Source organism: Spinacia oleracea, chromosome 1, assembly GCF_020520425.1.
Source record: "Spinacia oleracea cultivar Varoflay chromosome 1, BTI_SOV_V1, whole genome shotgun sequence".
In the NCBI taxonomy this organism is placed as follows: domain Eukaryota; kingdom Viridiplantae; phylum Streptophyta; class Magnoliopsida; order Caryophyllales; family Amaranthaceae; genus Spinacia; species Spinacia oleracea.
The window spans coordinates 102,712,363-102,783,794 of record NC_079487.1 but is presented as its reverse complement, the minus strand read 5'-3'; the positions used below and the strand labels follow the sequence as shown (position 1 = coordinate 102,783,794).

The window sequence follows — 71,432 nt, the reverse complement described above, 5'->3', positions numbered from 1 at the left end:
CTACCAAAAATAGTTTCTAATAATTTGAGACGGAGGGAGTAGAACTGAAAGTATCCGATTATGATACCACCGCATATTAAATTTTTAGTCTACAATAAAATGAATCACATTGCATTCAATTTCAAAGCCACAATATGTCAAAAGACTCCCTCGTGAAAGATTGTATCAAACAACAATATGAAATATGGTATTTATCATTGTCCGATCTAATCCACAACGACCATGGTTGACGAATCACAATTTTTTTTTTGGTGCGAATGAGCCACAAGGGGGGATGAGAATCGATCCCAGGATCACCTGGAACCGGGATGGAAGCTCTAACCAACTGAGCTATCCATCACTCTCACGAATCACAATTTCTTTTGCTTCAAGTTGTTTTACATTCACGAGTTTTCATTTGTATTATATATGTCGTATGAGTATTTCATTAATAAATTAATTTTATCTTAAAATTAAATTAACATAAAATAACTCAAACGAAACAACCTAATTTTGAGATTCCTCCAAAATTCTTACAAAACAAATCCCCTTACTCTAATCTCGACGGATTTGTTTTAATCTAGACATATGTGTTCTGATTTGAACAAATCTGTTTTAATCAGGACAGATTTATTCTGAATTTCTGATTCTGTCCCTGATTTTTCTCTACTCTCGTTTACAATTTAATCTCGTCTACACCATTAGTCCCGCATTCTGGCCCCTTGGCCGTCGTGGCTCTCTATTACACGCCAAAAACACACAAATAAACTTCCTATTAATGGAGCCCAATCCCATGCCTCCCTTCCTCCCCGTATGACTTCGCCCTCTCACTACCCACTACTTCCATATTCTCCTCCTACTCCAAACTCTGTCTCCTCTCTGTCACTGTTTTTCTCTCTCCTCTCATCATCATCATCTGCTTGTCACGTCTTCTGTACTTCTCCTCTTTCCCTTTCTCTCTCTTAAATATATTGTGTCAGAACATGGGATCATGTGTATCATCCTTGCACAAAAATTCTGGGTCGTCTTCAAAAATTGATCAATTTTCTACAGAAAAATCTTCGATGCCACCAACACCCATCAAAGATACTATTAAACCCACTAATGTTGACCCTCCGATTATCTCGTTTAATCACAAGTCTCGGATTTCTCCTTTCAACTCCATTTCCAGTTATCGTAGTTTTGGGGGTATTTTTCTTCATCCTTCCTCAATTCCCTTAATTTTTACTCCGTAATTGATTTTGATCTTCTCTTAATCATACAGTTGATGATGGGTTTTTATTTCATTCTTTTTTAATTTAGTTTGTAGTTGCTGTTAAATTGTTGATGATTTGGGTTTTTATTTAATTTGTTGTTATTAATTTAGTTTGTAGTTTCTGTTGAATTGTTAATGATTTGGGGATGAATCAGTTAATTCGTTTTGATGGTTTGATATGAGGAGGAACTGTTGTTGTATTATTGTCTACTTTTGAATTATTGCTTTCTTTTTGTCTGTTAATGATTTCCTTTTTATCATTAGTGCAATTTAAAAGTTTGAAAAATAATGTAGATATTAATTTGTGCTTTTTGGCTTCTAGTGTTTGGCAGAATAATACAAGTATTTGATTGATCATAATAATAATTGTAATTACTGTACTAAGTGCTACAGTTTGTCATATCAATAATAATCAAATATATTGGATGTTAAAATTACGAGCGTAAAACTCAGATGTTGCAAAGCTTGAAGGGTTTTTATTGGGAGTACTCCGCATTAGATATTGTTAAAACCATAGATAGATGTATGAGAAACTTATGGATTCTGTAATTTAATCTGACCCTACAAAATTCTTAAAGGGGCAAATTAACATAATATCTGTATTTGTTTAGCATTTTTTTGGGGCCATACTTGCCTACTTGGTATCAGGGGAATTATTCAAAGGATTAGTCAATTTATTCTTAAAACAAAGGGTCATGATTCATGAAGGTATGCTTTGAATTATGGGTGAGTAATGAAGAAGGTAATACAAGTTTAAAAAAGATGTTACTCACGAGGGTACTTGTTCAAAGCATACCCTTAATTTGAAAACTTGAGGCGATTATCGTACTTTTTAGTAAAATATACTTCCTCCGTTTTTTAATACTCTGTAGGACTGCAACAAAGGCATATGTTTCAACACAAAAGAAAATGATGTTGTGATAGTTATTTTCTACAGCTGCAACAAATTTATTAACTTGTGGCATTTGTTGCTACTACATTATAGTATTATACTCCGTACAACATAAAGTTTTTGCAAGAATAATGTTATGCATCTAGTTATAGTGTGATGTTTTTTGAAAGAGATCTTAGTACTTCTTTGCTTTATGGCTTGATTTTCCTTTGCACTTGCTGAGAAGTCAGGACTCACATTTTTCATTGCTTCCGGTTGACAGGCAGCAAAGACGAAGCCTTTTTCGACACCCAAGGTTGGCTAGACTCAGATTGTGATGATGATTTTCACAGCGTGAATGGAGGTAAGATATCAGAAGCATGATTTTCAGCAGTTTGACTGTTTAACTCAGTTATTAATCCATACTTTTTTTTGCTATACCTTTCATGATTTTCATGTTTATCTAGAGTTACTCACACTGTCATATGCTTAGCAGTTAGCAGTAGTTTTCTGTTCACTTCCCAGGGGTATGAGTCTTGTGTCTGCTGCATATTTTGTTGATATAGCCATTATATTGGTTGATTCAGCCATTAGCACTGAGCCTTGAAAAATGGAATTCCTATAGAATCCTTGAACCTCCTGAACTAGATTCATCCTTAACAGACCTAAGATGCCTGCTCTATAAGCATCATCTGCCAAAGATCCATCAGTGTTTATTTCAATACTTCGTATATAATAGGTGACATGATTGGATTTAAAACGTGGAGTATATCAGACAGGTTCCATTTGCGAAAAAAGGTGACAGAATTTTGTTTTGGTGTTAGAACATCGGTTGATGGGTACGCAGGAAATTTTGGGCTTGGATTCTTAGAAAACCCAATTAAGTAAATGGTTCTTGAAGTGGTTGTCACTCTTGTCAGTTGTCGTACTTCTATATATTTAGTAGTAGTAACTAAATTCCGTTGTATTGTATGATATTGTGCAGATTTCACTCCTTCTCGTAGCAATACTCCTGTAGCAGGAACTCCTCGACTTAGCAGAGTATTCTCTCCACAAGTTAGTAGAGCTATTTTTGAAGGCAAACCACATATACGCAGTGGTAAGTGTGACTGAACTGGTGATGTATTTCTCATTGTTTGCCTTCTGATGCTGTAATCCTGTTGATTTCGTGTTTACATAATAATATCATCATTTCAATACTCATCATTTCAGTTGTGACATAACACCTTAAAGCTCCGTTTGGTTGGGCCGTGTAAAATGATTTTCATGGAAACCAATTTACAATGGAGAACACAATTTCGAAATTAGTTTTCCGTTGTTTGGTTCCATGTAAGAAAAGTGATGAAACGAAAGGAAAATGAAAGGGAAAGCAAGGAGGAAGTGAGAGGAGTGTACAAGATAGATAAGAAAAAGGAAGGAAAATAGTTTTCCCTCCATTTTGAAGGAAAAATGGTTTTCCATCATTGAGAGAACAATTTTACTCACATGGAAAATGGTTTTACACTCCTTTGCAAACCAAACAATGTAAAATTGAAAATAGAGGAAAACAGTTTTCCAAGAAAATATTTTACGCCCTATCAAACGGAGCCTAATTAAGTGACTGTATCATTTCCTCTTATGATTTTCTGTATGTGAGTATTCTTAAGATTAGATTTGGATGACAATGATGTTGTTAAGGGTTCTTTCTCTTAATGCAGCATCAAACCAATCAAGAGGAAGTCCTTCAGTTCGCCGGAGCTTTTCATCTATCCCTCAAGCAACTGAATCCTTTTCTGAAGACTTGGATGGTCTTAATTCAGCTTCATCCTCGACAACCACCTCAACAAGTACCTCAACAACAAAGAGCAAGAAACTCCTTGATCTTTTCAAAGAAAGCATGAGAGAGCGCGGTGATGTAGGACTAACTTCTCCATTTTCAGATTTGCCACGAACTTCAACAAGTAGAGCCCCATCTGGGTTACGCTATGTTTCTAGCAGTGATAACGCGATTCCTGCTGATGAACGTGTGCCTGTAAAAGAGAAGTCTGGAAAATTTTCACATCACTGCTTTCCAAGAATGGCCTATGTTCGTAGCTTTAGCACAAGTAAGAAGAGATCTAATAATCCTCCTATGTCTACAGATGATTTAAAAGCGTAAAAGAGCTAGCATGCGTTTTCGGATCGAGCTGTAATACTCATTTTGCCAAGTGATGGAAGATTTACATTACTTGTGCAATCTCCAAAGATCAATTTTAATTAGTACAATGTACATATAAGGGTCATATTCAATAATGAAGGTACTAAGTTGATCACTTCAGGCTATGTATACTTCTATTTTCTATATACTCCATATATAATTAATACCATGTAAAAAGTGAGGGTGTATAAGAACATGTTCCCTAAGATATGTTGGACTACCAAGGATTTTGCAGTAAATTTGTCTCAAAGTAGTGACCAAATTCCTTCCTATCAATCCCCTTTTATCACTCTCCTAGTCTTCTATGAGTACCTTTTGTGATCAGAGCTAGCAAAATTTGACCATCACGAAAACACGGCATGAGCTGGACACAAAAAAAGATCACTTAATGATACGTTTAATTAAATGGTCCGGTTTAGTGTTGAGATTCCTAACATGAAACAAATACGACTCAACACGCCTGAGAAAAACAACGAATAATTTTTGTTAGTGATAAGGTAATTGAAACATATACGGAGTAATATAATACCTGGAATGAATTAGTATCTGAAACTGATAAGGCGATAATTTTATGAGATGTTTGGTAAAACTCATTTTTTTCAAGTGGCTGAAACATTTCAAATGCCATTTTAGTACATGTATGTAGATACTTATGCACACGTTTTACGTAAGATGCCCAATATTGGCAATCCAATCAGTTGCTCGATTCGTTTCACGAATACAACTTGATGAATCAAATCTGACAGGTTCAAAACGAGATATACAATTTAATCGAGGATGGGAAAAGGGACTTATCATGATTCTTTCTCGATCAATCATTGTCTTCGGGAAGCTGATAATCATTCGACAAATTATTTGGCGGTTAAAGTAAGTTTTTTTTTTATTTTTTTATTTCTATGTCGTTTTGAGATTTCATCTTCTGACCTCTCCTTTTCCCTCAGCTCATCATCAGTAAGGATGAGTTAGGTTGGCCCTCCCCAAGAGTTTACCGTGGTTTTCTTTCCTAACAAAATAACATTATATATTAACTTAAATAAACATATACTTATTAACTTATACAAAAATCATTTTATTAAATTTCCTTAAATTAATTCAATAATAAAATTAGGATAAATTATTTTTTACCACCTAAAAAATTCGAAAAATTGTTTTTAACCACACAAAAAAAAAAAACTTGTGTTTTACCACCTAAAAAAAAAAACTTGTTTTTTACCACCTGAAATGGGAAAACCGATGAAACAATTATGTCGATGGGCACAATATCGGTAATATCATTTTCTGTTCGTCCACAATTTCATGTATTTAACTTCTTTCTCTTCCCATGGTTTCTCATTTTCCATGAATTCACATAATTTTTCCTCTCATTAATTCACAAAATTGACAAAATTCAATGATAAAAAAGACACGAGGGTGAAGGGTTAAAGAAAATCATAGAGGGAGTGTACAAAAAATAGAGGAAAATTGAAATAGTGGCTCCGCATAACGATTTCATTTGTTTTTTTTCAGTTTTAGGTGGTAAAAGACAAGTTTAAATTTAATTTTAGGTGGTAAAATATAAGTTTTAGTTATTTAGGTGGTAAAAAACAATTTTTTGATTTTTATAGGTGGTAAAAATTAATTTAACCATACAATTATAATTAAAGAAGTGTTATAAAACTTTAAGTAAATAAACATAAAAATAAAAATAATTACAAATATTGGGAGTATATATGTACGAGAGAGAAAATGGGGTGGAATGTAGTGAATAGTGGAGGTTAATGAATGATGTAAGTCCTTATATCAAGTATGCATTAGTTAAATACGGTTCAGATCAATTGTAGATTTAATTATATTAAGTGAGATTATATGATCGGAATTTTCCTGGAGGTCACTATCAATCAATAAAAATATTCGCTGGTTAAGGTTACATCTAATTCTTGACTGAGTCGATAAGGTCACACGAATGATATATGTTAACGGAATAAATATTTAGTCGAGTCGGAAAGACGATAAGTATTCATAGGAAAGTTTTCTATCGGGGACGACATATGTTGGGCTTAATGGGAGAGAACGACGAAAGAGCTTTACAAGCGGCATTACCCTTCTTCACTTGAAAGCAGTATGACTTAAGGTCGAATTCGTCAGAGCACCAAAGTGCCAAAGTCTAGTGGGCCTGATGGTTGCATGACGCTCAACGCAGAATTTTTAAGACAAGAATGACCCAAAGTTAAGGCCACAAGCGCTACCAACACGGGCCTTTGCCGCGTGCGCTAGCGCGAGCAAGCCCACGAGGCCATGAGCCAACACTTGGCCGAGCCCACATGCATGGATTGGCGCGCTAGGCCGTTGTTGTTGCCCACATGCATGCGCACATACTCGTACATGTGTGTGTAGAGTTGTCAATTCTCAACCCGACCCGTAGAACCCGTTGGGTTAGTCCGATCGTTTAGAACCCGAACCACTAATAACCCATGAGCTGAAACCCGAAACCCAATCCAATCAGATAATATTCAACCCGAATCCGATCAGATAATATTCAACCCGAACCCAAACCTGAACCGACTCGGAATAATTAACCCGATTAAGACCAGAAACCAGATAACAAACCGTTATGCGGCAACCCGAACCGTTTCTACCTGAAATGAATGGACCCGGAACTCGTTAATGACCGATGCATTTCAATCCGAACGGTTATAATCCGAGAAAAAACCGCTTAACCCAGACCTTTGACAACACGAATTGTTTCAACACGAACCTTTTACAACCCGAATTGTTTCAAACAGGACCGTTTACGGCCTGACCCGAACCGTTTACAACCCGTTCAACGCGAACCGTTTACAACCTGTAAACCGTTTAACCCAAACCATTTACTACCCGTAACTCGTTTAATCCTAACAGTTTAGAACCCGTCTTGTAACACCCTAATAATTCCTTATTTTTATAAAATTATTTTCCAACGTAAATACATGAATTACCAAGATATTACTGTAATCCCCCGTAAATTTACAAACGTTATTTATATATTTTAACGTATAGTTAATATATTTGAATAAGAAATTATGAATTTTAGAAATAAATATATAATTAACGTATATTTATTTTATTACATTTTGAATATTTTTAACGATTTATGCAATCTAAAATAATTTTAGAATTCTATGTTGAAAAGAATTTGGATTGCGAAAACGCAATTGAATTTCAAAACTAATCCTAACCGGTTTTGGATTCAAACAACATCAATTCCAATCCTAGCCCAAGTTTGCAAAGCCCAATAAATAAACCCAAACGAAATTACCCATAATTCTCTTCCCCTTCTATTCCACGTGAAAGCAAAACCCAAAACCCCTCCTCAAGTTCACGTAAGAACAGAAACCCTTTCCTTCTCCCTCACGATGTCTCCCTTGCTGCTACTGCTCACGCCGCCGACCACCGGCCACCCGCAACCACGCCGGACTCTGCCGGTAACTCCTCATCTCCTCTCTCTTCGTTTTTCCTTTCTCTCTCTCGTTCTTTGTCTCCCCTTAACTTGTTTTCTGTTTTCGCACAACCACCGCCAACGCACGCAACCACCACCACCACGAGGGTCAACGCCGTCTGTGCTACCCCTTGTTGCGCCACCAGCCAGCCTCACCGTTCCTCCCCCTCGGTCTCTCGTTCTCTTTGGCTCCCTTTGGCTGCTTCCAGCTCACGACACCACCACCAGCAGCAGCAACCGCCGCTGGCCATCAACGACTAGCCGCGCCACCGCCGCGACTGCCCATAACTACTCCCTGCTGCCGCGCCGCCAGCTACCTCCGGCCAGCCACCTCTCGTTCTCCCTTTTGGTTAATTCTTAACCCATAAACTAATTAAATGTTTAATTACGTTTTATTAATGTAATTCGTGTTTTATGGAATTAAATTATAGTTTTATTATTAAGTTATGAATTCCAGATTATATATTTTGCATACTTGATAATTTAATTTTCAGATTTAATAATTGAATTAAAATAAGGGTTTTAATTATTAAAACATGAATTTTAAGGTTTTAATAGTTTTGAAATCATGGTAGGATGATTATAAGTTATTAAAGTTATTGTTTTTATGATTTCAAACATGTTAATTATGTTTTGGAGTAGTTTGAAATTAGTTATATTGCTGGAAATTTAAAGTATGATGCTTTGAAGAGTTTTCAACGAATTTCAATAATTAATTCAATAATTATGATGCTAGGAAATCAAATATCCAAGTTTTGGAATGTTCTAATTATGTTTAGGAAGGGTTTGAGGCACCCTAATGTTGCTGAAAATTCAATGTGAATTGATATGAGTCTATATTGGTTGTTGTTAGGTGGAGAATTCTCCGTATGCGACCTTTGAATTATTAAAGTGGTCTCGCAGTTTGTTTACACAAGGTACGTACATACCTGTGTGCTTGAAATGTGTGTTATCTGTTGAAACCAAGTTGAAATTTGTTGATAGACTTGATTATGTTGGAATTTCGTGTTTAATATTGTTGGATGGACATGTTGAACATATATTTCGTTATGAGAATTTTAACATGTTAGTATAATGATTGATGCAAACATGTTGGTTAGGAACACTAGATTATTTTTATACATATATTGATTCGAATCGATTGATCGTTGTTCCCTTTTAGCTTTTCACTACTTTATGAGGGCCGAGGACCTTGTTTAATAAGTTGAAACCTTATACCCATATAGAGGGGTTGATCAGTATTAAAGGAAAGGTTGAATTTAATTGGAATGCGTCTTGATTGATACCTTTGTGATCACTTACTTAATTCCAAGATAAAAACAGTTGTGAATAAATGTGGATTGTATGCCTTATGTGATTGTTGAGTCAAAACAGGGTTTCAATTTGTAAATCATGTAAAGTGAAACTGAGTAGCAATAGCTTTAGACTGTGCACGGCTAAAGTGATGGACAAACAGGAGTTGGGGTTCATGGTGGTAGCCCATGGCCTTTATCTCGGACCGGATTGATCACCGTGTCCTATTTTTATTCAAACGTTCCTCGATATCGCATGTCACTGAGGTTACGGAGTCGCGCCCGTACCTCGTCTTCCTTAGTGAAGCTTCTAGCTAGAAAACTCGATCCATTGCCTATTTCAATTAAAATAATATTAATGTTACAAAAGTCTAGTCCAGTCTAGTCTAGTCTAGTCTAGTTAAGTGTGGTTTCAAATTATTATGTTTTGGTTGCCCTTATGTACGTTATTAGAATCATGTTAGGATTGTTCGTTTAATAGAATCATGTTAGGATTATTATTGATTTAGTATGTAGTACTCAGCTTTGCTGATTGCGTGCTTTTGCTTGTGCATGTTGATCATGGCTATGCCTTATTGATCCTGTGATGACCCAATCTTTGGTGAGCAGTCTCTAGGGATCAATAAGCATTGTCCATTGCAGGTTTGAAGATGATGCATCACTGGGGTTCGGGATCTGGAGAGATTTGTGTAGTCGTTATTTTATCTCATTTGAATTTGATTTGAACTAATTAGGTCGACTTCGGTTGGTTGGTTTTGGTAGTTAACTTATTTAAATTATTAAAGTTATTTATTATGTTTTCCGCTGCAAAATTCTGAATAAGCCGTTACGTTTTTACACGGGCGATAATGCCTTGATAATTCTCTATGTTTTATATTAAAAGAGTATTTTAGAAAAGAGAGAATTGTCGGGGTGTTACAAAGTGGTATCTAGAAGCTTATGGTTTTCTTCAATAATTTTTAGGCGCCTAAACTAGCTAGTTTCCTAAAACGAATTTCCTAGAATTGAGCTTCTACTTATTATATCATTCAAAAATGCGTACTTTTTTTTGGGGGACCAAATTCATTTTATTTTGTTTAAAAAGTATATTAATATTTCTTATTTAAGTTTGAAATTAATTTAGTTATTCGAAACTTTACGTTTATGTGAATTAAGTACGTTATTCTTTTCGAATTTAAATTAAAGATATTCAAAAAAAAAAAAAAAAAAACAAGACCTTATTCTATTTATTCATTATTATTTATTCGTTTAATAAAAATTTCTTTCTTATTAATCATTCTTGTTTTATTTTAAGCGTTTCAATGTTTACTTATTTTGATTTATTATGAGAGATGGGTAGTATAAGAGGGGCATATAATATAGAATTACATGTGCATTAGTAGCTAGTTAATGCTAGCATAAGAAATTAATTGTTATGTACGTGCATGTGTTTATTGTTTAAATGTTGTAATTATATGTGCATAATAGAAATTGTTTGCTTCCACCAAACTTATTGTGTTATCGAATTTTGATTATGATTTGGTTGGGAAGTCATTAGTGAGACCTGAAATTGTTTATTTTAGAAATAAAATATTTCTTTCTAAGTATACTAACATAGGATCTCTCGAAAAAGATCGATATAGAGACCACTGATATTTTTGTGAAAAAAGTGGTGTTTAGATGTGAATATCTTGCTAGGATTCAAGAGCAACCCAATTGTATTAAGTGATCATGAGAATGAAATGGATTATGAGTCTGACATTAATAGTTACACCAGCTTTGAACGCACTATGCGTCATATATTAAGAACAGGAGACCCTGATAGGGATGAGGAAGTCATTCGTGAGTTTGACCGTGTTAGAGGGCATACTAGAGTTGATATTTATAATGTAGTGATACTGAGCCAGAAGAGGATGACCTCAGTCTCAAAGGCTACGAAGATCCACAAGGCAGAGAAAACTAGCTTAATATTTTAATACCGAGGATGATGATGAATTTAAATACGAGCCCTTTACTCTAGAAAGCTATAAGGAATCAAAGAACAAGATTGATAATGTTTCCCTCTAAGATCGTTTCATTATTTATTTATGTTGGGAATAATGTGGGACAAGTCGCCCAACGGTAGTTTAAATTTATTGCATAGCGCTTTTATTTTATTTTGGGACAAGTAGGTTATTATGGTTTAGAAATTATTATTAATATTGTTTTGAGGAATAAAAGTTTCTTTTAGGAAATACAAGTTTCTTTTGAGGAATTAAAGTTAAATATTTAATTATCCAAGTGGTCAATGATTTAGTTTGGGCACGCGAAGAGGAATAATTTCTTTTATTATTATTATTTGTGATGATTGAATTTGATTTGTTTCCCTCGATCGGATGTCCTTTATGTGAATGTCGTTCGCGAATGATCGAGGAGAATTATTTTGCAATGATTGTTGCACCTTCGTAAATGATTTTATGTGAATATTGTTTATTGAGGCGATCTCTATGGTCAAATCTAATATTTCTTGATATAGAATGACATGTAAGTGATTTTTAGAACCTAAGATAGAGTATATTAATTTCAGGTCGTGTTATACAATGGCCAACAATAATGACTTAGTTGTTGCTATTCGCCTCTTGGCGGAAAAGCTGATCCAAGAGAGAACTGAGCATCCCGATTCTGCTGGGGACATGTTTGAGAGACTAGCCAAAGTTAAGTCACCATACTTTAAGGGGGAAACTGATCTTACTTTTTAGAGAACTAGGTTAGAGAGTTTGAGAAATTGTTTGAGGCTGTGAACTGTCCTTAGAATATGAGAGTGGGTCAAGTTGTCATGTATTTGAAAGATGAAGCTGATTTATGGTGGAGAGAGAATAGAGTTAGGCTTAGCATTGCTGAGAGATTCAATTAGGATTCAATTGTTACTTCCTTAAGGGAAAGTCTTACCCTACCTTTTATGAGAAAACAAAAAGCATAGGAATTCATAAACCTTAGGATGGGGAATATGACTATCGCTGATTACTATGGAAAATTTATAGCGTTGTCAAGGTTTGCACTTGAGGTTGTAGCTACAGAGGAGCTAAAGGCTCAAAGGTTTGAGCAAAGGTTGACTGATGAGATCGAATTAGGATTAGGTGGGAAAACCTTTACATCTTTAGGTATTGTGTGAGCTACCCATATTTATGGTTTGCAGTCTAGAAGGGACAAGAAAAATGTCGTTGTTAGGGAGAAAAGAAAAGAGTTTAAGGCTGGGGAAAACAAAGGGAAATTCAAGAGGAATATGAATGATAATAGGAATGGGAATGGAAATGGAAATGAAGATTTTCAAGGAAGGAACAATCAGGGGCACAACAATAGGAACCAATCCGAGAGAGTGTATCATTGTAAGATGTGCAATAACAACCATCCTGGTAGAAATTGTAAGGGAGAATTAATGAACTGTAACTATTGTTAGAAAAAGGGGCATAGGAGGTATGAGTGCTTTACTAGGCAGAAGAGAGAGCAAAATGGTAGTGAGAGTGGTAACCAAGGGAAACCAGGGTTTAACCAATCCGGAAATCAGAGTTCGAAGCCTATAGGGTCGCAAAATAACCAGGGAAACCCCAATAAGTCTGCCAGTGAGAACAACAACCAGAGTATGGCTCCGGGCAAATTGTTCGTGATGAGTAGAAATGAAACTGAACATTATGCAGACGTAGTTCATGGTACTTTTTCTATTAACTCCGTGCTAGTTAAAACGTTGTTTGATTTAGGGGTAATTCATTCTTTTGTTTCTTCATTTGTTATTAAGAGTCTGAATTTAGTAGATTTGAGGTGATTGATTTACCTGTTAGTATACCTACTGGTGTAACCTTAAGGTGTACCAAGTTATTTAAGAACTTGTATTTGAAGATAAAATATTGTGTTTTCCTTCTGATTGGATAGAGTTTAATCTGGGAAACCTAGATGTAATTCTGGGAATGGATTGGCTAAGTTTGTACAAGGCTAAGGTAGACTGTGAAATTCAGAAAGTAAGTTTAAGGAACCCTATTGGAAGGTTGACCTCATATAGACGTTTTGAGAAGTCCGAGAACTTTTAGTTATTTCAGGTAATGCAAGTGAGGGATTGAAGAATAGGGAGTGTGAACTATTTTCCGTAGTGTGTTAGAGGTGAGTAAAGAAGTTGGAGTGAAAATTGAGGATGTTCCCTTTGTGAATGGATTCATTGATGTGTTTCCGAGTGCAATTGCAAGTATGTTACCTGTTAGAGCCTCTGAGTTCACTATGGACTAAGTCACTGGAACGACACCTATATCTAAAGCACCATATAGAATGACACCTCCTGAAATGAGCGAATTAAGACACAATTGCAAGAGTTATTTCGTTAAGGGGTATATTAGGCCTAGTGCATCACCGTGGGGAGCTCCTGTGTTGTTTATTAAGGAGAAAGATAAGAGTATGGAATTATGCATCGATTTTAGGGAACTAAACACCATCAAGAACAAGTACCCTTTGCCTAGGATAGATGACATATTGGATCAATTGAATTGGGCGAGTGTGTTCTCGAAGACTGATTTGTGTTTGAAGTACCACCAATTGAGAATAGCTAATAAGGGCCTAAGACCTCATTAGGACTAGTTATTTCATTATGGGTTTACAGTAATGCCTTTTGGGTTAACTAATACACCTACCATATTTATGGATTTGATGAATAGGATTTTCCACGAATTCTTAGACAAGTTTGTTGTTGTATTCATTGATGATATCCTGGTCTAGTCGAAGAGTGAAAAAGAGCATGATGAACACTTAAGGGTTATTTTGGAGACGCTTAGAAAGAATCTAGTTTTATGTGAATGAAGTATACAAATCTTGAAGTCATTATGGGTATAAGTGACACTGGCGGAAAAGTGAAGGACTAAATTGATTGAAAAGAACTGTAACACCCCGACAATTCTCTCTTTTCTAAAATAATCTTTTAATATAAAACGTAGAGAATTATCAAGGCATTATCGCCCGTGTGAAAACGTAACGGCTTATTCAGAATTTTGCAGCGGAAAACATAAAACTAACTTTAGGTTTATAAATAATCGATTACAGATTTAGTCCCCAAAAATCATCCAACGAAAATAAGGAAATATAAATAGTACGACAAGTTTAAAGTCCCAATTAACAAACCCAAGTTAACTTAGCAAATCAAAACTAAATACAAGCTCTCTATTCCCGATCCCAATGATGCAACATCTTCAAACCTGCAGATGGACAATGCTTATTGATCCTTAGAGACTGCTCACCAAAGATTGGGTCATCACAGGATCAATAAGGCATAGCCATGATCAACATGCACAAGCAAAAGCACGTAATCAGCAAAGCTGAGTACTACATACTAAAACAATAATAATCCTAACATGATACTATTGAACGAACACACCTAACATGGTACTAATAAAACACGAGTAAGGGTAGACAAAACAGGTTAATTTGACGACAACACTTTACTAGGCTAGGCTACACTGGACTAGACTTTTACAACAATAACATTATTTTAATTGAAATAGTCAATGGACTGAGTTGCTACTAGAAACTTCTTCTTCTTCACTAAGGAAGACGAGGTACGGGCGCGACTCCGTAAACCCCAATGACCTGCGATATCGAGGGACTTTTAAATAAAAATAGAACCGGTGATCAATCCGGCCCCAGAAAAATTCATAGGCTACCCATGACCCCAACTCCTGATTGTCCGTCACTTTAGACGTGCACAGTCTAAAGCTATTGCTACTCATTTTCACTTTACATGACTTAACTTTTAATACTTGGTTATGACTCATCAAACATAAATATTATATTCAACAAGTAAACACAACTTCTTTTATCTTTGAATTAAACAAGTGATCACAACGTTCAACCAAGAGCCAATTCCAACTATTTTAATCCTTCCTTTATCCATATTTAAAAACCTTTATTAGGTATAAGGTTCAACTACCAAACAAGGTCCTCGGCCCTTATAAAATAGTGAAAATCTAAAGAGGAACAACGATCAATAAAGATCTAAACCAATATTAAATACTATAAAGTTCCTCAAAACAACATGCTTGCATCAATATTCCATGCTAACATGATTCAATTCTTATAAATAAAGTTCTATGCTCAACGCATTAATTCAACGACATTGAACATGAAATTCCAACATAAACAAGTTCATAAATATATTCATCATATTCTCAATACAACACACATCCAAGCACACGGTATGTACGTACCTTGTGTAAACAAACTGATAGGCCACTTTAACGAATTCAAAAGTCGCCCACAAAGAATTCTCCGCCTAAAATAAACAAGAAACGTACCCAAATCAATTCCTAATAATTTACAGCAACACTAACGTACTCTAAACACATCCTAAACATATTTAGAACATTCCCCAATATCGAAACTTAATTAATTAACTTCCTAGAATAGTGATTAATTCCCTAACGATCCCTAATTATCATAAACTCCAACAAACGTTCCTTTTTAAAATTTCCAGCAATATAAAATAATTTCAAACGTCCAAAAAACATAATCCACGTTCTTAAAATCTTAAAAATAATAGCTTTAATAATATATAGTCATTCTATTATGATTTAAATCATTAAAACCTTAAAAATTCACACTTTAATAATTAAAAACTCTTATTTCAATTCAATTATGTAATCTGAAAATTAAATTATTAATTAAGCATAATATATAATCTGAAAATCTAACTTAATCATAAAACTTATAATTTATATTCAAGAAACATGAATTAAATTAGTAAACATAATTAAAGCCCTAACTTAAACATGATTAGCAAATCTGAAAATAAATTAGTTTATAATATAATTTGAATTCTAAACATAAATTATTTGAATTCTAAACATAAATTATCAAAACTAATAATTTAAACTATGAAAACCTTAATTAAATTATTAAAACATAATATTTCATTAATTAAATAAGAGGTTAAAGCATTAACCAAAAAGAGAAGGAGGAGGTGCTGGACGGCGATAGTGCAGGCGCGGCAGCGAGTGGGCGGCGCGACGGCTAGGCGCGCGATGGCTGGGCGCGCGACGCCGTGGTTGCTGGTTCAAGGGTAGGAAAAACACAAGGAGTTAGGAGAGCAAGAAATATAAGAGAGAAAGAAACGCGAGGGGGAAGAAAGTTACCGGCGGAGTAGACCCGCGCGGGTGGTGCTTGGTTGCCGGCAAGAAACAACGAAGGCTGCTGTGGTTGGTTGTGAGAAACTGAAACAATAAGTGAGAAGGAGATAAAGAACGAATGGGGAGGAAAGAAAAAAACGAAGGTGGGAAGGGAGGTGTGGTTTACCGGTCGGCGGTGCTGCGTGGCGGCAGGTTGCGCGTGCAGGAGGTGGTGCGGCGGTGAGAGATGTCGGTTGACGGCTGAGCAGAGCCACGAACGTGAGAATGCAAGCAAGGAGAGAGATGGGTTTTGCCCTTTTGTTTTCACGTGAATTAGGATTAGGGAAGGTAGGAAGGAAATTTGGGTTTATCATGTTGGGCTTCACCAAATTGGGCTAGGAATAGGATTAAGTTTGGTATTTGAATTCGACACAGCTTAGGATTGGTTTCTAAATTCAATCGATTTTCGTAATTCGAATTCTTTTCAACTTAAAATTCAAACATTATTTTTGATTGCACAAACCGTTAAAATATTTAGAATATATTTAAATAACACTAAATATACATTTAATATATAAATATAATAAAGTTCAAAATCGTTAAATATTTAGAACGTACTTAAAATAAAATAAATGTACGTTAATTATATTTTTATTACTAAAATTCATAAATTATATTTAAATATAAATAATATACGTTAAAATATATTAATAAATTTATAAATTTACGGGGGATTACAAGAACTACGTTACGCAAGGGAATAAATTTAAGAGAAGATTCGAGTGGTCCAGGATCGTTAGAAATCATTTGTTGTCTTGAAAAGATGGGAATGTATGAATCGGTGAAAGTGCTAAGAGTTAAGCCCAAGAGTTATACATCCATGAAAGATGTAATGAGGTTCAGTAGAAAGGGAAATTTGAGCAGAAGGAGTTTCTGTAGATCCAACTAAGATTCAAGCTGTGAGTGAGTGACCTACTCCAAAGAATGTGTTTGATAAACGAAAGTTTCCTAGGCCTAGATGACCATTATAGGAGGTTGTGAAAGACTTTTGGAAGAAAGAAAAACCAATGACCAACTTGTTGAAAAAGTAATCGAAATTCAAGTGGAGTGAGAAATGTGAGGAAGCTTTCCAGATTTTAAAGGAGAATTTTACCTCCGCACTCGTTGTCGCGTCAGTTGAAACCTTATGAGGCTAATTAACCTACTCATGACCTAAAGCTATGTGTTATTGTGTTATCTGCGAATATTTGGAGACATTACCTTTATAGGGCAACATGTAAGATCCTTACCGAGCACAAAAGTCTGAAAATTTGGCAATAAGGTCCAATTGAATCTTGGGGACAACATTGGAAAGATTACTGCTTTCCACCCTGTAATTGATGGTCAGCCTGAGAGGACTAACCAAACTATGGAATAAATGTTGAGAGCCTGTGCTATTGACTTTAAAGAGAAGTTGGGAGATCATTTAAATTTGATTGAATTTTCGTGCATCAATAGTTACCATGCGAGCATTACGATGTCACATGTTGAGGCGTTGTGTGGAAAAATTGTAGAAGTCCATTTGCTGGAATGATTTGAGTGAAAATATTGTATTGGGGACAGAATTCGTTGAAAAAGAAATATCCAAAGTTATTCCCTAAGATGAGTTACGAGGGCGTAACTCATTTTCTTTAAGGGATAGAATGCGATAGAAATTCGCGCTTTTACCTATTTTTAAAGCAATTTTATGCATTTATTCTCATTTTTAGCAACTTATACATGTTGAGGCAAAGCAAATAGATTCTCCGCATAAGAAAAATGTGTTCATGAGTAAGACAAGCAACTCTAAGTTGGCAAAAGAGTGCACATTAGTGGCACAAGTACTTCACATTAGTGGCACAAGTACTTCTCCAGTAAGAATAAGTTGAAAAGTTTGGAAAATATGTGAATTTTCGTGTCAAGTTTCGGGACGAAACTTCTTTTAAGAGGGGTAGATTGTAATCCCCCGTAAATTTACAAACGTTATTTATATATTTTAACGTATAGTTAATATATTTAAATAAGAAATTATGAATTTTAGAAATAAATATATAATTAACGTATATTTATTTTATTACATTTTGAATATTTTTAACGATTTATGCAATCTAAAATAATTTTAGAATTCTATGTTGAAAAGAATTTGGATTGCGAAAACGCAATTGAATTTCAAAAATAATCCTAACCGGTTTTGGATTCAGACAACATCAATTCCAATCCTAGCCCAAGTTTGCAAAGCCCAATAAATAAACCCAAACGAAATTACCCATAATTCTCTTCCCCTTCTATTCCACGTGAAAGCAAAACCCAAAACCCCTCCTCAAGTTCACGTAAGAACAGAAACCCTTTCCTTCTCCCTCACGATGTCTCCCTTGCTGCTACTGCTCACGCCGCCGACCACCGGCCACCCGCAACCACGCCGGACTTCTGCCGGTAACTCCTCATCTCCTCTCTCTTCGTTTTTCCTTTCTCTCTCTCGTTCTTTGTCTCCCCTTAACTTGTTTTCTGTTTTCGCACAACCACCGCCAACGCACGCAACCACCAACACCACGAGGGTCAACGCCGTCTGTGCTACCCCTTGTTGCGCCACCAGCCAGCCTCACCGTTCCTCCCCCTCGGTCTCTCGTTCTCTTTGGCTCCCTTTGGCTGCTTCCAGCTCACGACACCACCACCAGCCGCAGCAACCGCCGCTGGCCATCAACGACTAGCCGCGCCACCGCCGCGACTGCCCATAACTACTCCCTGCTGTCGCGCCGCCAGCTACCTCCGGCCAGCCACCTCTCGTTCTCCCTTTTGGTTAATTCTTAACCCATAAACTAATTAAATGTTTAATTACGTTTTTTAATATAATTCGTGTTTTATGGAATTAAATTATAGTTTTATTATTAAGTTATGAATTCCAGATTATATATTTTGCATACTTGATAATTTAATTTTCAGATTTAATAATTGAATTAAAATAAGGGTTTTAATTATTAAAACATGAATTTTAAGGTTTTATTAGTTTTGAAACCATGGTAGGATGATTATAAGTTATTAAAGTTATTGTTTTTATGATTTCAAACATGTTAATTATGTTTTGGAGTAGTTTGAAATTAGTTATATTGCTGAAAATTTAAAGTATGATGCTTTGAAGAGTTTTCAACGAATTTTAATAATTAATTCAATAATTATGATGCTAGGAAATCAAATATACAAGTTTTGGAATGTTCTAATTATGTTTAGGAAGGGTTTGAGGCACCCTAATGTTGCTGAAAATTCAATGTGAATTAATATGAGTCTATATTGGTTGTTGTTAGGTGGAGAATTCTCCGTATGCGACCTTTGAATTATTAAAGTGGTCTCGCAGTTTGTTTACACAAGGTACGTACATACCTGTGTGCTTGAAATGTGTGTTATCTGTTGAAACCAAGTTGAAATTTGTTGATGGGCTTGATTATGTTGGAATTTCGTGTTTAATATTGTTGGATGGACATGTTGAACATATATTTCGTTATGAGAATTTTAACATGTTAGTATGATGATTGATGCAAACATGTTGGTTAGGAACACTAGATTATTTTTATACATATATTGATTCGAATCGATTGATCGTTGTTCCCTTTTAGCTTTTCACTACTTTATGAGGGCCGAGGACCTTGTTTAATAAGTTGAAACCTTATACCCATATAGAGGGGTTGATCAGTATTAAAGGAAAGGTTGAATTTAATTGGAATGCGTCTTGATTGATACCTTTGTGATCACTTACTTAATTCCAAGATAAAAACAGTTGTGAATAAATGTGGATTGTATGCCTTATGTGATTGTTGAGTCATAACAGGGTTTCAATTTGTAAATCATGTAAAGTGAAACGGAGTAGCAATAGCTTTAGACTGTGCACGTCTAAAGTGACGGACAAACAGGAGTTGGGGTTCATGGTGGTAGCCCATGGCCTTTAATTTATCTCGGACCGGATTGATCACCGTGTCCTATTTTTATTCAAACGTTCCTCGATATCGCATGTCACTGAGGTTACGGAGTCGCGCCCGTACCTCGTCTTCCTTAGTGAAGCTTCTAGCTAGAAAACTCGGTCCATTGCCTATTTCAATTAAAATAATATTAATGTTACAAAAGTCTAGTCCAGTCTAGTCTAGTCTAGTCTAGTTAAGTGTGGTTTCAAATTATTATGTTTTGGTTGCCCTTATGTACGTTATTAGAATCATGTTAGGATTGTTCGTTTAATAGAATCATGTTAGGATTATTATTGATTTAGTATGTAGTACTCAGCTTTGCTGATTGCGTGCTTTTGCTTGTGCATGTTGATCATGGCTATGCCTTATTGATCCTGTGATGACCCAATCTTTGGTGAGCAGTCTCTAGGGATCAATAAGCATTGTCCATTGCAGGTTTGAAGATGATGCATCACTGGGGTTCGGGATCTGGAGAGATTTGTGTAGTCGTTATTTTATCTCATTTGAATTTGATTTGAACTAATTAGGTCGACTTCGGTTGGTTGGTTTTGGTAGTTGACTTATTTAAATTATTAAAGTTATTTATTATGTTTTCCGCTGCAAAATTCTGAATAAGCCGTTACGTTTTTACACGGGCGATAATGCCTTGATAATTCTCTATGTTTTATATTAAAAGAGTATTTTAGAAAAGAGAGAATTGTCGGGGTGTTACAATTACCGCCACCGTGATAACGGCTAAGGCTATTTACCAGAATTACGCAACGGAATTTAACTAACTTTCAAACATAATAAATAGTTAATGGCCATCGTACAACTTGAACCATTAAGGCCCAAAACCAAAACATTAAATAGTTCAAAACCCATTAACTAAAAGTTTAAGTAATTAAAGTAGTCATGACTAGAAAATAGTTATAGATTTTATAAATGCGGAAGAGGAATAATCTCTCAAACTCAATCCCATGTCGATAACTTGTCCAGCAAGTTATCTCTACAAACCTGTTATTTAAAAATCTACTCCCCAACAACGCAAATGCAATGATGGATCATCATAGTGTCATTAAGGCAAAGGCCATGACCGAAGGAAATATGAAGCACGAAGTCAGCGAAAGCTGAGTACGAACAAGCTAGAATGAAATCCTAAACTATCATGCTTCACTTAACAATATAATAATCCACATGCAAAAGCCATTTAATAAACAAATAATCACGGAGACAAGACTCCACGCTTGACACGACTCTTGACTCACAAATTAATTAAGAATTAGCTTCGAACGGGTAAAAGAAAATATCAATAAAAGGAACAGAGGTGTTGGAAGCCAACCACACACCAACATAATAAATAAATAAATGCATGTCGGACCATACTGACGGAATTCCTACGCTTAAAAGAAATAATGAAACAACGTCTTGTATCATTCAAGGAGTACAAGTTTTCGGGCAAGACTCCCCCCATTGTTCATACTCAAGGTATATACGTTCTAAGAGTTTTGAAGCTCGTTCTGGTTGCACTTTACGTTAGTTACTATTTTATGCACAAGGTGAACTCAAGACACAACCACAAGACATAAAATACAAGCAACCAAACATTGACACTTTATTTTAATCCTTTAGGAGTTGTGATCAAACATAGGATTCAAGTGATATTACTCTCATTATTCCTTCTCAATATACTATTGAGATAACCCGACATTGCTAGTTAACAAGCGGGATGTGCACATGGCACAAATAGTCCTTAGTTCAATTCACATAACTTCCCAATTCATACCCTACAGCGGGGTAGAATAAATGATGCACAACGGCATAAAACTTGGCTCAAGGTATGCTAGACATCCCGTACAATAGCATAAACATAATCCTTGCATGTGAAACACTCATACATGCATATAAACTTGAACAACATGCTTGAAATAATTCAACGATTATAATAGATCACAACATGATTGTTCACATAGGCTTTATAATTCAACAATAAACCACAACATGCTTGTTCATCAATCAAACATGAATTCCATAATACATCAAGTCACAAGATTCACAAATAAAAATCATCACATAGTCCTCATGAATTTGGTGGTCACCCTAGGCATGTACGTACCTCGAATATCTAAGTACGGGGGCCACTTTGCAAATCACGACTCAAGGATAGAAATCACCTTCTATAATTAAAATAATAAACTTAGTTATTATCCATGTTTACTAAATTTTCAGCAACTTTTATAAATTCTAAAACCTTTGATTTAATTAGAAATTGTTTGTCCATAATCAAAATAATAGTCTCATTTAAAATTTAAAGTCCTAGTACAAAAATATTATTATTTCGCCTTTAAAAATCATTAAAACGACACTTTTAAGCCTTTAAATAATTCAGAAAAATATAATTGATTTCCGTAATCAAATTTAACATTAAGTTACGTAAATCAATCAACCATTAGATTGGGATTAAAACCCTAACCCTAATTAGTCGTAAAAATCACTTTAGGACATTAAAAATCGAAAATTTATTAAATATACAAATCTGAAAATTATTACTTTGATAATTAAAATCATATACACTAATCGAAACATATAATCCTCAACATTCGGTGTTTATAACCGATCCTAGCATTTTAATTCAACAAAATCAATAATAATAATATATAGTTTAAAATAAGGAATTTAAATAGAATAGGAAGGGAAGAGGATAATTATACCAAACCGGCCTATAGCACGGTACAATCACGAACTGAATGTGATTGGACGCAAAAGAATTAACCGGACACAAACAAAACACACAACACACACGAGGGCCGTGTGCGTGTATGCGCGGGCAGCGACGAGCAAGCAGGGCGGGGGCTTCGGCTCAACAGCAGGGGCACGATACTCGTGTGGGCACGAGCGAGAGAAAAGGGAGGCGAGTGTGGGGCTGTGGCTGGGCGAGCATACGCGAGCAAAAGCAGCAACACACCGACAACAACAACAGCAACAACACACAAGGGGTGCGGCTGTGCGGGTAGAGGGACGCGAGGGAGTGTGAGAGAGTGTGAGCGAGAGGCGGGAGTGTGGGCGAGTGCGCAGGGCATCGTGCACGAGGAGGGGCGAGTGCTCGAGGCACGAGCAACGCAGCAAACGAGCAGGGGTGCTCGGTGTGTGCGGGCAAGGGGACAAACAAAGAGAGGGAGGCCGGAAGAGAGAGAGAGCACAAGGGAGGAGAGAGAATTTCTGAAAATTTAAAGGGGATCATTAATGATGAAGGGGTGTATTTATAGGTTCCTAATCCCTAGTGGGCTTAGGTTTAGGGGTTTGCATTGGGCTTTCACAATTTGGTTTGGACTAGGATTAGAAGCTTTAAAACTCTGTTAGGTTCACCAACTGCATTGGATTGGGCTCGAAATTTATTTAAAACATGACCCAATAAATTTCCCGACTTAAAAATAAGATAATAAAACTATTTAATTTATTTCAGAATTTAATAAAATAATAATTATATTATTTTAAATAAAAATTATATTTAAATCATCATTAAATGCAATTTAATTTCTAAAAATCACAAAAATACTTTATAAATATAATAAAATATATTTATAAATTTAGAAAAATACGAGGTGTTACACGTCTCCCCTGAACTATTTACAACCACAACATGTTCTATTTAATCCAAATTAAAAGTCGTACTATATACTAGAACGTTTTTATAAATCAATGTTGAGATAAGTCCTAACAATCTATACTAATATATTAAAAGACGTTTTGAAGAACGTATGCGTGTCACGTAAACCTCTCCTTATTACACCACGTCACCACTAATTAGCATCATGACATTTCATTACAACCAAAAAACATCTAACAAGGATCGAACACAAGACCTCTTTGTTAAAGTTACACTTCTTACCATCTTAACCAACTACAACTTATGTAATATCTTTCTATATAAGCAAATATATTCTTTTTACAATAAACAATACATTGAATAAAAGTGCGTGAATGCAAAAAAGGGAATGCTTATTTAATTTATAAATGTACAGTTATTACTTTGAAGAAAAGGATCCGGCTTTGTTTAGATTTTTGAATGTGGGGTTTTAGATCTGGGAGGTTGTTGATCGACCACTAATCTTATGTCACCACCGTAATTTGATGATGACACCATCTCTACGTGCACATAATTAAAAAAAGATCAGAATAAAAGTCAAAACCCGGGGCAACGCCCAGGCTACACACTAGTTCCTAAATTATAAGGGGTTGCGACTATGTGATTACTGATTTTGAACAAAGAGAGTAAGAGTTTGGAACTGTCTTTGGTGTTTGTCTCATAATTAAAATCGCATTCGTGGATTGTCTTATGATATAATTTTTTGATTCATGTTCAATTAACTAATTCTTAATCATAATACTCATTAATTATTTAAATGTAACAACAAAATTTGTTGCATTTCAAGCTTATTTAACTCGTAAGTTGTACTTTTTGAACATTTATAAACTAAAGATAAAATTCAATGTACGGTGTTCAACCAAGTAATCGAACTGCTGTTTATCAACAAGTAAGTAACTAAACATTCATCAAAACTTATTTAACATATTATTTTTTATCAAATGTATTTCCAATAGAGCTATATTAATGTATAGTTATGGTCTTGTAGAATTAGATATATGTAAACCGATCTAGAATCTCATAAATATATATATACTTATATAGTTATATAATTACCGTCGTACATAGTCAGTTGTAAACTTGATATTATAACCCGACCCGATATGAACCCGTATCTACCAACCTGAATCGACCTGATAGCCAAATGAACACGTTTCAACCCAAACCCGATCCGTTGAACCCAACCAAACCCGATCCGTTTATCCGAATTGACACCCCTAGGACTGTGCTTGTAACAGGAAGTTCCGGAACGAGGAATCCTTTTCCTTGTAGGATTAGGACTCATCACATACTACTTCTATAACTTGCTTAAGGAATCCTTACGCCATATAGAATGTGAATCCCTCGATCCCAAACACATAACTCTAAGTAGTGTTTTAAACTAAGATACTTGAGCGATTCTGGACGTGTCATGGCTAACTACGACGACAATTGGAGTCTTGAAACTATTGACTTCATTAAAGATGAATTTCAAGACTTGTAACAAAATTAGAGATAAGTGACCCTTAATCAAAGCGAATAGATCCGGAGTTTTTCATGGCCATAATGACATGACGACATTCCTGGGAAGTGTTAAACGAAATGGAATATGCCACTTTACAAAAGAACCTCACTATCAACCTAATCACCAAAATTTATTAAACTTCTGTTGACGCCTATACACGACAACTATCCTTGCGTTTGTATTTTCCACCAATCCATAATTTGTTTCGTTTTGTTCATCACAAAAACATAACCAGAGAGAAAAAATGCCGGAGGCTACGACCGCCATTGATTATGTAATGGAGAAAGCTTCAGGCCCTCATTTCTCTGGCCTTCGTCTCTCTCCTTCGACTACTTCCTCACCTCGCGCTTCTGCTTCTGGTTCTCCTCCTTCCGCTTCCTTCTTCGTTGATTCCGATCTTCCCAATCAGCCTTTTGTAATAGGTAAATTTTGTATTATTAGCCCTAATTTTTTGCATTTTCTTGCTCAATTTCTGCTTCACTTTTTTCCATTTCGTGTTCAACTGTAGAACATACGGATCACTCGATGTGTTTCAGAGTAATCACAACAGTTTTGCATTATTCATAATCTAATTTTGGCCTTTTTTGTTTACTAATTTAAGTAATATAAAAATGCAATTATTATTGTTTAAAATGTTGTTGGATTACTGTGTACTACTATTATAGTATCGAAGTTTTTGTAGTTTTTACTAGTAGATAATTGCGAAAGTCAAACTGTTACAAATATTATGAAAATTAGGGAATAATTTGTATTTTTGTATACAAGTGATTTTGATTTTTGTTGTTGATTTTTTTTTATTGTATAGGAGTATCGGGAGGGACGGCATCGGGGAAGACGACGGTATGTGACATGATAATTCAACAGCTTCATGATCATCGTGTTGTGCTTGTTAATCAGGTTAGGCTTTTTTTTCTTCTTTTAATTGTTGGGCAGTAACTGTGAGTCGGGCTTTGTGTTATTTGTGGATTGTGTATTTTTGTGATAAAGTTCTAATATATGTGCATGTGATTAATTATGTTGGTAGGATTCGTTTTATCGTGGATTGACTGATGAGGAATTGGAGTGTGTCCATGAGTATAACTTTGATCATCCTGGTAACGCTCTTAGAACTCATTTCATGCCTGTTTTGTCATAATCTGTGGCCTCGGATGGGTTCTGGCAATGTTCTATTGTTTGTATATCTTTTTATGCAGTACTTTTTTCTAAAAAAAAAAGCTTGTGTGAGTGATTAATGGGGTCTGTCATGTAGATGCTTTTGACACCGAGCAGCTTCTTGAATGTGTTGGGAAGCTTCAATCTGGACAACCTGTGCAAGTTCCTATCTATGATTTCAAGACACATCAGAGACGCACAGATACCTTTAGGCAGGTACATGGATGCTTGGAATTTGGGTTTGTAAAAATATGCTAAGATTTTGGAAGTTGTTAATGGCGTGCTATATGTTGTAGTCGTGTTTTATCACTTTTTGTTTTGTCGGAATTTCATGCATATATAGTGGAGATGCTAACTGGCCCATTAACAGATTCTCCAGAGGTGTTGCGTAACTTTGGAATTATGGTTGTTTGTTTATGCAGGACAGTGGATAGTATGCATGTGTAAGAACTGTACCCTCTATAATTCTTAATAATATAATATGACAACTAGGATAGATGGTATAAGGATTTGATTGTTAAGTAAATTTTTGGGATATTTCATGTCTTGTGTAATTTGAAGGAGAGGAAAAAGCGGTCAGTCTCTCAATTCTGAGTACTTCTATTGTTTGGCTATAGAAAGGTCATGGATTCGAGCTGTTATAAATCTTTAACATCCATGATCTATTGTTGAAAATTTGTCTACTGTCAATTCTATGGTCGTCAGTATTATTTAGTTAAGAGTTACAACTCCTGAATTATAGTTTGTGTAAACAATATTGCAGGTGAATGCATCTGATGTTATCATCTTGGAAGGTATTTTGGTATTTCATGATTCACGTGTCAGGAACTTAATGAGCATGAAGATATTCGTGGATACAGGTGTTAATTTTTTTCTTCTTCTCCCATATAGTTGCTTCAATAGAGTTGATACTTATTAACTCTTTGATCCTGAAATAGCTTTACCTGTCCCTTAATCTGGACAATTTCAGTTGAATCACTATTGATGATGTCTTTCTTTGGTTCTTAATGTACCATGTGTTTTCTTGTAGATGCTGATGTGAGGCTGGCACGTAGAATCAGGCGTGACACAGTTGAGAGGGGTAGGGATATCAACTCTGTTCTTGAGCAGGCAAGACTTTTTCTCCGATCCTGTAATTTGTCAATATTGGTGGTGTATTTTTTGGACAATAGCATTCCCTGCTGGTGAATTACCCTCTGGTTGGACTGCATCTGTCAATCCTCTCTATGGTAATTCAACAATATTGATGCTGCTATTGTGTCCAAGCTACAGGAAAGTTGATTGACATTAATGTGGATCAGTACTTCCTCTGTTTCAGTATAATGGTTGCACTTTACCTATTCACGCTTGCAAATGTAAATATGTGAACATTAATATCTCAAATTTTGTATTCGTAAAAATTATAAAAAATTGAAATTCCGGAAGTACATATCGAGATGAATCAAACAAGATCCTACATGACTATATTTTTCCTTACCCATAAATCACAAATGATAGTCAAACTGAAATTTATGAATAGTGTCGAAAGTCAAAGTGTAACTATTAATATGAAACGGAAGGAGTATATCCTCTTCAAGTAAAAGATGCATAAACTTTCAGTTTGCCTTTTGTTTCCTGATTTGTTTTCTATTTCTTGTCATTTTGTTAACTTTCATCTATTTTGTTTAGAACATGCTAATAAATGCTCGTTGCTTGCAGTATGCAAAGTTTGTCAAGCCTGCTTTTGATGATTTTGTTCTGCCGTCAAAGAAATATGCTGATGTTATCATACCAAGAGGAGGTGATAATCATGTTGCGATAGATTTAATTGTGCAGCACATTAGCACAAAGCTTGGTCAACATGATCTGTGCAAAGTTTATCCCAATGTCTATGTCATTCAATCAACATTCCAGGTAGGATAGTACTGTATTCCTTATTTCATATCTTTTCCTTAAATTAAATTCTTAGTAATAGTAGCATGGAGTTGGTGATTATGGTGGATGTTTGCCATCTTGGATCTTCACTCGGTGAACAAATACCAAGGTTTTTAATTCGGCTATTAACCTTCACTCACCTGACTCATCTTAATCAAGGGTCTTACAAATTTAAAGTGGCTTTTTGAATTAAATTCAATCTTCAAAGTTCAAACATAGTATATTGAAGGGAACGTTCACCTTGGGTGGGAGGAGTTGAGGACTGTCAAAAGTTCAGATTTCTTTCGCTACCTAGGATCTATTATCTAAAGGGTGTGGAGTTGAATGGAGATATAACCCATAGAATTAAATAAGGTTAGTTGGAATGGAAGAGTGCTACGGGGTTTCTTTGTGTGATCCAGGCATGCCCCCATAGAACGATGGGAAATTCTACCTTACTACAATTAGACCTTTACTGTTATATGGTATAGAATGTTGTGCTGTGACTTGTGAAACAATGTTACATTCATAAGATGTATATGGCGGAGATGCGTATGTTGTGTTGGATGTGTGGCCATACAAGAAAGGATTGGTTGAGGAATGAGGTGATTATGAAGAAATTAGGCTCTAGGGGTTATTCTGATTGAGAACAAGATGAGGAAGAATTAATTAAGGCGGTTTGGTCATGTATGGTGGATGCGCCGGTTAGAAGGATTAAAGAGTGGCAAAAGAATAGAATTGTGAGGGGTAGGGAAATACCAAAGCAAATATGAAAGAGGGTGATTGCGTGATATGAGTTTATTGGGATTGAGGAAAATATGGCGTTAAATGACTTCTTTTTCCTCTCTTTCTCTATTTTATTTCCCTTCTGTCTTCTATTTTCTCTACAAAATTCTCTCGTTTTTTTTCAAAACATATTTGCGCCTCTTCTTTAAATCGGTTTCTCTTGTTTTATTGTTCCCTACTTTTCGTGCCTCGTTACCCTCACTCTCACTTTCTACTTTTTGCGTGTTTGCTCTCTTTAACCTAATGCGCGTTCCGCAAACGGTTCTTTATGACAATAGCCGAACCCAATCGTCTTGGGACTAAGGCTTGGTTGTTGTTGTTGTATCAAAACTTCTAAAATAATGTTACAAGTAATGGCCTTAAGTAGGCTAAGAAGTAGGTACAAAGCCAAACTAATAAGACGCATAAACTAACAAAATAATTAATTAAGTCATAATGTCCTGTTGATTGTGGAGTTGCATAATCCTGATCATAATTTGAAATCTCAGAAGCTTGGGACGTGCATTTTCTACGTTGAAATTGATAATTTGGTGATGATACTAACTAGCTTGTATAACTTTCTGCTAGTTGGATTGTTTTATTTCTGATTTTTCCCTTGTCAAACATTAATTACTGTATGTGATACTCCTTTCATCCTACTTAATTAGGCCACGTTTATATTTTTGTATATCCTAAAGTAATAAGCTTCTGTTAATATCTAGTAAGTTAAATTATGAATTTTCTCATATTAATCATTTTAATCATTTCTTGTGGAAACACATAACTTATCTACTATTAACTTGTAGTTCTCTCACTTTCTAGTTTCTTTTTAGCTTTTGTTTTACTTCACGGTTATCTGTGCCAACTAAAGCCTATACGGTCTGCGAAGTATTTGTTTTTTTGTTTGAATTTCCAAATCAAGTGTTTCTATGTTACAATTTAATCTAAAATGGAAAAAAAAGGGGTAAAGCATTGTACGTTGTTTCCTAATTCCTATTCCTACTTTTTTGTTTGAGTTATTATTTTCTTGTTTTGGTTTCTGTGCTATGTAGTGTGCAACAGTGCATGCTGCATAATCTGCAGGCTTGTGTATTCATTTTCATGCATCAAACTGCCTCCTTGAAAGTGTTACATAGGGTTTTATTTGGGCACTGGATTTCGTGTAAACTTTGTCAACTGCTGATGCTGGAAAATGTTGCAGATAAGGGGCATGCATACACTGATTCGAGACCAAGAAATAACAAAGCATGATTTTGTTTTCTACTCTGACCGGCTCATTCGTCTGGTAACCTGCTCTGTGGCTGTCTGGAATCCAGATTTTATCGTATTCAGTTTACTCATGTTGAATATTTTAAACCTTAAAGTGTGCAACAACTTTTATATCAGGTTGTGGAGCATGGTCTAGGCCACTTGCCATTCACTGAGAAGCAAGTGGTGACTCCTACAGGTGTGTTGCTTAGTACCAGTGCTTGTGAATTGGTTACAGTCCCATGTATTTGGTTTTAGAAAGTTTTGGTTCAATAATTGTTTTAATTGTGTAACATAATATTGTGTTTTTAAGCTTTCCCTGCTATTTCTTGCTGCTGATGAGTCAAGAGTTTTTTTTTTTTTTTTTTTTTTTTTTTGCGTGAAAGAGTTTTCATTGAATGTTACCTTTTATCATTTGTGGAAAAATGCCCTTACATTGCATATGTTGGGGATGACTTGAGTTAGTGGCTGGTGAGAAGCAGCTCATGAAAAACATTTAATCTTAAGTTTCTAGAGGATTGCATGAAAATTGATATAGTTTTGGGCCTAGAAATTTTGAATAGGTTGTTTTTCATTAAGTGTTATTAGATGGGAGAATGAAGTGCAAGACACCTAGAGAGGTTCAACCGTTCAACAAAAGTATATAAGTATCTGTAATTTGTGGTCTGGCGTTGTTTGCCATTGCAAAGGTCAAATTTAATTTCCCTTTGATTTTATTTCTCTGTTAACTTGTCTTCCTTTATTTATTTTTTGTTATTATATTTCAGGATCAGTATACACTGGGGTGGATTTCTGCAAGAAATTGTGTGGTGTATCAATTATTAGAAGGTGAGCTTGCTACAGGTATTTGATATGTACATTTATGAATTTACAATCGATGATTTATGAGTGTGTATGAAATTTTCTGTTATAAGATTTCAATATCTTAGCTGCCTTATCTTGTGTTTTGCATGTATTGTGGTGTGTCAATGCTTGATATAAATATGGTTGAATGGACCAGTTTCCTGGTCTTTATTTTAACTATTGAGTATGCATTACATGTTTTGAAAAATGGAACTCTGATTTGTATATAGGTAATAATCCCACTAAAACTGTACCTGTTGTAGTATGATAATTATATCTCAGATCTCCGTTAAAAAAAAAAAATCTCAGATCTTGCTGATTTGTAGAGATTTCAGTGAAAATTGGAACTCTGATCTGTATATAGCTAATAATCCCACTAAAATTCTACGTGTTGTAGTATGATAATATTTATCTCAGATCTTGCTGATTTGTAGAGAATTAGAGATTTTAGTGGTGGAAATGTCTAGTCTTTCTTTTGTGCAACTCAAATCTGGCGTTATGATATCTTCAATTACTTTTTCTCATGGCGCATATTGACCTTTTAATTACTGTAGTGGTGAAAGTATGGAAAATGCACTGCGTGCTTGTTGCAAAGGAATAAAGATTGGAAAGATTCTTATACATCGAGATGGAGACAACGGGAAACAGGTTGGTTTTAAGACTTATTAGCTGTTTATGAGCTGGTTTGGTATAATCCCTTTCTTCTGGAGATAAATCTAAGCTTCAACTTTTACATTTGATTACGCAGCTTATATACGAGAAACTTCCAAAGGATATATCAGAACGGCATGTTTTGCTATTAGATCCTGTCCTTGCCACAGGTATTTTCATACATTGATATACTGCCATGAATGAGATATTTGATGTCAACTAGCAGTGCGTATTCACCTGCAACCTAGCATTTTCTGGAAACTGAAAATAGGATGTCATCCTTAAAATCTTCCCTTTCATGTTAGAACATATCCTCTGTTAAGACTGTTATCCAGACTGCATTTGGAACGGTGTACCAGTGTTGATATGACCCAGCTCATCCATGTATGGGATGGGGGCAGGTTACGTCAATTTGCACTCAGATTTAGCTTTATTTGGGAAGAGAGAATCCTGTTAGGGGGGTTGGCCACAAATTTTGAGTACTAGATCTGGTAATTTTGTTGAAAATTAGGGACTTTTGTTTGGTGGTGGAGACGTTCAGTCGAGTGTAATGGAGCGAATTTTTCGTTCACCGTCTGACTTCCAGTTAACCATATGGGAAAACCTTTCCGCAGTAGTCAAATATGTTCAATGTTAATCGTTACTTGAAAGCTCTTTTCAGTACACTATTGGTCCATTTTTCATTCATTAGAAGTTTAGAACTCATCGTTTGATTAATTTATTTTGAAGGTAATTCTGCTTGCCAGGCAATTGAGTTGCTTATACAGAAAGGAGTTCCAGAAGCCCATATTATTTTTCTGAACCTCATATCAGTAAGTTCAGTTTTACAGTGATTTACACCCTTTGGCTCTGCAATACCCCTACTAACTTTTTTATAATTGAATTGGTAAACTTAAAGGCACCTGAAGGCGTCCATTGTGTTTGCAAGCGTTACCCATCCTTGAAGATTGTCACTTCAGAGATTGATGCTGCGTTGAATGAAGAGTATCGTGTAATACCTGGAATGGGAGAATTTGGGGATCGTTATTTTGGTACTGATGACTGAAGATGCAAGGAGGTAGAAATTTTATTATGTATCTGATACACATCTGTTGATTGAGCTCTATTGGGATTTTAGGATAATATTAAGTGTCTAAAAATGTAGTTCAGACATGCCAGTAAATACCCGAATGTCATATTCTTAACTTCAGAGAAGCATTACCACGTTGCCAAAATGGTTGATGCTACTTTCTTATTGCAGTGATGATTGTGCTGTGTTTTCTCGTTGATACGAGGTTGCAGTCTACTACTCGAATATCTGCTTGGTACTGGCACGAAAAGCCCATCTCCAGTTTTATGCAGGATTCGGCCTCGTATTAAGTATCTTGTGATGTAAACTACAATTTTTATATCAGCGAAGCACCCGTATTAGCACAAAGGGAAATAAACTAAATCTACATGCGTTTCTGCATTAGCAGTTCTTGAATGATCTGCACAGCTTCTTTGATAACTAGTTCCTCTACATATTGTTACTTTTATTAGCTAGTTTAGGGATAGGTGGACTGGGACAATTTACATAACCATGGTTAAAACTTAGGACGGTCGTTTTTTTTTCGTGTCTGTATCATCCATATCTGTCTATTTCCGACATGGTGAAAAATCAATGGGTAGAAGCTTGTATGTAATTTACATGCAATCGGATTGTTTTGTACTCATATTCATTAAAAAATACTTTTTTTTTTAAAAGCACATAAATATATACCGGTTAAAATAACAATTTTACAAACAAAAAACACATCTGCTGCAATACTACTACTCTTTGCTTAAACTATATATAAATGTGCTTTTAAGCCGTAAAAATGTATTTTTAAACCGTAAAAAACGTGATTTAATCTGCTTGTATGTAGAGTTGCATACAACCGAGTGCACCTTTTAATTTGTGGTGAGCTTCATATAATGAAGTCCAACTCAGAAGACTATGTGAGCGGTATTGGTTACTTAGAAAATTAGGAAGCGGCATTGGAACAAAACACGCTAAAAATGTATAATATCCATTACATATCCACATAATCGACATAGAATTTCCATTTTAATAGAAGAGGAAAAAGAAAAGGCACCCTGGATGAATACTACTCCTTGCCAATAAGGCCAACTACCTCGTGTTGGAAGCAGATATCACCTTCCTCCTCATTGACTTGGGTTTTACAGCATCCTTTAGGGTTTTGATCTCACAAGATTTTGGTAACACGTCGGTAGCTTTATCCGATGATGCCAAAGAGTTCCTTTTCTTTAGTATCTCACTGGAGTTTACCTCCAAGTTTAATAGCTTGCTTTCAACAATCTTTTCATTCTCCTTGATAGCCATTGATTTACCTACAAAGAACCAAACATGTAATTATGCTAAATCATAGATGCAGCAAGGGGGCGGGGGTTCATGGTTCATCCATGGAAACACAAACTATTATTAACGAAGGGGTTAACAACTATTAACGATGGGGTAATAAAACAACCAAGTCAAAACCAATTAATCCTGAATCCACTAGATAGCTACAAGGATACGTTAAATATAGTCTATTGGAGAAATTCCAACAACATTTCACCATAGCTAATGACAACCTAAAGCCTGCAATTAAGTTGGGTCATTGACAAAAAGAACAAAGACACTGCGGAATCTTTTTCAGGGTATTCCTCAAAATCAATCAACTTGGTAAAATAACATTTTAATTTAAATAAATTGTTTCATAGTTGAACAAGATGATTACCACAAGACGCAAGAGAAGCTTTCAGATGTTTCGAATCCACACCCTTGGAGAATGGATCCCTGTCAAAATGCAACAAAATAAGTAGATGCCATAAATCCTTTCAGTTTCCACAACCAAAGTTAGCAGAGTTTTATTCTGTAATGTGAAGGTTTGAAATCACATTAAATTTCATGAAAAATGACCGACTTTTAAATGAAGCACAACACACCAGGTGAGCCTCTGCAAAATATTCCAGTAGAGGCTCAACCTGAATGATGTGAAAACTACACCTAATCCAAATTTTCAGCCAGCCATATCAGGTAAGTCATTTTTAAGAGCATTTACTCGAGATAAAAGTAAAAAACACAAGTCATTAATGTGACACGTAAATGGGCACATAAGTTAAACACTCTCATTGAAATTAAACACTCTCATTGAAATTAAACACAGAAAGCATACCAACATGAAGGACCCTTCATAAGCCTACTAGCATCTTCCTTCCCTCTACATGACGGTGCTTCAGTTTCCATACAATTGCTTTCACTTATATGGCGTTCTCGAGATGGCGACTTCCGCATCTGCTGCAATACTACTGTTCTTTCACATATTGAATTGCTTTTGCAATCGGTCATAGTTGAACTCGGTGAACTAATATTCAATAGCGCCACAGAAGACAGACGCTTCACACTTCGATTTTCTCTCTCAGTGTTGTACAATTTGACCTAGTGTATTCATAATAATATCAAATCAGAAACTCGACCTAGAGAAACTCAGACGAAAATAGCACAGGCTGACACTCTGACAGTACTCACCCCCCCCCCCCCCCCTTCCATCCATATTTTGGGGGAAAAAACCATTACAGAAAATAATAATAAATAACACTAAATATACCACCAAACACAATCGGGACCTGGGGGCAGTGAGCTACGGTTCATACAAGTTATGTGAAACGTATAAGTTTTAATTACATGCTTCACTGAGGTCAAGATATAACCGCTCGCCAGGAGGTTTATGTAAAACGTACGGTTAGTGGATGCTATATTCAATCAATTAGTTTATGTAGGCAGTGTTCTTAAAGTCATCATACCAAATTAAGAAGTTACCCAAATAGTGGGTACACAGTCAGCTCTCTTTAGGTAAACAACAATTTAGTGACGGATCATTTGATTACTCCTTCAGTTACTAAGTGTACTTCTCACCACGAGATACACGTACACAAATTTTCACAGGATATATGTAGTTTTGCTTCCTCTTTTGAAAGATCTCAGGGACCAAAAACAGAAGTAGAGAAAGGGAAAGAAAGGGTAAAAACAAGTTCCAAACTGAATAAAAGTAACAGTATCAGACGATGGTAAATATATTAGTGGGAATTAAATATGAATTACTACGTAGTACTTTACTACAGAATATAGATAAACAATGGGCAAAGATAAGAAAAGTAAGAAAGATAATTTATGTGTAAGATTTCTAAACGAACCTAGTTTATGCAAGGTAAGCACCAACTGTGTATGCTAAACTAAACGAACCTAGTTTATGCTTAAAGTCCTATGCTGCTACTCGTACACTGCAGAGGGAAGCTAACAGTTCATATGAACTACATGTCTATGAAGGATGTAAAAAGAAAGAGACAAACCAGAAATCAAGGATATGACAAACGGAATCTAAGAACTCACTCACTTAGGTACAATACCCTAGAATCAAGTATATGATACACCTTAGGAGCCCAAGAACAACTCATTCCCACCAGCTGGAATACCCAATAGCAGTAGAGTTCCGAAACGAGTATGAAGCTTTATCACTCTTCATAAAGTAACACACCTAAGAGCCTAAGATCACTGACTTCCCGCACTCGACTTCCTCACAAGGAAAAAAAATCATACTTGAGAAAATGAGGAACAGACTGCATTTTAGTTCTATATTCATTCAAGTCTGACTCTTAAATGTACAAATGAGATATATGAGAAATTTTCAAGCCTTGCTGGTATGCAGCTTGCTTATGGGAAGAACCTTAAAATTTAGATAAAAGCTATGCAAAAACACTTCTTAAAATAATAAAGCACTTTCATACATTGTATACAAGGAGGCTCAAACATAAGTGGAGCTCTGGTCGATGTCATCTCTCCAGCTGAACAGCAAGAACTAAAAAATGACAACAAAGAGGAAGCATGATGTGCGGCCAGAGGGGCAAGGAATTCAGCGGCCTATTACAACAACCAACCAGGACATTCACTTGGGATTATAAGGGGTTAGTTAGGATGTCAGGAATAAGAAATTTAAGGTTTTGACATTGAAAATGTTTGTTGCTGTTCAATGAGGGGGCATATCAGGCTTTTTGGAAGCCGGCGGATAAGCCCAATGGATTTTGTTTCTTGCTGGCTATTAAAATACAATACCCTATTGTCTAGTTGCTGATGGTGCCTCAGTATTTACCTGTGAAGTCTCTGACAAGTGCTCAGACTGTTCAAATTCTTTGAGCAATAAAGAGAGGGTGTAGGCTTCTGTTCGATTTGGGTGGCAGTCCCAAACCAGTCACATGGTAATGGGTCCATATGAGGGTGAGACAGTGACGAAGACCAATTTCACAGTATAGGTACAAGATAATTGTCTATGATGCACAAAAATATTGATGAAGCTCCAATTTCCTATTTCAGAAACTTGGAAACTAAGAAACAAGAAGAAAATAGGGGAAATATCTTTTCAAAAACCTACCAAGTTCTTCTCTCATGGTAATCATGGATCTTTGAACTCCAAACCTAACCTTTCCCTTCTAATAATCTCTTTCAATTTAGCCTACTACTTATAAGTACCTTCATTTTTTGTATTGAAGTTAGATGGTCTCATTTCAAATCAAAAACATTGGTTCTGGGTTCAGTATGTGCTTTCACCTAACATGTTTCTAAAAAAAAATTATTGAAAATTGTGTATTTGCACTTTTTTTTTCCACTTTTTCATTCTAATTTTCATTTCCCATTTTTACTACTGTGCAATTTATAGAACCGAAAGGGATAATCAATGGATCTTACAGCACTTTCAATCTTGCTTGTAATATCAGCAGCCTTCACAGCAGCAATTTGCAGACACTGCATAACAACAGTTGGAGCGATACCAACTTCTCCAGCCTTTTGAATGGCACATACATCTTCACTTGCATTAATTGTAGCTATAAATCTTCCTTTCATAATAGCCTCTTCATAATAAGTTGGATCTACCACCTGTGTCAAATACATTACATACTGAACCCACCCAACTGACAATGCCCAACAGGACAAGGATATTGTTTTGTATGTTCACCTCTTACCAAAATGTTATCTTCAGTCATAAATGCAAATGTCACCGCTATAGGAAGATGGTGAACTATCAACGCACGTGGTTCCTGAACCTGCCAGGGCAACATCAAAGAAAACAGATAATCAAATAAATTGATCGTCCCTCGCGTTTATCTAATTAGAGTATGTTGATACTGATTCTGCTTAACACCTATCTCCAGAAAATAGGGTGTCCACATAGCATAACAACTAGAACAGATACTTTGTTGCCAATACAACTGGGGGATGAGTGTAAATTTAAAGCAGATAACAAATCATCACACTTTAGTAGGCACCCTGTGTCCACACACTAATCTCAATTGAAATGACTACCAGCACATGATCACTATAAGGAACAGAACTCTTTATTAACAGCCCAGATGATGGGAAGTGGTCAAACAAGTAATCAATGGAGGGATAGCACAAATATGTGAGGAGAAGAGTGGAAACGCATGGCCAAAAAAATGGGTAGGGGAATCTTATTAGGTTGGTGATCTTAGCATATTAGTCTATCTAGATAAGGAACTATTATTTGATTTAGGCCCTGTTCTTTAGAGCTGAGCTGAACTGAACTGAACTGAATGCTCCTGAACTGAACTTAACTTAATATATTACCGAAATAAATAATAAATAACAAATAACAAATAACAAATAATAAATAATAAATGTTAACTAATAACTAAAGAATAATTAATAATTAATAATTAAATAACTATATAATAAATAATAATAATAAGTAATATAATAATATAAATATAAATATAAATATAAATAATAAGTAATATAATAATATAAATATAATAATAATATAAGTACAATAATATAAATAATAATATAAGTAATATTATTATTAATAATAATATTATTATTATTATTATTATTCTGGCATCGCTAAAGTTACCCACGTAACCCCCCCCCCCCCCCCCCACCCACACACACACACAAAAAAAAGTATAAGATACAAACATTTACCAACCAAATCACACATAGAGTACGAACTTATTACATGCATGAATTTCAGGTTAATCAATAAGCCAGATAAACAAGGATTTAATTAAAAGGGTACGAACACACCTCTGGTGGATGTACTATTACTTCCTGCCCATCTACTCCTCCAAGTGTACATTCAGGCCGTCGAAATGTCATAAGAGCTGCCAAAGCAGCAACATTTGCAGCATCAAGAAGATTTCTGTTTCCAGCAAGATATTATATGTAAAGATCTAGCAGTAAAGGCTGGGAGATATTCTCCGGAACAGGAAGATAACAGCTTACCCTCCATTATCAATGATGTGAAGATCAACGCGGACAGACCATACTAACTTGCCAGCAAGGACACAAAGTGATTCTGTATCAACGGCCCTGCTCTCCCTGCAGCATAGTTTTCACATTTTAAAAATCATAACATCTATGTTCCTACACAATGAGAAACTGAATCACAACCTGCCTTTTTTAATACAATGACTCACAAACTGCACCATGCAAAAAAAAACAAAAAAAAGGATAATTCTGAAGTGTCAAGTATAGAGTTAGTGAACAAGACTTAAAAGGTCACTCAGAAGAGGCACAATTCTAAATTTCCAACAGAGAATCCTGTATCTTGATCAGACTTCACAAAACCAACACTTGTGATCAGTTTTGTGTCAAAGTGGCTGATAAAGCAACAATTGCAGCATCCATGAGGATCTTATTAAATAATTAAAGACCAGCAAATACCATTGGGAACATATGTGGACACTGTCAGACACAAGATACCACCAACCTGCAATTCAGGTCCAATTCCGGAGGGACATATGTGACCCTTGAAATGGGGGTTTCCGCATACACAACTCAAGAATATCAATGCAAATCCCCTTAACCAAATGATTTTTCTCAGGCGTTGAATGCTTTCAACTCTCGAATGTGGTAGCAATCGCGACAACAGTCCCAACTGCAAGCATTTTGGATGGTTTGTAGTTGCCACGGCTTAATATACGGCCCAGTAAACCCAAACACCTATGGGGGGCATTAAGTTTGGCTTATTTTGGTATAGGTATGGCCGTATGGGTTTGGAATCATCCAAACACATACTCGGTGTTTGTTTAATCAGGTTCTAATACATGGGGGTGGGTGGGTTTAGAGGAAACCCCTACCTATCAGCTAATTAGATTAAAAGAATAATAAAGTTATCCTAATTTCCTTGTCTATGTGACTACCTCCATGTCCACCACAACCTCAGTCCAACACTCCAATCCAACAACGACTTGTCGCCGCAACATCCACCACCAGTCCTGTCTAGAACCTGCCAACATCACCACCATATCACCATATGACTGATCGTCACTACCAACTCCATCATTACAACGCAAAAATGAAATTCAGCCAACACCTTCACCACTACAACACCCACAATAGCAACCCATAAAATCAAAGTTAAATTTAAAAGAAACAATTTATAACAATTACCTATCGAGTAATTTGCATCTAGATTATAGAGGGTCAATTTTTACCATTGCAGATTTCTGGGAACAGAAAAACTAAAGAGAGGGCTGTATTTCCACTTGTTTGGATCAATAGTTTTGGGGATGAGGGAAATAGATTTTTTTTCGTCTATTAACTCTTCAAGAAAAAAACTCCGCAAAGTTGGAAAGATTTGGAGGGAAAATAGGGGTACAAGGCTTAACAATAATCTGGAAGTGATGGTTGTATCACAATCAATCACCCATTACTTAACCAACAAAGCAACAACCCAATTCCGCTCCTCCCTCCCCGTCACTTATTTTTCCAGAAAGTTTGGTATTCTTACTTCTCTCAAGTCTCAACTCAAATTTTGCACTCATAAATGGAGAGAAAGTCAGTGTCTACTTTCTAGAAAGAATATTGGAAGTGACAAAACACCCAAAAAAAAACAGAAGATACATCGAATTTATCAAAGCATGAAGACAATAACTAACAATGAATTTCTGAAGTAAATTTAGTTATTCTATTACCAGCTAAGCCATGTTAGAAGAGAACAATTCCCTCTCCCTCCCTTTCCTCGCTTTTTTTGTTATCCAAACAGAAGAAAAAAGTATTCTCCCCTAACCTCTCCTCTCCTACTCTTCCCTCCTTTCGTTCTTAAATTGCTATCCAAAGAAGTTGTTGAAGTTCTAGATTTGGACTATTCTAGGAAGGGTAGGCTTTACTTTCATGACATTATTGACACATAAACTAACACTTAACAATAGATCAAGGAAAAACATAAACTAACACCTAACAATAGATCAAGGAAAAACATAAACTAACACTTAACAATAGATCAAGGAAAAACATATACTAACACTTAACAATAGATCAAGTAAGGAAACACAAGGTCACTTATATAAATAAATCAAGAGGTAGATATCAGCAGGGAAAAACCTCAGACCACGGTCTATTATGCGTCCCAACTCTATAGCTGACTCCCCGGGACGACCAGCCTCAAATGACGGATCAGCCATAGGTGAAAACTCTGTATAAATAGAAAGTGATCCTTCATTTTCCCTGTCTCTATAAGGTTGAACTAGCTGAGCAGTGACAAAGCTCATAACATGAGTCTGGCCAAGCTGTACCTCAGTTGATCCGTCTTCCCTGCAATTATTCACAATGAAGAATAATTACACTTCACCCACAAAATGAGCAAGCAACAAGCCAACAACCACAACAAAATCCAACAATTATCCTGCCAAAGATGCAGGAACAAGACACCTATATGTATGCATCTTTTCCTCACCCCAACTAAATGTCTAATAGTTTATACTTAAGAGTCTAGAACGGTAAAAAGACAGTTTAGCTTCCGGCATCGCAGCATACACTCCAAAGTCCCCAATCACTGTAATCCTATGTGAAAGTAATTGTGTGAAACAAGCAGCTCTAGTCATGCATGCCATTTATTTATATGGATATTTTTGAGTTCTCTGATGAACATTTCCAGAAAACAAACGTCTTGAAATAATGGTCGATTGTTGAAGGTTATAAGCGACATAAAGTAGGAAATCTCGCCAAGCATAGACTCACTAAGAATTGTAAAATTAGGATTGTTTACACACAATGAAAACTAAGAATAACCCAACTTTGCTGAATTTATTCACTGTACATAAACATGGAGGAAAACAAAGTATAACTTATTATTAAACAATGTTAGCTTATTCGTGGTTCGCTAAGGTAAGCAAAACAAAGTATAACTTATTAAAAAAAATCAGCATTTGAGTTAGTTCTCGCTAGGACAAATTATTGTTAAACAATGTTAGCTAATTCGTGGTTCGCTAAGGTAAGAAAAACGGATAACGGACCACTTATAAATACTTTATAAATGTTTATATATTTCTGGTTCTCTTATAGACACTTTATAAATGTTCATATTTTCCAAGTATTTTTTTTTTGGATTTCAGTTTATTATTGAGGGCATAGATAAATATGTATTTTTCTGGGAAATATTATACTTAAGAAGGCTCATTGTTGTGGGTTCTAGATTACTGTAGCTTGTAAAGGATGTTCTATAGGAAAAGCCTTTCTAGAAGGGTCGTCTTTCCCTATTTTTGTATTCCTCTTTTCAGCTTTGAACCAGTTTTGGGTAGTAAAATTTAGATTTACAAAAAGCAAAAAGATAACACATAAACTTGCAGAAGTTATAGCTAAATAAAAGACAGCTTACTAGGATTTAAAGTTCAACTTCGAAGCTCCAAATAACAAAAATAAACAGAAACAAAAGGAGAAAAAAAAAACTGACTTAATTTGAGATAAAACAGAAAATAGAAAGGCTTTAACAAGGAAATATAGTTTAGAATTTTAGAATAGTTAGACTAGTTCTTCAGTCCCCCCCCCCCCCCCGTCCCCTCCCCTTTGCAGGGGTAGTTTCTTCCAGCCATACCCTTTTGGAATGGCTTTGTGTTATGTTCTCCTCTACCGGATTGAGTGCATTGACTGCATTTCCATCTTCAAATCAGAAACTAAACCAACCCAGCCCATGTCATATAATTCTAGTGGCAATTCCTCAAAAGAAAAGAACTATTAGGATCAATATCCCAAGGACTCAGTAAATTGAGATACAAAGAGAAGAATTCATTGTTTTTCAAGATGCATCCATATAGAATCACCTTGCTTGAAAATCTTACTAGATAGTTCCTTGGGTTTGACATTCATTTCTCCATTTGAGCTCAAATTGTTCACAAGTGAGCTTGAACATGTCTTACTTCTTCTTCGTAAGTTGCTCAAAGTCTCCTACTTAAAAATAGGAATGAAATCAACAAGATAAAGAGTAAATCGACATCATGAGTAGTGACTGAGAGTCGTGTTGTAGGCGAATTCAGCAAGTGGGAGCTTCTTTTTTGATAGAAATCAGTACTTTGTTACAACAACCTCAAACCCTTAACAGCCAAAAGGGCCTTGGAGCCGAAAAACCCCTTTTGGGGAAAATGCCCTTCCCAATGGGAGGGTGGGATCCTATACAAGCTAGGTTTTACCTCGATTTAATACAATCCCAATACCAACAGGCAACAGCTTCAGAAAACCCCTAACCTCAACCACAACAACACATCCACTAGTTTCTAAATCTACCAGCCAAAACTAAAACACTAAACAACAGTTCAAAATACATCAAAAAACATAATCAAAGTTACAAATTCTCAATCCAACATCTACAACTCTAGAAGTCCTCTTTGGTAGAAAGCATCTCACACGAGCTCCCACTTTCTCTTCATAACTACATGTCTATATAAACAATTGGGACCTTGTCCCACAAAAGCCTTGTTTCAGCAATACTACCAAGTAAGACACAAGCAGCAATAGCAGCATGTGATAACTTAACAACCCAATCCTCTGTAATTTTACTCACTGATCCCCACAACTAAACAGAAGCAAAGATAAGCATATTTATCAGTCAAAGCCTAAAAACTAGCAGTCCTCGATCCTAAAATCTATCGTTCTCTCCAGACATAAAACACATCACGGAGTAATTACTAAACAGACCATTACATTGATAACGCATCCAAAACTCCCGCTGATGACATAACTGAAGATTTTTATGGAAGTCAATGTTAATATCCGATTAATAGATGAACACTAGAGCCACTAATTCTTAGTAATGTGTGATATTGATCAATCTCGGATGTTAACATAGACCTTCCCACGAAATTTCGCCCACATGAACACTAAAGCCACAATAATGTGTGAGATTGATCAATCTTTGATATTAACATAGTTACATAGACCTCCCAAATGAAATTTCGCAAACATGAACACAAAAGCCACTAATTCTTGAAATTGATCAACCTCGGGTATTAACATAGACCTTCCTATGAAATTTTGCACACATGAAAACTTAAGCAACTAAATTCTTCGTAATGTGTGAGATTGATCAATCAGGATATTAGCATAGACCTTCCTACAAAATTTTGTACACATGATCAGTAAAGCAACTAAATTCTTCATAAATGTGTGTTTGATCAATCTCGTATATTAACATAGATCTCCCCCGAAACACTCATACCATGATACGGGCAACATAGTTTAGAATCACATCAAAATGGACACCCAGATAGTTGTGCAAAAACCTCACCTACCAAACTTAATTGTTAATTCGCGGTAGTCAAATGGGCGCCTTCCATCAGCTCTAACATCCGAAAGCAATGCAGTTTCTATAAATTTCTTCTCATTTACAGACATGTGCCATGTATTAGCTAATCTCTGCTCCATTGCTCAAACTGTATAAACCCCAATTACAATTTGTTCAAAACAACTATAAATTGCAATCAACGAAATCTTAAAGGTTTGAAATCGAAAGAGTTCAAGTGAAAGAAATTGAGTGATTTACCAGATAGAGACTTTTGGAGTTCGATTTCTGGGAGAAGTTGATCCTCAAATTCGCAGTTTGGGGGACGTCCTGCTTTGATGGGAACTGGAAAAGACGGGGTGGGAATCGGTGAAGATACCAGGGGTGAGCAAAACTTGGTCCGGACCCAAAAAATGGACCGGACCGGACCGAAGGCAATACGTCCGGTCTTCGGGTCGAGAAATATCAAGTTCCAATTTGCGCTCCGGTCCGGTCTGGTCTGGTCCATAACCCGATTTTGGACTGGACCGATTTTTCCTTAATAAAATATAATATAAACTATTCAAAATTTAATTCTCTCCTTTAGTATGTTGTAAATATGAATATATTGTGATATTTTATTTTAGCTTACAAAAAATGCCTTAAATAATTGGTTTTATTATATATATTTTTTCTTTTTTACCATATTTTTAGAAAAAATAAAAAATATATAGAAATAGGTCTACAATCGGTCCAAACCGGTCCGGTCCGGATTTTGGACCGCTTTTTCTGGTCTGGTCCGGTCCGAATTTGGTCCAAGCATAATCAGTCCGGTCTTCAGGTCTTGAATTATCAAAATTCGGTCTTCGGTCCGATCTGGTCCGGTCCGGATTTGGATCGATGAACACCCCTAGAAGATACTACTCCGTAGCATTTTAATTTTGCATTATTATACTGTTTTTTTTTCTTTTTTACTATTTTCTTTCATTTCCAGCAAAAATATTAAAAGCTGTTAAAATTTCATAAATCATTCCCCTCTCAATAAATTCTCAATCTACCATTTACGTTATTATGTCTAATTTATTTTCGCGGTTCAGCACTAAATCGTCAATTGAATTGGCAATATTTTATAACAAAATCGTCAATTCAAATGGCGATATTGAATAGTAAAATCGCCAATTGAATTGGCAAGTTATATGACATTATAGCCATGTATCGCCAATTCAATTGGCAATTTTGTTTGTCCACTTTCACTTACTAAAACAAAAGTTAAAAGTAATACATCGTCAACTCAATTAGCGATGTAGTCCTCTTATATTGCCTATTCAATTGGGGATTTAGTGGACTACTTTGCTAATTGAGTTGGCAATGTAGTCCTGGCTCGTTAATAATGATAGATCGATTTTCTTTGCTGGCGTGGATGGTAGATTGAAAATTAATTGAAGTAGAGGCGTATTTCGGAAATTTGGACAACCTTTAGCAATTTTGTCGGAAATCATTAATGTAATACGTACTTTATTTCAATCATTAATATATTTAATTGTCAGCAGGTGAACTTAAAAGAAGATGATATTATAAATCTTCATTTATCAACAGGTAAAACTTATAAAAATCTATACTAATATATTAAAAGGCGTTTTGAAAAACGTCTATGTGTCACGTAGTACTCTTCCCTTTGCGCCACATCATTCACTCACCAAGTGGTATGTCATGTCATGGATAACCAAAAATCAATACAACGAGGTTCGAACTCTAGACCTCATGTCTGAATGATAATTCTCATTACCACCTTAACCAACCACCAATTGTGGTTTATTTCTTCACATTAATTTATAAATAAATGTTAACATGAAGTCTAAACCAACTAAATTTTTATTTGATTTTTTATTTTCTAAGGAATATTTTGAAAAAAAATAATAAAAAATAATTAGGACAACTATGAAGAAACATGATGTCATGAATCTCATAAGCATCAACTATAGAAATACCTTGCATGGCTGCTTATATCTAATTTGGTGATATTAATTTGAAGCACTTAGTTCCACTAGAAAACAAATTATACAATTGTAAGATGATCTAATTGAAAAATTACTTGGCATGATAAACGACGTAGTGTAATACCCCGAATTTTTAAAACTCAATTAATTATGCTTAATTGTTTTTATTTAATTTAAAAACGTTTTAAGTACTAATTTTGAACTCTATTTTAATTAACGAAGTTTTATTTCACTTGAATTTTTAATATTGTTACACGAATTACTAATTTTAGATTTTATAATTTAATTTCATATTTACGAGCTTAATCTTAATATTTTCGGATTTTAAATAATTTTGAAACGTTCTTATTTTCATTCGGGAACTAAATTTATTTTTCGTTAAACGATATTTTTTATAAAGAATTATTTCAAAACTTAGTTTTAATTAAACATTTGCCTAAAATAGAAACCAATTTTCAGAAATCTTGCCTAACTATATGAAATGACCAAAATACCCCTAAGGAACAAATCGGCATCTTTCTCATTCCTTGCTATTCACGTACAAACAACAGCATACAAACAAGAATAAGAATGAAGGAATTCCTTCATTCCTCTCCACCCACAATTCAGTCTAAATTCATTCCTTGCTTCCCAAGAATTTCAGCTTATTGTTCACTCAACTTCACACTATAAACAAGCCACAAATTGTCACCATTTTTCCAACCAAATCAGTTTAACCAAAACGGAAAACCACCCCTCCCTGGTTTACTGCTTCGTTCGAACCACCACCATCAGCCACTGAAACCAACCACTGCCACCACCACTACTGCCCATCCTCACCGCCTAACCACCACTCACCGCCGAGCACCACACCCCTCACCTTGCTCTTCTTCTCCTCGCTTGACCTTTGCCCCTCCCCTGCCTCCTCCTCTCTTTCTTTCACGAACTGCACCACCGTGCTGCGCCCCCATTCCCAGCCACCCTCACCGCCATCTCCGACGCAACACTCAACCCAACACCTCCCTTATTTTCTCTCGCCTCCCCCGCAGCCACCCACTCCCCTGTTCCCTCCTCCTTTCTTCCCTTGCGGCACCACCAGCGTCGCACCACCGCTCCCAGCCACCCTCTCCACTATGTGAACCCACCTCTGTCCCCAATAACCGGCGAGACGCCGCCCAGAAACACCCTCGACCTCCCATGCTTTGTTCGACCTTCCTCTCCCCTCCCCTTGTTATTCCGCCGCCTCGGAACCACCCCACCTCCGACGCCTCCCAGGCGAGGTTCCGGTACCACCCAGCGACACCGAGAAACCCGATCCCAGCCGCCACCTTCTTCCTCTCCTCCTCCCTTTCGTGTTCCCCTGTCTCGGCCCTCCCCTGTTCTTCGCTTCAGTTTCAAAAAAAAAAGGGGAGAGAACGAGTTCCAGTAATTGGAAGTTGGTTCTTTCATTTTTCACATTAAGGCCCAACTCTTGTCTTGGCCCAATACCCTAAAGTAAGCTTCATTCTCCTTAAGCACTCATGTTAATCAATTATTATTTGTTTTAAATGAAATTTAAATGATAAATTCAGATTTATATTTTGACTGTAATTTTGGTGTAAATAATATTTTCGTTAATTTATGAAATTTAAATCATGTAAATCGATTTATGAAATATATAAATATTTTGATTGAAATGTTGTTTAATAATATTTTCAAAGATTATATTTTTATTAAATTAATTATTCTAAAACTTAATATCTATAAATGTATTATTTATAAAATATTAGTTTTAAGTATTTATCGTTATAATACTAATCCAGTAAGTTAATATTTTGAAAGAATTCGGACTCGGAGCTCAGAAAGAACGAACCAACGAAAGGCTTAGCAAACCGTGGAATTGAGGTAACGGTTATTGCTAGTACCCGCAATCCCTTCGAAATGTATTTATGTACGAATGATGTTATGAATGATTGATGTTTTATAATGATGTTTTATGATTTGCGGGATTACAAGTATGTTTTGATTGAATTGATTTACGATAATGCAACTTTATGCAAAGTATTGATTTAATGAATTATTATTCCTGAAAGAATGATTTTATGAAATAACGAGATTTAATGGTTTTATTGAACTATCCTGATTGAATGAGATTTTTCCTGATTAATGTTCTATTAAAAGAAATGTAAACATGATAAATGAAAGTGTAAGAACTGGTCAAGTTCCCCTGATGTGGAGCCCAGGCTCCCCTTGATAAGAAGCACTGGCTTCCCCTGATATGGAACCAAGGTTCCCCCTGATAAGAAGCACTGGCTTCCCCTGATATGGAACCAAGGTTTCCCCTGATAAGAAGCACTGGCTTCCCCTGTTATGGAGCACTGACTCCCCCTGTTATGAAGCACTGGCTTCCCTTGTTCGTAGGAGACGTCCTACCATGTTTTCCTGTAAAGTCCTGACGACCAGAATAATACTGTTAAAAGGAAAAAGGTTAAAGAAATAATGTTCCTGAAATGATGTTCCTGAAATGATGTTTCAAAATGATGCTTTTGAAATAATGATTTATTAAATGTTTTACTATATTCTATTCTCCCTGTGTTATTAAATAAAATGAATTGAAATGATGTTACGATACTAGGGTAACTCGTTACTGAGTCTTCGGCTCACCGTTTTGTTTTCCGTTTTAGGTACTGTTGGGGACCACGGAAACGAGTAGTGTCGAGGATTTCACTATTACAACGTTCACCTAAGTTAATATTAAGTTGTAAAGTTTAAGTAAAGATTCTTGATTAAGTTACGTACTTTTATTAAGGAATTATAAAGGATTATTATGTTAATTTTGGAGTTTAATAGCTTATGATTGATGGTTGCCTTGTAATTCCCAAGAGGGAGTTACGGCAGGTAATGTCCCGACCGAATTAGGTTAATTCCGCTGCCAATTATGCTTTAATAAGTTATTTAGAGGTCGGGGTGTTACACGTAGTGTGTCTGTGTAATTGACAAACTTAATTGATGTTTTTCACTTTAAGGTATACATGCATTTCGTCAAATATTGAGCTCAAGAAAAATCTAAAATTTTAACTATTCAATGTAGCGATCGGGGCATCGCCCGGCCCACACACTAGTTTGATATTATAACAAGACCTCACATAACTATAGTATTAATCACAAGTGATAGTCAAAATAAATATGAATAATGTCAAAAGTCCAATTATTTCAACTAAAAAAAACGGGAATAATTTTTTGTTTGTTTTTTTGTGTGTGCAATGTTTGTTTGTTTTAAAGTTTCGGCCACTAATATAATATAACTAGCTTTTGAGCCCGTTCATAGAACGAGCGGTTGTATAGTGGTTGTTCAGATGTCTTTTGAAGTTTTAATTAGTGAGTACTTCTGATTTTTGGTAATATATGAATTAAATAGAGGTGTACTTTGAAGGTTGGAAAAATATAAAAATTATATGTTGAATAAATATTGGATGTTAAATGGGTGGAGTGGAAGAGACTAATGCGTATATTAGACTATTCATAACTTGATGTTGAATAAGGAAAATGGAGTGGAAGAGGCATTAGAAGTTGAAAATCATAGAAACAATAAAGAAAAATTGAAAATAAAACAAAACAAAATGATGAATGAAAGGAGAGATGCCACATGGCTTCTAATAATCTATGGTGTTCCTTTTTAAATACTCTGTATAGACTAATATTTTCGTTTCTGCGTGAAAAAAAACTCCCTATAAACTTTAGACTAAAGTTTCCAATTACAAAATTAGTATATGGGTTTGATTTGTTACTGATAATCCGTCCAATTTGTATTTATACACGGATAATTTTGCTCGTAAAGGGCAACAATTTTAATGTTTTTGCTCTATAATTGGGGTTTATACCCAATTTGGGGCTTTTACAAATTGGGCATATTAATTGTAAATTTTGGGTTATAACTTATAATTCTTTAAATTTAAAACACAAATTATTCACACCTATACAAATTCGTTAAAAAATGAATTTTTAAATTAAGTAAACTGCAAAGAAAAAGAATACTAAAAAACTAAAACAAAACTAAAAGGTCTTGCGCGCACAAGGTGTACAATAAATTTATTGTACACCAAAATAACTTTTATGCAGTTTTTCGTAACTTTAACCTATTTTTCTGTAACTTTTATATTATAAAATTAAAAAGTTGATAGATAAACATTTTAAAGGGTTAAATGATTAATTTATACATTATTAGTGATTTTGAAGAAATAATTTTTTATTCAAATGAAAAATTTATCATTAAAAAATAGATAACTTTTACGTATATAAATGTAACTTTAAAGCATTTTAAGTCAACTTTTACTTCGGTGTACAATATTTATTGTACACCCATTTGTAAATAAGAATTTGTGAAACCAAAAACAAAAAAACAAAAGAGAAACAAATTCACCGATTTTATAAAAGGTGGAGTAATAAATTGGTAAAAGGATAAACAAATTAAAAACCTAGAAGTTTAAAATTACTTATGTAGCTAAAAAATTAGCATCACCACTACCAGTAACTTGTATACATTAAGCCCGCTACAATTATATAAACCTTTCTAATCCATGGGGCGGGCCATTGCCGGGTAAGCCCTCTTGGGACACAAGTAGGGGGAGTAAAATATACTTTTGGGGACTTACCTTTCATAACTTTCATCATTTGGGGACTCACCTTATATCCTTCATCATTTGGGGATCGACGGTGGCCGGAGAAATAATATTCCGACAAGCTTAGGTTTTTTTTTAATAAAATAAATACAATATTTAATTAAAAAATAAAAAATAAAAACAAAATACAATTTTTATGAAGATTAAACTGTACTGCAAATTCCGGTCATAATATGACCACTGAAATTAGTAACCACAAAATAGCCCCAAAAAATTGCAACTAGTTTCATGGGTAAATACTTGTCTTTCATAAATGGTTTAATGCTATTTAGTACTCCATACTATATAACTAATTAACTTAAGTATATAGAACTACCATAGGTCGTAAGATTACAAAATTTCACTCAAAAACTTTGACATTCTCGATTAGAATCAGCTAGCTTGTTGGGAAGATATTGCATGTGAAATGCAGCATGCATGTACCGGAAGATCATGAAGATTTTGCAGCTAGTTAAGTGACAATGATTATATTGAATGTAATTAAAGAAATATTGGAACGAAATATTAATGACAATATATAGCATCTGAACCTCTAATATTCAAGATAAAAATGAGAAATAATCAGCTCCAAGAGAAGGCATAGACACATAGTACTATACCAAAAAAAAGATCGAAGCATTAGACAACAAGGTAATTTGAGAGTTTGAGCACCTTGTGAATGCATTTACATAGGCTACTTTTTTTTTAAAATTAAAAAAAAAAAAAAAACGAGACAAGATAACATAAGCCATATAGATGCTGCTCTAGTAATCCCATATCAGGTAATCCCAGCTCCAAAGTGATGAGTCATTTTACACATTTAGCAAAGTAGTATTGTCTAGCTTATAAGTAGAGAAATGAATTTACCTGGACTTTAAAATCTTTTGCACCTTCTGATCAATCTCGGTTGTAGTGGCCTCTATTTTTGTTAGCCAAATCCTTGCAACAAGATTATGGCTTATTAGTTGGTAAGTTTACTTGATTTTATTGTAAAAAGAATGAGTTCAACATGGAGGCTTTAAGGAAAAAAAAATACCTGTAATGCCTTAGAGTATATATAATTTCTTCCGTTTGGAGCAATAAAGCTATGATTAGAGGAAGTAACACTATTTTGTGTTGATTGTGATGGTAATTGAGCATTGTCATTCATTATTGTCGTTGACCGCAAAGTTTGTTCTCCCCCATAATCATATCCAAGGAACCTAATACCATCAACAATAGATTTCCTAGGATCCAAATAATGCAACTTACTTAGATTAGTGTACCCCAAATTTGATACTAATTTTCTAAGATATGATGCATCTAAATCCTCGGCCAAATCATTGAATATTGTGGTAGACCCACCCTCGTATCCCATACCGCCATGAACTGATTTCCAACATCCACCGTGATGAACAACAATGCATGGTTTTGGTTCCATTGCAACAACCTAAGTACCTGTTATGTAATCACACAAATTTGGTCGAATTTCCTTCAAAAAATTGAAAATTTTACTTAAAGCCCTAAACCCTAACCAATTACATATACAAATTGTTGTCTAATGACGCTAAATGTCAAAATTGCAAAGGAAGAACGTGAATTAGATGTAATACCTGGCTGAGATTAGCGTATGTTCTTTGAAAGAGAATGGAGATAATTCATGAATTTCTCTTAGGGTCGTCCAAGAGTCAGGAGTCTGCTCTAACTTGTATTTTCTATCTCCTTTTAAAAAAAAAATAGCTTTGTTTAATGAATTTTAATTTTACTTGCTTGTTTTAATGTACACGCTAATATTAGCAAAGTCAAACTCACCGGAAAATAACCACTTTTCCACCATCGATCCCCAAATGATGAAAAATAAAAGGTGAGTCCCCAAATGATGAAAATAAAGAAAGATGAGTCCCTAAAAATATATTTTACTCCAAGTAGGGGTGTCAAATCGGATCAATGAATCGGGTTTGGTTCGGACTCATCGGATTCGGGTTGAAACGGATCGGATTGGAACAGATTAATTTGGCTAACGGTTCGGATCGGATTTTATTCACGGATTCATGTCGGATTGGGTTGTAAACGGGTCGGATTGTAGTCGGTTTGGGTCGGGTCGTATCGGATTGGAATATAACGGATTGTTAACGGGTTTAGTCGGACTATAACGGGTTCGGATTCATGTCGGGCGGATTCATATCGGATCGGATTCATATCGGATCGGATTAATCGGTAACAGACTAAAACGGGTTGGATTGAAACAACTTTAGCCTGGTTACATTGGATTCAGTTTTATATTGGTTCGGGTAATTATCGGATCGGGTAATTTGGTAGCAGGTTGGAATTTGGGTCAGTTCGGTTCCAAATTATATATTATAATATCGATGGCTTAATTAGGGGACGAAAACAATAACTAGCTTTTAAAAGTAATAAGAATTTAAGATCAATAATATAAGTTATTGAGTATATTGTATAACTTGGTTTAATACTACCTCCATTCCTGAAAGTTCTTTACGTCTTAAAATATATGTCCAAAGTATGAAAACTTTGACCGTAGATTCTCACTATTATAATTTATATACATCAAAATGTTATCATGTAAGATCTTGTTATATTGGTCTTGATATATATTTTCAGAATATCAAGTTTTTATAATTTTTTCATATACGAAATTGGATATCTTATGGATTAATGATGATAACAATCTGTACGACTATAACCATACAATAAACGACTATATTGGTCTCGATATATATTTTCAGAATATTAAGCTTTGAATTAAATTTGGTGAGAGGAGATTAGCCTTGAATAACTAGAAAATTCTAGCAACGAAAATTGGTTTGGATTAAACGTGTCATGGGTTGGATCGGAATTAGTTCGGATTAAACGGGTCACGGATTAAAAACGAATCGGATTAAAAACGGATCGGATTAAACGGGTCACGGGTTGAAACGAGTCGGATTAAACGGGTCATGGAACGGATTCGGGTTGGAACGGTTTCGGGTTGAAACGGATCGGATCATAAACGGATTTCGGATCGGATTAATTGGATTCGGATTGTCACGGAAGGGTCTGTAACGGATTCGGATCTTAACCGGATCAATACTAACGGGTTTAGTCAGATTCGAGTTGAATATAATCGGATTTTAACTCGCGAGTTCTAAACGGTTCGGATTCTAAACGATCGGACAAACCCATCGGGTTCACTGGGTCGGATTGAGAATTGACACCCCTAGACACAAGGATGTTTATTCCAACTGAAGAAATTCAGCAAACAATTAAGTTTTCTTCACCAGAAACTAACTCTGGTGTTCTTGAGGTTATTCCTCTTTCTATATTTCTGTGTCTATTTTGTTACAACAAAAAGCAAGAACTCATGATGTCTGTCTTATATACAGAAGCCACACAAATTAACCTAGGGACAGCTGTACAAAAGCACAAAGAATCACATGTAAAATCTACTTAGGATCAATACGAGGAAAGGCTGCTTGGCTACGTTTCCTCGGACATGTGAACAAAGAAATATTCACATGTGCAGACACTGCATAGGTGTAGGGAGCTAAATGTAGGTGCAGCAACACTTCATTCAATTTTCTCAATATCAACACATTGATAGCTTCTTGAGAAGAGTCAACCCAAAAAGGAGGGAAAACCCCTAAATATACATAGAGGAAGTAAAAATCCCGGTAAAAAAATTCAATGAAATAGTACATGTTTTAATCGAAATGGTATGGTACTCTATTTAACGAAATGATACTCTTTTTTTAATGAATGGTACTTTTTTTTAAAAAGAAATGGTGTATGTTTGGCGCTGTGATGTGTTTGCTCACACATCACAGCATGCCGCCTCTCCGCCCTCAACATACATAAGCCACAAATTACCCCCTGCCCCAAACCACCACCCAAAGAAAGCTGATAGAGCTTGTCATACTTATACACCAACAATTGAACTTCTCTATATGTGCTCCCTCCAAAGAAAAAAAGTGTCACGTACAACAACATCGAATATAATCCAAAAACAAAACATATGTGCAAGGGTCATGACTCATGAGGGCTTCTTCTTACGCCCAGCACGTGATATTCGTCTTAGATCTTGAGTACTCATTTTCAATCCCCTACAAAATAAAACTCAGAGCATGAATTCTGTTGGAAACAGCTTAATAAGCTACTGTAGAAAACTAGAAAAAGCTGCTGCAGAATGTTAGATATACCTCTGATACAAATAGACAAAGCCGTAGAACAGTGGCAGCAGCATTAAAACCAAAACTGAAATGACAACATAGAAAGCATTCGTCCGTGTCTGCACACAGAAACAATGAGACAACATTCACAAATTGTTGATTCTTTTAGTAAACAGAAAGCAAGTAATTGAAGAACAAATTGATTTGGGGGGGGGGGGGGGGGGGGGGAGGGGGGGGGGGGGGGGGGGGGGGGAGGGGGGGGGGGGTGGAACGGTACTAGTTTGATCAATATCTGAAATTCAGAAGCAAAAGCTTTGCCATTGCATTTATATGTGGCTGATTTTCTGTTTGATGTTTGAGACAGTTCAGATACTATATTGGAAGCGAAGTCCTTAGAACACAGACATATCCACACTTTATACAATGACCAAATAAAAGCAGTAACAGTAGAAGATGAAGAGAATACTTGGAAGAAAAATGCATTTATATGTGGCTCATTACTTATTTAATAATTGGAAAAGTTCATGATTTGTGGATGTCAGAACATATTAGTTCAAAAATAATACAATCTAAGCATCTAGATTGCCTACCTTGCCACCTCTAGAGAAGGGTTTTTGACCTCCAGAGCAACTGTGTGCATTACAGAACTGGTGCAAGAAAAATTCTGCCATTTTCACAGCAAAAATAAAAATAATTATGTCAGACTCAAAGGTAGCACAGGTTAATTAATGCCTGAAACTCTCAAGATTGGATTAGGTGAAGAGAAATACCATGAAGGCGACTGGCTGATAGACCTCCGGTAACAGGAAAACAAGTGTCAGCAAGAGTCTGCACACAATTACACAAATCAAAACTTTGTTTATTAAGGGACACAAAAAATAAAGTTGTGGAATAGTACAGCTGGAAATTAATACCAGCAATTTACCTCACATAGATGGCGATTTCTCACGGCTGAAGCTGGATTACACTTGGTCTTTCGTGGTTGCAAATCCATCACAAGATCACAGTGTAATGCTCCACACAAGTATGCCAGACAATTTCCCTCTGTCTTAAGAAGCACATTAGGTTACATAATGCACACATTAGAAACAGAAAATGAATTATTATGACAATAAAAATGTGTTTATTAATTTCAAACAAATAATAGAAAACTGGAAAGAAGAAAGTCATCAACTGGTGCATAATGAAACAGTAGTACTTATAACTTTTTGCACCTGGAGCATTTAACAACAGAATATTTGAACTAATGTAATGTATCACTTATTCAAAAGTAGTGCAAACATATAGTACATAGCACTACAAAAGCGCAACTACAAATCAAACTAGTGCCTTTCAGGTTATCAAGGAGATCTCTAGGCAGCATAGAAGCTGGCCATTTTAAAGGGGTTGAGATCATGAAACTTATATCATTCCGCTAAGATATCCTGCATTTTAATTAGGCTTATCTATACACCAAAGACTATCTGATTCATGTATGGATCAAAATCTCTGACATGGAGATTCTCAATTTGAAGATGTTGGAACTTGGTTAATAAGTTTCTGGTTTGGGATATGGAGTATGAAATCATTTAACACCTACAATTACGGGTCTTCCACAAAGGGAAAATAACAACCAACAATTAGTTAAGCATTAGATACAACTGTAAATAAAAATATGGCTTACACATCCAAGTACAGAGGCGGAACCAGAAATTAAGGGGGACCAAGTAAGAAAATTTACCTACTTTTTTAAATTATCAATATTTTTAAACTAGTTTTTTTTTAAGGATCGGAACTTGGGGATGGCGCTCCCGCCCGCCCCCCATGTTCCCTACGTTTTAAAAAAATATCAATTCTTAAAAGACACTTTAAAATATAATGAAGATTAATAATCAAGCATAACAGCCGAGATAGAGAAATAGAAAAAGGGTGGGAGAAAAAAAAAGTAGGGATTGTATATAGGGTTGTCAAAAACTGACCGGATCCAACTGATTATCTGACAAAAACCGAAGTGACCCGAAAAAAATAATTACACATTCAATCCGCATAAGCATAATGGCCTCGTACAACTACATTATCCGATTATACCCCGAACCCCAGTAACTGACCGATGATCCGATTTGACACCCCTAATTTTATACGGAGTGTAATATTTGATTGTTTTTATGTCCCATAGTAAATAAGGCCCAAAAATCACATATTTCTCAATAATTTTCAAATTACAAATGTTTGTGTATAATTGAAGTTTATAATTTTTGGACTTTATTGGATTTTTGGACTCCAACGGGTTGATTCCAAGTCCAGGACTCGGAAATTTGAGTCCGGATCCGATCTAAACTTTTTTAAGTCCAATTCAGTCCTACAAGTTTGGAATGGAATCGATTGGACTTTTCTTAGTCCACTTATACACTTAGTAAAGAGTCCTAAGAATATGTAATTTCAAACAGAAACTCGGGAATTTCCGCCCCTCCTCTAGGTTCATATGTAACAAGGCATTGATGTTTGAGTGCTCTATGCCAGAGGGAAACACTGTGCAAGTCACGTCAAAAAAAGTGGACGCAAGAGTAACAGTTTGAAGAACACTTTGCTCCATCTTTTATTCTTTGTCTATAACAGTGTCATTTCAATAGCCTCGATTTTCATAACATGATGAAGTTTTATCTCCCAAACTATGACCCTAGTGTATGTGTCACAACAACTTAATAATACTAGCCATCCCACATATATTCTAAATTGAGAAGGGCGTAAAGTGCAATGTAATAAAAGGAGAAGAGCACTCACCGCATTTAGCAAATGATAATGTCTGTTATCAAAATGCTTGTCAATATATTTTTCTGCATAGAAGCTCTTTTTACAGTAGCCACATCTCCATTCATTTACGTCGTGATTTATCTTGTGCAGTTCCTGATCCCTGAACATATCATTATCTGGGTGAAGTCTACACTTGTTTGAAATTTGATACTTCTCTTTCTCCACAAAAGGCATGAGATACTGCATTAATTTTCACTCATTAGGACCTTAAAACTAGCATTGTGAACTGTTTACTTAAACAAATGGAAATGTACCTCATCAATAACTTTCCATGCTGCTCTGCTCCTCTCTCTTGAGCAATGTACCTCATTAGCATGCTCATGTTGCTGATTTTTTCTGAAAAACAAATCCAATGATAACTGATAAGGGTAAAAACAAACACATTTTTTTTAATGAATTTATTGGTGAAACAAAAATACTGATCGAGCATATTAGCACGTATATTGCTAATTTACCAAACATGTGTATGATTTTATGTGAATGATCCTAATAGGAATTAAACTATAAAGTTAAAACAATTATGACTGCATATTCTGCTAGAAGGTACTGAACTGTCTAGTACCTTATATGTGTACAATCTTCAAGATCCTGTATAACAATGTCAGGAGAAGTCACTGTTAGTCTTCTTCATGGTAATTGTATCACAAAATACAGTTATTAAAACACAGTAGTTGAGGAACAGGGAAAACAAAATACAATTAAAAAGAATGGTGTGAAAGATATCAACTAAGAAGTTAGATCAGTCCAATACAGTTGGGTTTTCTTCTTTTTTCCCAAAGCTTGTTATCGAAAACACCTATACAGTTCACTCTCCTAAGGAACCATACTTATAAGTTATAACGCACATCAATCAATACTGTCTTCAATGTTTCTCAACTAAAAATATTGCACAATTTTTAGTAACTGTCTATTTGTCACGCAACTCTCTTTGAGAAATCACAACCAACTCTTTTCACTAATATCCTTAGTTACATGAGAAAATTAAAAATAAAAAGGAATATTAAAAAACCAAGTTCCCTACATTTTACACCCAACAAGGGCAACAACATGAAGGTCTAAAATTCTTCCGGAGTGGCTATTGGAGTATTGGGTGTAGATAGCAACTTTGTGATTGCTCGAAATCCAGGTTATTGGAAGGAGTCGTTGCAAAATAAAAATCAAAGAGATGGAACGACTATTGGTTTGAAATGCAGTATAAAAGTGGTTCCTAAAAACAGTAAGCAAACAATATACTTCGCGTGATTAGGACCTCTGCCTGATAAGTTTGCAAATAAGGCAATCTTCACTAAGTCTACTCAGGACCCTCTGCCTAATTAGATTCAGCTAGAAATATAGCCTATAAGATCCCATCAAATGTGAGTCAGCCCTTGAAACCCGCACTTCAATCTGTAACCAATTCATGTTCATGGAAACCTCCTGATCAAAATTGGATTAAATTGTATACTGTTACATTTTGCGAGAACTTCCATTTATATGACTCGAATTGCTGGTTTTCTTTGCAATATTCTGTTGAAGATGTTTTTGATATCCATGAAAAAGCAACTAGCTGCAAACTTCCTACATAATGAACTGCTTAATATCCTGGAAAATTTGCAGATATGTGTAGATAGAGAATACATGGATGGGATGATATCATCTTAATTCTGACTCAAGAAATGTGATTTCACTCCACCCCAAAGATATAACCTATAATATTGTATGCAAGTTGCGATAACTTCATGGAAGATAGAATTTGCACAGAGAAATTCTAAGTTTTAACAGACTAGCAGATGCAAAAGCTAAGCAAAGAAGAACACAGACTGATCTAGATTTTTTAGTATTAATCTTCTGTACACCATTGACAGAGTACACTACTCTCAATTTGAGGGACTGCAATCCTTATATAACTAAAATAAGTTCACTATAATTCAAATCTAAATTCCCGCTTTGCATTAAAAAGTATTGTAAAGGTGGTTTTGGATCATTTGAGCTTAAAATAAATCAGCTCGGAAATAAGATTGATATAGGATATAGCAAGGTCTAGACATTCATCTAATTCAACCTGCAAATACATAGACATAGTAATCAACTGGGACATATCACATATGCAGTATGAGTAGTCAATTCTCTTATTATGTATGGTTTTCATCCCATAGGCCATCAAGAAACACAAGCTCTACAGGCCAAAACCTTTGGTTCTTGATAAATCCATCAGATCATAAACTAAACTAGCTTGAGTGTGTGAATACTAAAGCTGAAATTTTTGTGTTGTTGTAAGCAAATCTAAGTGTGCCCTTGTGGAAACTAAATCAAATGAAGCAATGATCGACTTCCCATTATACATTGTTCTCAATTGTTGTTAAACATTACTCCTTCTGTCCGAACTTAGTTGTCACATCACATTACGAAATCACATTACAATATCAAACACAACGTGAATTGAATTAAGTGTTCCGTGGTTAATGATTCCCACTGGTCTACTCCCATTAAGTCTTGGTTATTGGACAGAGTAGACAAGTGGGTATAGGGTTTGGGTAATGTTAATAGGGTTCTCATTGGGTGGATACGCCTCTTATTAGAAAGGTTCTTTATTAGACAGGGCCCAACTTAACCCATTAAAACTATGATATAAAAAATTATATAGATAGCTTCATATTCCCCTATATTTCTATAATTATTTTTTTTCATTTTTTCTTGTTTGTTACTTTGTTTATTGACCCACTGCTATCGGTCCGTTATTGACCCATAACCCGCTTTGACCCACTAAAATTGATCCTCTCATTATCCAACCGCTTTTGACTGCACCGACTGTACCCGAACCCGCCCAATAACCAGACCTACCCGTACTTAGTTGTCACAGACTCACATTAGAGCAAATGAAGTGTTTGCGTGAGTACAGTGCTATTATAGCGCGAAGCCCGCTCAAGTCTCAACAAACGCAACAATATAATCCCCAATTCAATCAAAACTGGAAAATTAAAAATTAAATAAAATTAAAAGTGAGGACAATTACCTGAGATTGGCCCGGAGATGAAGCTTGGATCCAATTGGGTGATGGCGAAAAGCAGAGGAGCAAGAAAGCGATTAAGAAGTAGTTGCCCATCTAATTAAAACAAAAAGGGAGATCGCTATTTGCTTAACTTTTACATTCAAGCTCCCTATTTTCATGGGAATACCGACTAGGTTACTTTGCTGCCGCAGTATAAAGTATAAAATACTCCGTATTCAACACCAACCCACAAAAACAATCACAGACTCCTTGATTATGATGTCACCAGCTGTCAAACTCCTCTCTTTTTTAAGTGACCGACTTACTCTCCGCCGTTACCGTTAACTTCCATTTTCTCTCTCCTCCTCATAAGGGTATCTGTTATTTCCCACAACAACCATCAAATACACAAATAAGGCAAAATGTCTCTTTCTCTCTCCTCTACCTGTTATTTCTCTTCCACTATTATCAATTCATAAAACCAGAAACAACCGTATTTTTAATTACCACATATTTTTATAATCATCTTGCTTGGTTGATAATTAGTTTTTTTTGTTCTAATGGCCGCGGCCGCCCCGTCGAAGAAGATTAAGGAATCTAATGTAATCGGGGGCCTTCTTCTGGGGCGGTACGAGCTTGGGAAATTGTTAGGTCATGGGACATTCGCTAAGGTTTATCTCGCCAAAAACGTCAAAACCGACGAATGTGTGGCTATCAAGATTCTCGACAAGGAGAAGATCCTTAAGGGTGGTCTAATGGTGCATATCAAGAGGGAGATTTCGATCCTCCGCCGTGTTCGACACCCTAACATTGTTAAACTGTTTGAGGTGATGGCGACGAAATCAAAGATTTTCTTTGTGATGGAATATGTTCGTGGTGGCGAACTTTTTAATAAGGTGGCCAAGGGTAGATTGAAAGAGGACGTGGCCAGGAAGTATTTCCAACAGTTGGTGTCGGCTGTGGGATTCTGCCACGCCAGAGGCGTATACCACCGTGATCTGAAACCGGAGAATCTATTATTAGATGAAAACGGAGACCTCAAGGTGTCCGACTTTGGGTTGAGCGCTGTATCGGATCAAATACAACAAGATGGGTTGTTTCATACTTTTTGCGGTACACCAGCTTACGTTGCGCCGGAGATTCTAGCAAGAAAAGGGTACGATGCGGCAAAGGTAGACATATGGTCTTGCGGGATAATATTGTTCGTGTTAATGGCAGGGTATTTACCATTCCATGACCCGAATATTATGTCGATGTACCGCAAGATCTACAAAGGAGAATTCCGGTGCCCACGGTGGTTTTCTCCCGAATTGGCAAAATTGCTGCGCCGATTGCTGGTCACCAATCCCGATACCCGAATCACTATTCCCGAAGTCATGGAAAACAAGTGGTTTAAAAAGGGTTTCCAGCATGTCAAATTCTATTTCGAGGACAACAAAATGTGTACTTTCAAAGACGATGAGACAAGCAGCAACTTCGATGACACAGAATCATTGAATAACGAATCTGAATCCGAGTCTGAGTCCGGATTCGAAATACAACAACGGAAGCCTATTCCAGGTCTACCTCGTCCGGCCAGCCTTAACGCGTTCGATATTATTTCCATGTCCAGAGGGTTTGACCTGTCCGGGTTATTCGATGAAGACGGAGAAGGGTCCAGATTCGTCTCAGGAGCCCCTGTTTCAACTATTATTTCCAAATTAGAGGAAATCGCTAAGGTGGTAAGTTTTACAGTTAGGACAAAGGATTGTAAAGTGAACTTGGAAGGGTCTAAAGAAGGTACGAAAGGACCATTGACGGTACAGGCGGAGATATTTGAGCTAACACCGTCGTTGTGTGTGGTGGAGGTCAAGAAACAGGGCGGCGACAAGGGGGAATATGAGGATTTTTGTAATCAAGAATTGAAGCCTGGCCTCCAGAATCTTGCTATTAGTGGTCATAGTTCATCCGCCGTCGAGCTTGGTGGTTTCGCTATTGGTGGTCATAGTTCGTCTTCCGCCGACCTTGGTGGTTTTGCTATTAGTGGTCATAGTTCGTCTGCCGTTGAAGTTGGTGGTTTCGATATTACTAGTCATAATTCGTCCCACGAGGTTAGTGGTTGTGATGGTGGCGAAACCGTGAATTTGCTGCCGTCGGATAGGGAGTAATCCCGTATTTTATTTTATTTTAATTTAATGTTATTAATTAATGTAATTTTTTTTTTTACAAGTATATGGGGATTAAATTGTCAATTATCTAGCGGCAGATTTTTGCTTTTTAAAAGTTTAGGAGGCAGGGTTATTATTGTTGTATGGTTCAGAACAAATTAGTGAGAATATACCTTATACTAAAAACTTATACTCTTTCTTTTAAAATACCTTAAAATTTCTATTTGGTGGAGCAATAACAAAAATATCTTAGTCGTTAGAATAAAGCATTATCAAAACTAATTAAGCAAAAGTTGTCAATCATATTTATTTAATTACATTAGTGGTAGCTTGTTTAAATGGAAAGTTAGAAAATGTAGAGGAAAATGGACAATACATTAGGATTTTTTGTCATTTAACACCTTAAAAAAATCAACTTTTGTAATCAAATACCTTACTTAATTTAAATTATATTAAATCACTTTAAAAAAAAACACAAAAATTTAGAGTTTAACACCAACAAACGGAAAGAAAAACGTTAGTGGGTCGTACACTTGCATAGTTGCATATATTCATCCACCTTTAACCTATCTTCCATGATTCATTTTCCCGCTTTTTGTTTTCTTCCCTCCCCCTGCTCCCCGTCGTAGTGTACTGCTCCTCTACTGCTTCTCATTCAATTCTCACCCAAAATTAAATTTCTTTTTCTAATTCAAAGTACCATGTTCTATTTATGGAAATTCAACTTCAAAATCAAAGCAAAATTCAAAAATTACCTTTTTCTATTTGTGGAAATTCGCTTCAAAATCATTGAAGCTGGTGGACCAACAAGGTATGGAGGCATTGAAGCTGCCACATTTGGGTATTTTGAGTAGTCAGTTGTTTAAATATGTTTCTGCTAGTGATCATGTAATTCTGCAAGTACTAGTTGTGTTGTGCCACTAACCAACTTACAACAACAGAAACAGAAGCAACATCAGCTTGTTTGAACTTACAATGGTGCAACAAGTTCGAATGGTTAAGCAAGTCCACTGAGCTTACAACAACAACACAATTTCACTCAACTTACATTCTTACAGCATCAACATTAGCCAACTACACAGAAGTAGCAGCAGTCAACTACAATGGAAGTAGTAGTCAACTATAATCGCACATCAATCAATCACAACAAAAGCATCGAGTAAAGTTTACTTTTGAAGTTTGTAGCAGCAACAATAGTGACTAAAGATGAACTTAATATAATCTTATGAATTTGGTCCATTAAAACAGCAAACGATCGAATTTATTGCAGAAGAACGAATGTATTCCATTAAAACAACAAAATATTACAATTGTCATGCCAATACAACTTTCATAAACTGCTACATTACACAAACCTTCACCGAAACCAACTACGTTGCACGATCCTAACAACTAGAAACATTCCTTAAATCAACTTTGTTACACAATCCTAACACAATCATCAATTTCTTATTTAGGATTAGGTTGTTGATCACATTTGTTTCCCAAGGCGTTCCATCAGGTTGATCCAGCCAGTCTAAAGAGTAGGTTGTTGATCACATATAATTGCCAAGGTGTTCCATCGGGCATTCCATTGGGTTGATCCAACTAGTCAAAAGGTGGAACTCCACAGTTGCATCTTTTCTCGTTAGAAGGAGATGAACTTATGAATGACGTTTTCTCTACAATTGTCAAATAAAATGGTAGGAATTAGGTTTTCATCAAGGTAATTTACCACTCAATAAGCTTAATTTGTCAAACCAACTAACAATCCAAAATCCCCAATTTGATTTTCACATGAACCCTAATTTTTCACTAATTTAAATTGGGGGTTATTTTACCAATTACAGTATAGTTTCAACGACTCAAGGATTATAAACTATAAATTCAAAACAATTGCAAAGAAAAAAAAAACGTTTAATTTTCACTAGAAATTAAGCTCAATTTCGATTACTGATTATCAATATTCATAGCAATTGATCACTAAATACTCAAAATTTACATCTGATTGTTTGATTGTTTGCAAGCTGAAGAAATGTAATTCCAGTTGCATCAATTTCATACGGAGTAATTTGGAAGGAAAAATTTTGAGAAATGAAAACCGAGAATAATCAAATATTTAATCGTGAATATAGAAGGGGAAAAAAACCAGTCGTTGGCTAGAGGAACATTTTTCCTAATGTTTTCAGTTAGTTGGTGTTGAATTCTAAATTTTGTGTTTTTTAAGGTGTTAAATGACAAAATATCAAAAATTTAATTATATAAATGTTGATTTGCAAATAGAAAAATATTACTAGAGATATTACAAGCATAATTGCAATAGTTTTCAAGTGTTTCAAAGTACTAAAATATAATACAACAAGACACGAGTGTAGTATAACAACTACGGTGTACATCAAATCATCAAGCGAGATGACATTTTCATTTTAGAAAAAAGCAATGAACGTGCATAACTTTCAAACATTTCATCATATGCATGCTTAGTTCCAACAATTAAAACCTCAATTTCTTGTTGTAATACCCCGAATTTTTAAAACTTGATTAATTATGCTAAGTTATTTTTATTTAGCTTAAAACCGTTTTAAATACTAATTTCAAACTTTATTTTAATTAACGAAGTTTTATTGCGATTGAGTTTTAATATCGTTACACGATTTTTTTTTCTTCAGATTTTATAATTTAATTTTTACGAGCTTAAACTACCATTTTAAATCTTATTTATTTCGAATTTTAAATTTATTTTACGTTATCGGTATTTTATAAAGAATTATTTGAAAATCTGATTTTAATTAAACATTCCTATTTATATCAGTTCCTAAATATAGCAAAGAAATTTCAGAAATTTACCTAACTAAGTGAAATTACTAAAATAACCCTAAAGAGCACATTTCCAATTTTCTTCTCTTCCTTGCTCTCCACGTACAAAGTAAGAAGGAAGAAATTTCCTTCCTTCCTCTTTTCCCTTGAATCTGTCTATATTCATTTGCTTAATCCCCAAGTTCTTTTCCTTCTCCTTCACTCTCCATGTTTACAATTCCAAATTGCTTTCTTCCTTTTTCCCTTACAAATTCACCATTTTTCAGAGTTGAAATGGAACATCAGAAATCAAAAAAAAAATATCAAAGACAACTCTACTCCCCTTTTTCTCTCCTCTGTCGAACCACCACCAATCAACACCTCTTCCACCACCTCGCCTCACTGCTGGCTGCTTTAATCGACCACCACCGCCACAATCCCCACCCCTTTCCTTCGACCAAATCGGCCCGCAGTGCCGCACTCCCCTGCCTCTATCATTCTTTGCCTCTGCCGCACCACCCAGCCACAAAGACACCACACTCCGGCCACCTAACCTCGTCTTAGAACCATCTCCGCCCCAAACAACCCAGCGAACGGCCGCTGCGCCGCCCAGACTTGACCGGAAACACCCCTCCCCTGTTTTCCCCTGTTTTACTCGACCACCCTCTTCCCCTTCCTTTTTGTTCCGCCGCACCGCAATCACCATCACCGGCGCGCTTTAGCGCCGCCGTGCCGCCCAGGCTTCAGCCGCCACCTCCCTTCTCTCTGCCCTTCCTCTTCGTTTGTCCCTTGTTCCTTCGCGGCTCCTCTGCGTACGCTAGCCTTACGGGAAACAAGTTCCATTTGGAACTTTGTTTTCCTTTATTTCTTAAGCAGAGGCCCAATTCCCTTGGCCCAAATTCCCAAAGTGAGTTTGTTATCTTGCCCATTTATTTACCAATATAGATGTTTTATGAAAATAAATGGATTACTTAAACATTTCAACAAAATAAATTATTAATAATGATTTAAAATATATAATTTGACAGATTTTTTGGAAATAAATAATATTTCATTAATTTCGAAATTATAAAATATATATTCATTATTTTAAAATTGTTGATTTTAAATTATTTATCATTTAACATTAATTCAACCATTTAATCCTTTTAAAGAATTCGAACTCGGAGCTCAGGAAGGACGGTCCATCAAACGGGACGTATAAAACTACGGTTGAGGTAACATCTATTGCTAACACCCACAATCCCCTTATGAACTGTGTTTTATGAATTTATGAAATATGTTTATAATGATATGTTTTAATGGATTGTGGGATATGAATTGTGTTTATAAAGTGTGTTTTATGCATGATGATATTCAAATGTGTTTATGAATGATTTTTATAAGAATGATGAGTTACGAATAAGATACGAAACATGATAAATAAAAGTGTAATCGGTTCTGGCAGTTAGTGGGGTTACTATTTCTAGGCCGTGCACGTACCGCCGTACCGCGGGACACCCAACAAGGGAGAGTGCTCCTTGAGGGTTACCGCAAGCTAAAAAAAAGAAACTAATTAGGTACGGGCGTATGTCCAACAAGGGAGAGTTCTCCTTGAGGACTATCGCAAGGTGGGAGACGTCCCGCAAGGCTAACTTGTCAGTTACCAAGTAAAATGAAGGTTTTATGAAAGATAATGGAAACTATTAAAGTTTCAAGTTATAAATGATGTTTTATTATAATGATTTTATGAAAGTGATTTACTATATTCTATTCTCCCTGATTGCAAAGTAAATAAAATGAATTGAAATGAATTTACGTTGTTAGGATAGTATGTTACTGGGCCTCGGCTCACGATGTTGCTTTTGTTTTAGGTACAAAGAAGATCATGGGATGCCTTAGAGTGAGGATGCAACCATCAAATTCACGATCGATGTTTAGTAAAGATAACTATGTCATTAGTAATAAAGGGATGTATTAATTAAACTCTAAGTTTGATTTCATGATTTGAGTTAGATTTTAATATTAATGTTTAATCAATGCTAGAAGTATTTATTATTAAAGTTTATTTAGTAATTTTAAAAAGGTTATGTCGCCTTGTATTTCCCGCGAGGGAGGTACGGCATGTAACGCTCCGACTAAATTAGGGTTTCCGCTGCTAATTAAAGATAATTAACCTAATTAATGGTGTTTAGAAGTCGGGGTGTTACACTTGTACTCCAACATAATTCGAACTAAACTTTACACACAAATTACTCATACACACAACTGCCAAGATTTATAATTAGACGATAATAATTGCATCAAAACACATAATTAAACTAATAATAAAATAAAACAAAGTACTTAATGTGAAGTTTAAATGTTCAAGACTCACTTGTAATTTTTCACTCAATTGCCTTCTTAGATGCAACCACTTAACAGAAAAATAAGAAAGGAAAAAATAAATTAATTTAAACCATAATTCTGAATTTGTATAGTAAGAACGTAAAATTATAATACGCTATTAGAATTTGAAAGAAACTAAAAGTTGAATTATCTGGAGATCCAAAGCTATAGAGAAGAAGGAAATGGGGATTTAGATGAAGAAGGAGTCATTAAGGTTTTACTAGGGACCTGATGTAGGTTGCCACAAGTTGATGAGAGCGATTTTACTAGGGAACCGATGTAGGTTGCCACAAGTTGATAAGAGTTGTAATTTCAGGCAGTATTTAGATAAAATAGTCATTTTACATTTACTTGCTGAAACATCTAATTCCAAAAAATTCATATATTAAGCTTTCTGTTTGTTCACCCCCCCAAAAATAAAATCTCTTCCAAAACCTATTATAAATCCATAATCAAACATTTTCTATTACGGAGAAAATTATTTAAAAGGTCAAAATTCTAATTCACCTAAAACAAACTATTGGTCTCTTATACTTCATCTGTTTCGCAATAGATGCATCATTTATTTTTTCACGTATCCGAACATGTTTCTTTGAACATTAATATCTCTAATTGCGTGTAAGTAAAAATTATAAAAATTTGATATTTGAAATCCTCACATTGATATGAATTTAACAAGATCTCACTTGACTATGTTTGTTTTTACATAATGTGAAAGAATAATTGCCAAATTTAGTTAATGAATAGTGTCCAAAAGAGAAACGATGCATCTATTGCGGAACGGAGTAAGTATCTAGTAGCCAAACACACTAAAACAAAATACCATTTTTTTCATCTAAATTTCTACAGAGTATTATGTTATCTTATGTCGTTGGCTTATCTATACCTACTCCCTCCGTCTCTTTTTGTTTTTTACGTTTTCCTTTTTAGGTATTTCAAAATGTTCTCTACATTTTCTTTTATATTATCACATAAATGACTTAGTATTCTATCAAAATTTGTGTCCAATTATTATTTTAACCAAATTAAATTCATTGGGTCATTTAGTCTCTCAAACATTTTCATTAGGACAACAAATTTTATCATTTCCCAATATCAGAATTTTGATAAAAGTGACAACATTATAAATAAACGTAATTTATCTTGTTTTAAATAAAAAAAATTAGGAATCTCGATGCAAATTAATTAACGGATTTTTCATGAAATGCCCCTGAGGTTTGCTTTAATGCACCAAATACCCCTAAACTTTCCAGAATGCACCAAATACCCTCAAGGTTTTAATAAATAACACAAAATGCCCTTAATGAGCATTTTCCGTCTATTCCGTTAAGTCTCCGTTAGCATGAATTTACTTTTTTACCCTTACTCAATAATTTTCTCTACTAATCATAATATTACCACTTAATTAAATTTAATTAAACCCCTTAAAAAATTAATTAACTATTATCTAAAATATTAAGACCCTAAAAATCTAATAACTATTAAAAAAAAACAAATTGACCCAAAAATGTGAATTTGCTTGTTCATCACCACGCCACCATCATCATCTTTCTCATCATCATCATCTCATCTCAAACCACCATGAAAGCGTTATTTCCATCGATCGACACCATCATCATCATCTTTCTCATCTCAAACCACCATCATCTTTCTCATATATCATCATCATCATCTTTCTCATCTCAAACCACCATGCATGGAAGTGTCATTTCCATCAACCGACGCCATGTTCGATAATCTGAAGCTCCTGTGAGTTTAGAGATGGAGATGATATGAGATCCATCTATCTGATGGAGGTATAGAGGATTCGTAGATCCTCCATCCATTTTAACCAGGGGGAACCAATGGAAAACGATTTTGCGATTTAGGTTTAAATTGATTTGGGGAAAATCAATTTGGGGAAGAACACATTTTTTATTTTATTTTTGGAATAAATCTGCACAGTATGGTTTTGGAGTATTTCCATCGATTAACTTGGAGTATTTTTTGTTGGAAATTTTCTGGGATCTTGTTGGTTTTGGATTTTTCTTGGTTTTGGATCTTGTTACGAATATTTTGGGATATAATCGTTGATTTTTGCTGATTTTTCTGGGTTGTAAAAGTTGATTTTCTGGGTTTAAGAAAGAAAAGGAGAAGAGAAGAGGAAGGGTTCCTCGGTGGTTGTGGGTGGCGATGGATACATATTTGGAAGAAGCATCAGCGGGAGAGAGAAAGGAGCAAAGATGATGGGATTTGGAGGATTGGCAGAGGGAGATAGAAAGGAGCAGAGATGATGTGGAATTTGGAGGATTGGTTTGCAGACTCCTGGAAGAAAAAGGAGACAGACTAAAGAACAGGAAAGAGAAAGGAAAAAAAAAAAGGAAAAGAAAAAAAATTAATGCTAACGGAGACTTAACAAAATGGACGGGAAATGCTCATTAAGGGCATTTTGTGTTATTTATTAAAACCCCAGGGGTATTTGGTGCATTCTGGAAAGTTTAGGGGTATTTGGTGCATTAAAGTAAACCTCTGGGGTATTTCATGAAAAATCCGATTAATTAATCGTTAAAACGCGTGAAAAATACCAAACGTAAAGAACAAAAAAAGACGGAGAGAGTAGTATTTAAAAAGGAACACCATAGATTATTAGAAGCCATGTGGGATCTCTCTTTTCATCCATCATTTTGTTTTGTTTTTTTTCAATTTTTCTTTATTGTTTCTATGATTTACAACTTCTAATGCCTCTTCCACTCCATTTTCCTTATTCAACATCAAGTTATTAATAGTCTAATATACTCATTAGTCTCTTCCACTCCATCCCTTTAAATCCAATATTTAGTCAACATATAATTTTTATATTTTTCCAAACTTCAAATTACACCTCTATTTAATTCATATATTACTCCCTCCGTTCCTAAATAAGTGTCAAGTTCCCATTTATGGCATTCCCTTTTAAGTGTCCAGTTTCCATTTTTGGACATACAAACTTTACCAATATACCCCTTAACTTCTAAACAATTACACAAAATACCTAACTCTCCTAATTATTTGTGTCGAAAAAATAATAAAGTAATAAAAAAAAAGTTTTTTTTTTTTGAAATGGGAAGTCAGACATGGGGAGTTGGAGTTTTTATGGGGAATATTAATTGTCCCCCCATATATTCCCCCAACCCACCCCCATTCTCACCCGTATCTCTCTCTCTCTCTTTCATTTCTTCAACTTCCCTCTCTCATTTCTTCACTCTGTTTCTCTCGTTTCTCTCCTTCTCTCTCTAGAATTCGAAAAACTCTCTCAATTTTTTGGGTTTTCTGGGATTAAACCTTAGAAAT

General features: G+C 35.4%; 6 protein-coding genes and 1 long non-coding RNA gene across 12 annotated transcripts; 4 read left to right on the top strand and 3 right to left on the bottom strand.

Annotated features, from left to right (window-relative positions):
• Positions 1–773: 773 nt before the first annotated feature.
• LOC110801958 (uncharacterized protein At3g27210) lies at positions 774–4,520 on the top strand. Its single transcript, XM_022007366.2, has 4 exons — positions 774–1,167; positions 2,389–2,469; positions 3,091–3,204; positions 3,803–4,520. The coding sequence occupies exons 1-4, from the start codon at positions 963–965 to the stop codon at positions 4,240–4,242; spliced, it is 840 nt and encodes a 279-aa protein (XP_021863058.1). The 5' UTR covers positions 774–962; the 3' UTR covers positions 4,243–4,520.
• Positions 4,521–25,319: 20,799 nt separating this feature from the next.
• Positions 25,320–33,464, top strand: LOC110801970 (uridine/cytidine kinase UKL1, chloroplastic). Of its 2 annotated transcripts, XM_022007378.2 has the most exons (15): positions 25,320–25,640; positions 26,024–26,115; positions 26,243–26,312; positions 26,468–26,586; positions 27,134–27,230; positions 27,401–27,480; positions 28,069–28,263; positions 30,230–30,313; positions 30,415–30,475; positions 31,044–31,104; positions 31,674–31,767; positions 31,868–31,940; positions 32,500–32,582; positions 32,669–32,827; positions 33,011–33,464. In XM_022007378.2, the coding sequence occupies exons 1-14, from the start codon at positions 25,463–25,465 to the stop codon at positions 32,813–32,815; spliced, it is 1,434 nt and encodes a 477-aa protein (XP_021863070.1). In that variant the 5' UTR covers positions 25,320–25,462; the 3' UTR covers positions 32,816–32,827; positions 33,011–33,464. The 2 variants fall into 2 exon arrangements, with proteins under 2 accessions (XP_021863070.1, XP_021863069.1); XM_022007377.2 differs by lacking the exon at positions 33,011–33,464 and having other exon boundaries at positions 32,669–33,009.
• Positions 33,465–33,755: 291 nt separating this feature from the next.
• On the bottom strand, positions 33,756–44,766 carry LOC110801971 (exosome complex component RRP45B). 4 transcript variants are annotated; one of them, XM_056837930.1, is made up of 10 exons: positions 44,612–44,766; positions 44,346–44,490; positions 41,171–41,380; positions 39,068–39,163; positions 38,870–38,984; positions 37,789–37,869; positions 37,514–37,702; positions 34,950–35,212; positions 34,512–34,570; positions 33,756–34,122 (listed from the first exon to the last, which is right to left on the bottom strand). In XM_056837930.1, exons 2-10 carry the CDS (start codon positions 44,480–44,482, stop codon positions 33,902–33,904), a joined length of 1,371 nt encoding a protein of 456 aa, XP_056693908.1. In that variant the 5' UTR covers positions 44,483–44,490; positions 44,612–44,766; the 3' UTR covers positions 33,756–33,901. The 4 variants fall into 4 exon arrangements, with proteins under 4 accessions (XP_056693908.1, XP_021863072.1, XP_021863073.1 ...); XM_022007380.2 differs by having other exon boundaries at positions 44,601–44,758; XM_022007381.2 differs by lacking the exon at positions 44,612–44,766 and having other exon boundaries at positions 44,350–44,489.
• A 6,834-nt stretch (positions 44,767–51,600) lies between these two features.
• Positions 51,601–52,761, bottom strand: LOC130466083 (uncharacterized). Of its 2 annotated transcripts, XR_008926103.1 has the most exons (4): positions 52,723–52,761; positions 52,524–52,632; positions 51,968–52,368; positions 51,601–51,870 (listed from the first exon to the last, which is right to left on the bottom strand). XR_008926103.1 is itself a non-coding variant. In XM_056834813.1 (3 exons), exons 2-3 carry the CDS (start codon positions 52,349–52,351, stop codon positions 51,829–51,831), a joined length of 426 nt encoding a protein of 141 aa, XP_056690791.1. In that variant the 5' UTR covers positions 52,352–52,368; positions 52,524–52,669; the 3' UTR covers positions 51,601–51,828. The 2 variants fall into 2 exon arrangements, 1 of the variants encoding a protein (XP_056690791.1); XM_056834813.1 differs by lacking the exon at positions 52,723–52,761 and having other exon boundaries at positions 52,524–52,669.
• Positions 52,762–54,607: 1,846 nt separating this feature from the next.
• Positions 54,608–60,997, bottom strand: LOC110801937 (uncharacterized). Its single transcript, XM_056837927.1, has 9 exons — positions 60,859–60,997; positions 58,429–58,454; positions 58,121–58,202; positions 57,837–58,046; positions 56,002–56,124; positions 55,847–55,904; positions 55,667–55,740; positions 55,107–55,195; positions 54,608–55,010 (listed from the first exon to the last, which is right to left on the bottom strand). Exons 1-9 carry the CDS (start codon positions 60,946–60,948, stop codon positions 54,941–54,943), a joined length of 822 nt encoding a protein of 273 aa, XP_056693905.1. The 5' UTR covers positions 60,949–60,997; the 3' UTR covers positions 54,608–54,940.
• Positions 60,998–61,176: 179 nt separating this feature from the next.
• On the top strand, positions 61,177–63,171 carry LOC110801936 (CBL-interacting serine/threonine-protein kinase 12-like). Its single transcript, XM_022007339.2, has one exon. The coding sequence runs from the start codon at positions 61,395–61,397 to the stop codon at positions 62,979–62,981; it is 1,587 nt and encodes a 528-aa protein (XP_021863031.1). The 5' UTR covers positions 61,177–61,394; the 3' UTR covers positions 62,982–63,171.
• Positions 63,172–66,523: 3,352 nt separating this feature from the next.
• LOC130468130 (uncharacterized) lies at positions 66,524–67,749 on the top strand. The gene is made up of 3 exons (XR_008928551.1): positions 66,524–66,663; positions 66,911–66,973; positions 67,610–67,749. It is a non-coding gene; the product is annotated as an uncharacterized lncRNA (long non-coding RNA).
• Positions 67,750–71,432: the final 3,683 nt, after the last annotated feature.

Bases quoted from the DNA above. Each gene is read 5' to 3' on its own strand.
- LOC110801958 (XM_022007366.2), top strand. From the start codon at position 963: ATGGGATCATGTGTATCATCCTTGCACAAAAATTCTGGGTCGTCTTCA. The intron at 2,470-3,090 runs GTAAGATATCAG...GATATTGTGCAG, and splicing joins TTTTCACAGCGTGAATGGAG to ATTTCACTCCTTCTCGTAGC. The intron at 3,205-3,802 runs GTAAGTGTGACT...CTCTTAATGCAG, and splicing joins CAAACCACATATACGCAGTG to CATCAAACCAATCAAGAGGA.
- LOC110801970 (XM_022007378.2), top strand. From the start codon at position 25,463: ATGCCGGAGGCTACGACCGCCATTGATTATGTAATGGAGAAAGCTTCA. The intron at 26,587-27,133 runs GTACATGGATGC...ACAATATTGCAG, and splicing joins GCACAGATACCTTTAGGCAG to GTGAATGCATCTGATGTTAT. The intron at 27,481-28,068 runs GCAAGACTTTTT...CGTTGCTTGCAG, and splicing joins TCAACTCTGTTCTTGAGCAG to TATGCAAAGTTTGTCAAGCC.
- LOC110801971 (XM_056837930.1), bottom strand. From the start codon at position 44,482: ATGGAGCAGAGATTAGCTAATACATGGCACATGTCTGTAAATGAGAAG. The intron at 39,164-41,170 runs GTTTTTCCCTGC...ACTATGCTGCAG, and splicing joins ATAATAGACCGTGGTCTGAG to GGAGAGCAGGGCCGTTGATA. The intron at 34,571-34,949 runs GTATGCTTTCTG...GCATTTTGACAG, and splicing joins ATGAAGGGTCCTTCATGTTG to GGATCCATTCTCCAAGGGTG.
- LOC130466083 (XM_056834813.1), bottom strand. From the start codon at position 52,351: ATGGAACCAAAACCATGCATTGTTGTTCATCACGGTGGATGTTGGAAA. The intron at 51,871-51,967 runs GTATTTTTTTTT...TCTTGTTGCAAG, and splicing joins TATACTCTAAGGCATTACAG to GATTTGGCTAACAAAAATAG.
- LOC110801937 (XM_056837927.1), bottom strand. From the start codon at position 60,948: ATGGGCAACTACTTCTTAATCGCTTTCTTGCTCCTCTGCTTTTCGCCA. The intron at 56,125-57,836 runs GTGAGTGCTCTT...GTGCTTCTTAAG, and splicing joins ATTATCATTTGCTAAATGCG to ACAGAGGGAAATTGTCTGGC. The intron at 55,011-55,106 runs GTATATCTAACA...TTTATTTTGTAG, and splicing joins TTTGTCTATTTGTATCAGAG to GGGATTGAAAATGAGTACTC.
- LOC110801936 (XM_022007339.2), top strand. From the start codon at position 61,395: ATGGCCGCGGCCGCCCCGTCGAAGAAGATTAAGGAATCTAATGTAATC.